General features: G+C 46.7%; 1 protein-coding gene across 2 annotated transcripts; it reads right to left on the minus strand.

The window, feature by feature from the left end:
- Positions 1 to 207: 207 nt before the first annotated feature.
- On the minus strand, positions 208 to 47,185 carry PARP1 (poly(ADP-ribose) polymerase 1). 2 transcript variants are annotated; one of them, XM_055233799.2, is made up of 23 exons: positions 46,800 to 47,185; positions 41,170 to 41,335; positions 31,109 to 31,224; positions 29,340 to 29,554; positions 27,601 to 27,700; positions 25,285 to 25,401; positions 24,457 to 24,633; positions 21,973 to 22,120; positions 20,002 to 20,142; positions 18,857 to 19,099; positions 18,508 to 18,576; positions 18,080 to 18,212; positions 16,037 to 16,232; positions 13,146 to 13,274; positions 9,349 to 9,432; positions 7,129 to 7,251; positions 6,410 to 6,538; positions 4,899 to 4,997; positions 3,971 to 4,123; positions 3,130 to 3,257; positions 2,288 to 2,349; positions 1,168 to 1,282; positions 208 to 750 (listed from the first exon to the last, which is right to left on the minus strand). In XM_055233799.2, exons 1-23 carry the CDS (start codon positions 46,917 to 46,919, stop codon positions 669 to 671), a joined length of 3,045 nt encoding a protein of 1,014 aa, XP_055089774.1. In that variant the 5' UTR covers positions 46,920 to 47,185; the 3' UTR covers positions 208 to 668. The 2 variants fall into 2 exon arrangements, with proteins under 2 accessions (XP_055089774.1, XP_063469429.1); XM_063613359.1 differs by having other exon boundaries at positions 47,006 to 47,117.
- Positions 47,186 to 71,504: the final 24,319 nt, after the last annotated feature.

Here is a 71,504-nt window from a genome sequence, read left to right on the forward strand (position 1 = left end):
CAAGAATTTCAAATGCAACTTTTAATACTACATATTTCAAGAGCTCCCATGTTCAGTATTCCTAGAGAAGGAAAGCTCTTTTTGTTTCTAAGTATGAGAAATTGTTAGCGTTCCTTCCTTTGGTCTTCCCACACCCCTCACCACAAAGAGGCAAACAAAAATACTAAAAAGGGGACAATAAGTGCAAGATAAAAAAGAAAATCTAAATAGTATGAAATTAGTTTTTATTTTTAACTAAAAATAAATGCTTAACATCTTTCCAAAATCAAAACTAAAGACGAACACTTAGAAAAAAGGGTGGAAGCGTATTTTTCCTTCCCTGGGGAAACCAGTAAGGCAAACATTCTAACGAAGCTTGGTTTTTTCCACAGGACTAGTCTATGCAAACAGAATCTCTCTCCAGCCTTTTCTCTATGTCAGTTTTATCTACCTGGCAAGAAAAAACAAAAACAACCCCAAAACAACCGCTCCCCACAAACACAACACAAAACAAGGGAGACTTGAGAAGTTAGAGAAAACCTTTAACGCGTTTCTGTAAAATCCTTTCTGAGGAGGTTTAGTACAGGTACTACCCATCAGCAACTTGGCCAGCCAGGTGAGTTGGTGCAGAAGCGCTTCGGGTGAATTCATACCAGAGCCACCGGGTGTGACTCGGCCACCTCTCCCAGTTACCACAGGGAGGTCTTAAAATTGAATTTCAGTTTCAGGAGATACTTCAGATTTACCTGAGCAATATCGTAGACAATGTACCTGAGGGAAAGCTTGTTAAGGAGCCAACAGCCATACAACAGAGGGTACATGTGCCTCATCTCCCCCAGGCTGGCAGGACGCTCAGTGCCAGCCTGAACTCTATGGCCTCTTCATGGGGCTGGGTTGCCTCATCTCCCCGGAGCTGGCAGGATGCTCAATGCCAGCCTGAAAGTTACTCTAAGTCTTCTTCAGGCAGACTGAGGAGAGGAGATCATCCTCTGGAAACTGGGGGAAGGTCATACCCTGTAAGCCAGGCTATGCACAGGGAGGGACCACGGAAGAGAAACAGTCACCATGGGACACACTACAGGACAGCCTCTAATCCTCGTCTGCCCCGGGTAATCTGACAGCACGTAAGTGACTCTGTAGCTCGAGAACATCCCTTTGTGCTCACACAGCATACTCAAGAAAGGATACTCGTTATATAGTAGACAGGTGTCATTCACACCAGATGAAATCCCAGTCCCAAGAGGAACCTCTACACCATCCAGACTAATGCTAGCTGAAGGGTCAGGGGTAGTTTTGCCCAAACCTGAAAAACAGAAGTCACAAGTGACATGAACTGTGAGAGCAGATGTGGCAAAGCTTCCAGGGAGATGAGCTATTTGACGTTGAGTCCATGTGGTCTTTTTTTTTTTTTCCATTTCTGAGATGGAGTCTCTGTTGCCCAGGCTGGAGTGCAATGGCGTGATTTCAGCTCAGTGCAACCTCCGCCTCCCGGATTCAAGCAATTCTCGTGCCTCAGCCTCCTGAGTAGCTGGGATTACAGGTGCGTGCCACCACATCCAGCTAATTTTCTGCATTTTAGTAGAGACAGGGTTTCACTATGTTGGCCAGGATGGTCTCGAACTCCTGACCTCAGGTGATCCACCACACCCAGCCTCATGTGCTCATTTTAAAGACATGCTCTATCTTTCTTCAGATATAAAACTAAGGCAATAAATCAATGTTCCCAGGGCATCAACCTTCACTGAGTTTAATGATAACAGTGGCAGTACCCTCCCTACAAGATCACATTTCAGCTCAATAGAATTTCAAAGCGGCCACTTCAACCAGGCAGTGGAAGGTGCTAAATCATATGCTGCAAATTCTAGCAATCCAAGATGCTCCAGGCACTACTATGTCACGAGAGGTCCCTCACTGCTGTAGCTACAAGTTAGGTTAAAGCCGAAACCCATGTACCTGGTTACTGGTGCCTGCACCAAGATTCTCCTGTGGCATCTGTGACACCAGCTGCAGCCACAGAGAGTGAACTGTTTTTGAAAATGAACCTCCTGCTATAGAGCTTGCCTATTTTTTTTTTTTACAAAAATAAATAAAATGAACCTCCAATCATGGTCAGCTGCAGCATATTAATCACCACTACCACCCCCCAAAACAACAACAACAACAACACCACACATACCCGAAAAGATAAAATGAATCTCCAGCTGTTTGACAGCCAGCCACAAGGCAGCCTTCTCAGGACAGCAAGCCCCCCGCTCCTGTGCTGTCCAGGGTGCCTTAGGCTGTAGCAACAGCTTTGGAAACACTTTACCTTTGACACTGTGCTTGCCCTTGGGTAACTTGCTGATATGTGAAGCGTGCTTCAGTTCATACCTATTCAAAAGAGGACAGTCTCAGAAGAGGCCTGCACACTGGGCTCTCAAAACCAACAGTTTGATTAGGAGAATAAGATCAGATATAGAGATGAGATAAAAGCCCACAAAACCCAGACCATCTTAACTGCTCAGGCTCCCTCCTGAGTTTCTGGAACTGCTCCAGAACCTGAAGCGGCAGTTGCGGCTGAACATTTTGTGCCCAGCGATCACTGCCATGGGGCCATTTTCAAGGAAAGGCCCTGTTTGGAGTGATGCTCAGCAGCTCTGTGTTTCCGTCCACATTCCACAGTCCCCACACCCCTGGCCTTTTACATGACCCTGTGCTTTTGGTTACAGTTCACAGGACCAGGGTGGATGTCCAAATCAAGCTGGACTAATGAGATCTTTTTCTGTGGAGAATCTGGAAGTGGGATTAAGATTCCAGTTCCATTTGGGTTGGTCTAAGAAAACTGAAACACTGGTGAGTGGAGGCGGCGGCCTGGGGGATCATCCTTTGTGCAACTCAATCTCTCTGCTTCCCAGTCCATGGAGGGAAGACACTGCCAGCCCTGGAGGCCTGGTTGCGTTCCTGCCCTTGCATTTCCTGAAGTATCCTTGTATCTCCCTTGTTCCCTTAACTTGAATTGGATTCTGCTACTTATAAGAAAAGAATCCTAATTGGTGGGTCCAGTAACTGCAGTGGGGAATTTCCACTCTCCCAGCCAAAGGGAGTTCTGCCTATAGCCCATTCCATCTGTCCCCATGAAATGCCATCAGTCCCAGAGCCAGGTTTACTCACATGTTTCCAAGGGCAACTTCTCCCAACAGGATTAAGCCTATTGGGTCTCCCTGAGATGTATGGCAGTAGTTGGCACTCTTGGAGACCATGTCAGCGAAATAGATCCCTTTACCAAACATGTAGCCCGTCTGGAAGGTTGGAAAAGGGACAGCTGAGAATCTTCTGATGGGAAATTAGGAGCAGCTGTTCACTGAGTGCCAACTTGAGCAAGCCACCCAGCTAAGTGCTGCAATCCATCACTTCTAATTCTCACAATGCCCATGGTGAGGAAATACCAAAGTTTTAGCTCACAAGCCAGGCTGCTCAGATCCTAGCTCTGCCAGGTGCCAAGGAGCTGCAAGAAGCTACGTAACCTCTCTGGACTCTACTTGCCTCTTTTCTCAAATGGGGAACATAATCTCATGGAGCTGCTGTGAGGACGGAATGAACTCATCAATGTTACTTAAACTAGCGCCTGTCAACACCCAAGGAATGCAGGCTGGTATTTTTATTCCCTTTTGTAAATGAAACACGAGGTTCACAAAAGGTAGGCCATTTGTCCGTTAAACACTACTGCACAGCACCAGAGAAAATCATTTAAACTTCTCTCCTCCTCATTCTACAACTGTGAAACGAGAGGCTTAGAAGGCCCTGTCCAGGTGGACCCATCTAGAATCCAGCAGGTGGCATCACGATCCCTCGTGTCTAGCTAAAGCCTTACTCATTCATCGCTACGTTTTCCTGCTGAAGACACTGACACTCAGAGGTGGCCCTAAGCCAACTAGGCCTCTTACTCAAAGTTCTTTATGGAGACACCTGCGTAGACGGGTATTGCCCACCCCTCGCCAGGCCAGGCACATACCACGGGCGCTTCAGGCGGGGCTATCCGAAGACCCTGGGACAGGATCCCAGCGAAGTTGGTGGTCCTGGACCCATGCCACAGCAATCTTCGGTTATGAAGCTGCTTAAAGGGCTTGTAACGCTGGCATTCGCCTTCACGCTCTATCTTAAAGATCTGGTTGGAGTAGTAAACAAAGGGAAGGACAAAAGAAGCCATTTGTTACTCTGGTTGACTGAAAGACAGGACTGGATACAGGAGAAATGACTGGCTGTCCCTAAGGCTAGAAGACTTAAGGTCTACTGCAATGTAAAAAATGCTTTCCCCAAGACTGGGATGGAAGGTCCAGGTCCTGCCCAGCAGAGCCCAGCCATTGCTAGTTAGTATTACTGTGCAGCAGATGTGCACTTGAGGAACTTTATCTTGGACCTCTGATAATCTATGTTCTGAGACCAGGTTTGGGGACAGGAAATGTCCTTTAAAACAGAATAAAAAGCCATCCCCAAACTACTGTATAAGACTGCTAATTTTATAATCCCAGCACTTTGGGAGGCCAAGGCGGGCGGATCATCTGAGGTCAGGAGTTCAAGACCAGCCTGGCCAACATAGTGAATCTCTGTCTCTACTAAGAATACAAAAATTAGCCGGGTGTGGTGGCTCACGCCTGTAATCCCAGCTACTCTGGAGGCTGAGACAGGAGAATCACTTGAACCCGGGAGGCAGAGGCTGCAGTGGGCCGGGATTGCACCACTGCACTCCAGCCTGGGTGACAGAGTGAGACTCCGTGTCAAAAAAAAAAAAGACTACTAATTTTTCTGCTGAACAAATGAGTCACTTCTTTGGGTTATTTAAAGTAAATAAACTGCTCTTTTCTACCCAGGCCCAGGTTGGAGGAGTGGGCAGGGAAAAGCTGGCAGGACACAGAAGAAAGTGGGGGAAGAGGGATTCTTACCTCGATGACTTCCAAGTCATACGCATTGTGTGTGGTTGCATGAGTGTTCTTAACATACTTCCTGATGATCTCGGCTTCTTCAGAATCTCTGTCAACCACCTGGGTAAACAGAATCTTGGGATTAGCACAAAGGAGACCCCAGGAGAGCTACAGAGGAATGCTCAGACTCAGTCGATGCACAGCTAAAACCACACTCCTCAAAGGAAGCCAGGCATGACTGAGAGCCTGTGTCCCAGGCCTGTGGGCTGGGCAGATCCTGGGCCAGTGGCTCCACTTCCCTGAGCCTCCACCTCTTCATCTACTTGGGCTGCTAGAGAATCTCAGGGTTCCTTTTTGTCTTAAAATTCTATATTTTGGGATATCAGCGAAGCTAGAATATGGGGTTCACTCTCAGTGAACAGGGCATCTCCAGAACAAGCAATTGGCTCCTAGAAGAGAGTCCAGCTCAGCATGAGTTAAAACACAATGGACCAGAGGAAGTCACAGCTATGATGTGCAATTAAAATTATCCCTGGCTCAGAGCACAAGCCTAACAAGCATCTGTCAAATAGCTGATGTAATCTATGCTAAGTAAGCCTGAGTATTATGGAGGAGACTAGTTATGTTTTATGTTCATATTTATATTCAAAGTTCAGAAAACCTAGGAATGCTGGTCTACCTCACTGTCTTTTAATTAAAAGGCTTCAGAATTGTAAAAAGAGAATAAGAATCCCTTCACAAAGAACCACACCTACAGTTTTCCCATGAGGAAGGTGGTCTAGGGGCAAAACAAATGACATGTGGTGTCTTACCCTGCTTGGACCCATACATCTATACTTTGTCCTAGGAAAGAAGCCAAGGCTCTTTCTTTAGCGATGTAAACACCTGGTACCAGACTCAACATACTCTAGCCCACCCGAACCCCTGCAACACTGCAGGGAATGGGCTGAGGACAATGGGGCACATAAGTGTGGAGACAGGCTCAAGGACCAGGCCATCTAGAAGCTGAGGCAAAAATCCCTCCTCTAGTTGGTCTAAGCAGGGTGTTCAGAGACTGTGTGTGCCAACACAGGCCACTTCAGCTCCAGAGAAAAATGAACCCAAGCATTGTGTTTTTATTACAGCTGCCATCAAGCATTTCCACTTCTGAAATGGACACCGGTAATAAGCCTTCTAAAAGTTCACGCTATAAGGGTTTAGAAAAACAGAGCTCCTCTCTAGATTAAAGAGAGGGGGAAAAAAAAAAAAGAACTTTTGGTAAGACCCTCAAAAATCAATTTGTACGCCAAGCTGAGGTGCTGGCTTGGAAGGCTGCTTTGCAAACAAGGTGCATTATCTACATGTGAAATGCCCAGAGGTTCTCAAAGGACCACCAGCAGCAATGTCCAGGAACTTGCTAGAAAAGTGAATTATTGGGCACCAGCCATCTGTTTTAACAAGCTTTCCAGGAGATCCTAACATACATGCAAGTTTGGGACCGCTGCTCTCAGGATGAGAGGTTAAGATGCTTGAGGAAGGCCTGACTCTGTTACCTTAATGTCAGTTTTGAGCTTCTCATAGTTGACATCGATGGGGTCCTTGCTGCTATCATCAGACCCTCCCCTGAGCAGACTGTAGGCCACCTCGATGTCCAGCAGGTTGTCAAGCATTTCCACCTTGGCCTGGAGGAGCAAAAGAAAGCCCCGGACTTAGATACCATGGTGAGTGAGACAGACTCACCCAGGTGGCAGAGAAAACCTACATGCAGAGAACATCCAACACAGTGAAGGGCAAACCTTCCTGCTGGTCAGGGCCAGCCTGTTACCTGCTGCACATAATGAGAGCTCATAAGGACTTTCTGGAATGCTAACAAGGCCTTGAGGCCTGGGGGAGTTGAGAGGTGGAAGAACTGTCTTTCCTCTTGTACATGCTGACATTTGGGACCTATAATGAAGGTACTTTAGACAGATGGGTCCTGAGCCAGGAGCTCTCTTAAAAGGCAGGGAGGGAAAATAGGGAGGAAGATGCTGTTATGAGGGAGAGGCTCTCCCTCTCCAACAGCTCTTGCCCCAATGGATTTGGTAGGACAGGGGCAGGAAAAACAGCTCTGCCTCCATCAATGTGGGTAGAAACCCAACTTCAAAACAAGAGCAAGAGGGTGGCCCTCCCAGCATTGGCGCTGCCCTCAGGGATCATGACGGGGAGGGACAGTTGCAAGGGAGTCACACCCCAGCCCAGCAGACCTGCAGTCCCTTCTGAACCCTTGCGCTACCTGCACACTGTCTGCATTGTTCAGGAGCGGAGGCTTCTTCATCCCAAAGTCGTGGGGGATCAGTGTGTAAAAGCGGTTTGAGAGATCCAGGATCTGAGAGTCGCTGCTGCCCTGAGACAGCGCCTGGAGAGGAGGGGACAGAAGGAACGCAAGACTGAGGGAGCAGCTCTGAGCCCCCGGCCAGGCTTTCTCTTCTAGCAGGTCCAGAAGTAGCGTGGTATGTGCACATGCCAGGACGCATGGGAAACGACCAGAAGACCACCTTCCTGTTAAAGAGCAGGGCAGGACCCCCATCCTCAAAAAGCACTGCTCAACACGTGATGGGCTTCTCCCATGAAGTTTCATTTGTACAAAGAACTGTGCAGTTACAGACATTTGAAACCCCGCCACAACTATGCAAAATGTTAACTGTACAATCTAGGTGGTGGGCTCATGACTATTGCTGTAAAATTCCTTCAACTTTTTGTATGTTTGAAACATTTTCATAATAAAATGTTGGGAGGAGGTTGCCCATCGCTATAAAATTCAGTCAGGCTCCCTACCTCCACTGACCTTCATTGGAATTAGTTTTTACTGTACCTGGAGGTTGAAGTGGCCAGGCACAGAAAGGCTAAGCAACCTTACACTTACTGCCGGTGTCACTTGGTGCTCTATATGCAAAGGGTGCACAAAAAATGCACAGAGATGGACGAGTGGGGCCACTGGGATTCCAGGAATTTGGCAGACAGCCTAGGTGACCACAAGAAGGTCAAGGGGATATGAAGTGGCACCCAGCAGGTCTGAAGCCCCACGCCTGCTTCTGGCTGTGACATAGACTTCACCAAGTCATACAACTTCCATCTGTGCTGCCTAGGTGGCTGTGGCAATGGGTAGGGATGCTATTCCAGCTCTTCTACCTGAAGACTATTGCATGGGAAGAAGCTGGGGCTGAGGGAAGTCTTGCAAGTTCTCAGTCAGTGAGGAACAAGGAGAGAGGTTCACTGCTCAGAGCCAGCTGTAACTGGAGTTGACAAATCCGGTTCAGGGCCTTTTCTCCAGCACCAGCCAGAAAGCCCGCTGCCTGGGCCCACTTCTGCTTCCCGTGTGCTGTCCTTCTTTCTATAGGCCAGGCCTGCACCCACCCACGAATATAAGCGGAACCCTCCAGCCCCTCCAGGATGTAGCCGGAAGGCTCCAGGACTGGGAGACCTTGAAAGATGCTCAAAGAATTTTGAAATAACATGAATGAAAGAGGTTTCCATTTGCTGACTTCCTAGTAACTGCAAAATAAACTCTGCCTAACTCTTAAGGACACATAAAACAAAAACTACAACACAGATGACCCTTGAACAATCGATTTGAAGTATGCGGGTCCACTTATACACAGATGTTTTCAATAAATACAGTTAGCTCTCTACACCTGTGGGCTCTGCATTTGAGAATTCAACCAAACTCAGATAAAAAATATAGTATTCTCAGGCCATGTGTGGTGGCTCATGCCTGTAATCCCAGCACTTTGGGAGGCTGAGGCGGGCGGATCACTTGAACCCAGGGGGAGTTCGAGACCAGTCTGGCCAACATAGTGAAACCCCACCTCTACTAAAAATACAAAAAAATTAGCCGGGTGTGGTGGCCCATGCTTGTAACCCCAGCTACTTGGGAGTCTGAGGCACGAGAACTGCTTGAACCTGGGGGTGGAGGTTGCAGTGAGCTGAGATTGTGCCACTGCACTCCAGCCTGGGAGACAGAGCAAGACTCTGTCTCAAAAAAGAAAAAAGAAAAATCCCACCCCCCCAAAAAAAAAATCTCAGGATGCAAGACCCACAGATGTGCAGGGCCAACTTTTCTCCTCCATGAGTTCTGCAGGGCAGACTCTAGGACTTGAGCATGAGTGAATTTTAGTGACCCCAAGGGAGTCCTGGAACCAATCCCCGAGGATATAGAGGGATAACTTTACTTTTAAGAGAGAGGGTAACCAACGTCTTCAAGTTTATAGTCAGTTTACTACGTATCTGACAACTGAAAATGTTGCTATTCATTAGTTTTGTGATAAACTTAAAAAAAAAAGTAGCAGGCACTTGTCATTTATTGAACTGAAAAAAACCTAAACCCTTGTGAAGTGCAGTTCAGTACTTCCAGTTTCTTAACCTTGAGTAAATGTTACCCCTGCTACCCCCAGGTCTCACCCCCTAAGTCGGCCAGAGGAGGGTTCCAGGAGGCCCCTGGTGGCCCTGTGCTTACCTGCTGGACCTCACTGAGGATGGAGTATGCGGCCTGGATCTGCCTTTTGCTCAGCTTCCCCAGGGGCATCTTCTGAAGGTCGATCTGAGGAGACAGGGGATTTCACTCTGAAAGCTGGGCACTGCGCAGTGTGATCGCAGGAGAGCTGGACCGGGCAGCGCACCCTCAGGCCCCCAATAGGAGCAGTCAGGAGACTGCTGGGATTTCCTGAGGATACCAGTGACCCAAATCCAGAGTTTGTCGCCCCACCATGAGGGATGGCAGTGTGTCTGAAGATTCTTGCTCACTTCCTTTATGGCTGGGCTTAGCCAACCATGTCTCCTCTGCCCCTATGCCCAGTTTCAAACAGCCCAGCACGTCTGGACGAAGATACAGCATAATTCCCATCCAATTCTGATGTGCAGATGAGGGCTCATAAATCATACTGACCCCCCCTACCCAGTGGCCTTCCCTGGGGTCCCAGAGCCAAGGCAGTTAGTTAAGTGCACCCCTGGGTTCCCAGCTGGAAAAGAACCAAGAGTTTTCAAGTGTTGAACACTATTTTTAAAAAGGACACACTCCTGAACTTAAGGACTTACATTCAAATCAATGCTGTCCCTTTCAGATCAGTCACCTCCAACAAATATTGCTACTGCTCATATCTTGGGAACTGCCTGCCATCAAGAGAAGCTGCAGTGGAAAAAGCATGAGATCTGCAGCCTTCATTTTCCATTTGTTAAGTGGGGCCACCTTCCTTAAAAGGCACTCACTCCCTTTTGCGAGCAGCCCTGCCTATTTGGCTCAGCCCCCGCGTGGAGACACCTGTGTACCAATGGGCCCCACACTCTGTATCCTGAGACGTCTCCGGGGCTTTGCCAATAGACCCTTCTGAGCTCCCTGGGGGCCGCGACTGCGCCTGTCCATTTCTGCATGTCCAGCACTTCCTGCAGTGCTTGGAACAAAGAACTGAACAGGAATCTTAGAAATGGAACTGCTATGGTGATAAAATTAAATAAAAGGATGTGAAAAGTGCTCACAGCTCATCAGACACCGACCAGGAGCCAACAGCTTCTAATAACATCCACAAGCCCTGACATGGGCTTCCCTGTACCCTCAACAGTGCAAACTCCATTCTAAGGGAAGATCTGATTTCTGGCAAGAATTAAGTAGCCGGAGCCACATCTGGGGAAGAAAGTGGATAATCTACTTCAAGCCAAGAACGAGGTACAATAAAAGAACAGAGTGACTTTGGTATGGACCCTCAATCAGCTCTGAAAGTAATTCTCAAGAAGGAATTCCAAAAGAAATTCTGACGGCACAGCATGGCCAGAGTGAGGGCAGAGCTCTGAAGGGCGTGACATTTTCCAAGCTGTGTAATTCTGGTGTTTATGTAAAAAAAAGAAAATACCTAGTTTCCCTAATTGTACACCTCTCAAAACATACGCACAGACTAAGAATAAGAGGTGGGCTCCATCCACACAGGCCGCCCTCACTACTGGAAAAGAAACTCAGGCACAGCGCTGGATGGTGGGCTGGGAGCAGTGGCTCCACAGCTGCCCAGTTTAGAGAGAAACAGAAAAGTGGGAGAAACACCTTGGCACCGGGGACCCACGAGCCCCAGCTGCAGCCAAAAGGAGGCTCCTAGGGCTGCAGTCTGGAACCCTGCCCCCCACCATGTGTCCTGACTGCCCGGAACCCATTCCCTTCTGGACTCAGGATGTGCCCTCCTCACAGGGAGAGTCAGGTTCCCCTGGTGCTGGGGATGAAGCCCTGAGGGCCACTGTGTCTACTTCTCTACATGGTTACCCCAATCCCACATGGATCCCTCTGAGGTCAGGAGTGGGCACCCCGCTTTCCACACACTTCCAGCTAGCTGCCTTTTAGCTTGTTTCAGCAAGCAGCGCCCCTGTCCCTTTTCTTCCTGCTAAACTAGTTACCTGTCCAGTGAAAAACATTAAAATGTCATTTCAGGCTGGGTGCCATGGCTCACGCCTGTAATCCCAGCACTTTGGGAGGCTGAGGCAGGTGGATCACCTGAGGTTAGGAGTTCAAGACCAGCCTGGCCAAATGGTGAAACTCCATCTCTACTAAAAATAAAAAGAAATTAGCCAGGTACAGTGGTGCACGCCTGTAGTCCCCAGCTACTCGGGAGGCTGAGAGGCAGGAGAATCGCTTGAACCCAGGAGGCCGAGGTTACAATGAGCCGAGATCGTGCATTGCACTCCAGCCCAGGCGAAGAGAGTGAAACTCCATCTCAAACCAAACCAGACCAAACCAAACCAAACACAAAACAACAACAGAAACAACATTTCACAGGCAAGGACTTGGGTTTAAGAATAGCTGACAGCTTCTATGAATCACAGATAGACCAAGGTGTGGGAGACTGGAAATCATGTGCAGGACCTCAAAATGTGAATGCAACAAGCCCCTCTTCTCCCTTACCGTAGCACCTCTCAACCTTTCCCTCCACCTGTCCCTCATTCTCAGTGAGCCCACCCATAAGTTGTTCACACGAGTAGACCTCATAAACAAAAGTCAGATTACATAGCGATTTGAACAAGCACAGCGAACAAGCCCTGGCCATTTTTTAAACCCGGGGATGTAACTCAACACTCCACTCTACAACAGCACAGGTGTGAGCATTCCTGCTAGGCTGAGCTCTTGGCAGGGAGATACTGGGTTGGCCCTGATGTCCATGGGGCTTAGGCTGCCAGTGGTTTATACTGCCCAGTTTTGACCCTCTGTCCTCCCAGCTCTAAGGCAGGCCAGGAGGTTCTAAGAGGAAGGACTTGGGAAGACAGCAGAATGTGAGCGTGAAGACAGCAACCCCATGGAGAAGGGTGGAATGCTCAAGGCTGATCTGAGACTCTCAACCTCCACTGGTTCCTAGGAGCCTAGAACAAAGGGAATGACCAAATACATCACAGCTGCTTGTTTTTCAGAGCAGCCTGAAGCTTCTGGGTTCAGCAGCTAGGGAAGAGAGGAGAGGGTGTTTGCTGGCCAGGTGGGACCATCTCTGCTCTGAAGGCCCCCAGGGTCAGTACTTAAGAGCTCTGATGCTAGGAGCAGCAAGAACAAGGGGGCCACCCTTTTGCACTCATCTCCCGGGGGGAGAGCAGAGATGAGAAGGAGAACAGACAGTAAACACGGAGCCTCTGCCTGCAGTCTCTGCCATTCTGCCCTGGACAGAAGCATGACTAATCCAACAACCATCACCCCCACCCCGCTGCCAACCTTTTAAAAACTGATATGAATTTTGTCTTACAAATCAAGTGTCACAGCAATTTTCGTTTACTCTAAATGGGCTGTCTTGCACTTCCCATGGTGACTCCAGTTGGTTGGTTTGGTTGGGCCACAAAGGAAGCATGGCTAATACACCCTGCCACAGTATGAAGGAGGGGAAAAATACAAAGGGTGGGCCGGGCACGGTGGCTCACACCTATATTCCTAGCATTTGGGGAGACAGAGGTGGGTGGATCACTTGAGCTCAGCAGTTGGAGACCAGCTTGGGCAACAACATGGTAAGACTCTGTCTCAAAAAAAAAAAAAAAAAGAGTATAAAGGGGACTAGACCAGCGAACAGCTCTCTCCAACACACCACATGCTTCACTGCAAATCAAACAACCCTCTGCAAAAGTGCAACCACTCCAGGCCCCAACACTCACACAATTTAAGACTGAAGGACAGGTACGAGAAGCTGACAGCCAATGTATTCCGTTTTTGAAACAGAAACAAGAACAGGCAGAGAGCTCTTCACTAGCTCAGCAAATAATCATCCACAGCAAATGCTCACAGATAAAATGATAAAGTGCAATAACCTCATACTCCACCATGGCTTTCTTCATACTTTCCACATCAAAGATCATCTTGATGAGGTCCTGAACTGGCTTGGGGAGCTTGGACTTGGTGCCAGGATTTACTGTCAGCTTCTTCACTGCCTCTTCATCCTTCAGGAAAAAAGCACATTGCTAAGAGACCCAAATCAACAACTCAAGCAAGGTATCTGCGTCTGTGGGGCTGGGCTGCAGACAAAGGACACAGGCTGGAGTGCCACCAGCAAAAAAAGCTGAGTGTTAATCAAAAAGGTGTGGAAAACAGTGGCCAGGATGAGTGTGCCTGATGCTGCACATGGGTCAGACTCTTCCTGTGCCTGCCCTGAAGTTCTCTTGGCTGCTCCAGATTCTTATTCTAGTTGCCACTGCAGCATCTGCAATGGGCTGAACCACCTTGGGGTTGCTGGTCCCTGCCTGGGAACCTGCCTAGTGCCCACTCATGCTCAACCTGGAAGTGCTGGGCAGCTGTAGAGGCAAACCTTGGAGCAATGGGACATGAAACTGACGGACAAATTCTTTCTCTTTTATCTTACACTTCCTCACACAAGGGCCAGTTGCAAGACTAAGTTTATATAGCTTTCTCTAAATTCCCAAAGGACCAAGCAACCAGTCCCATGCGCTGCCAGCCAGCCTGACAGCGTTAAAGCACATCGTAGCATTAGCTGTCCGTCCTCTTCCTACACTGCCTAACAGACTATTGAGACTCCACCCCCCACTGTCTGAAGAACCCAGGTTATATCAAGATCACACTGTACTGAAACTGCTTTAACTGTTTAGACTTGAACTGTATGAGGGCATAGACTGTTCTCTGTTCAGCAGTGTCCCTAGCAACTGAAACGGAATTTGTTATTTGGAGTGAAAGGAATTGGCATTGGGCTTTGAACCTGGAATCAGACTGGCTTACCCAAGAGCTAACTTGTGTTGTTAGTGTTCATGGCTGCTGCTGTCACCTTCATAGTGGACCTACTCCCAGTGTTGAAACACCATCTTAAATGTACTCTGTTACCTTCTGGGTGTAACCTCATTGGAGGGCAAACTATGTGTTCAAAACCCTTATTTAAGTGCATCTGCCTTATGACCCAGTAACTACTTGTAATGACAACAATCACAGAGGCACACAAATATTTAAATGTATATCAGCTTCACTACAGTAAATGCCCAGAATCAATCTAAATGACTAACAGGAGGCAGGAAGCTGTTCTGATTAATGATGAATTCTAGCCCACGCACCGGATGGGATTCAATGCAGCCTTAAATAATGCTCTGGATTGGTGCAGCCAGTGGCCAATACAGTAGCCACTGGCCAAACTGAGGTGTGCTGTAGGTGCAAAATATACACCAGATTTCAAAGACTTAGTAGAGAAAAAACTAAAAGGGAAATTTTCTCATTAATAATTTTGTTGGTATTGATCAGGTGTTGAAATTAGAGTATTTTGGATATATGGGGTTAAATAATACCAAGATTAATTTCATTGGCTTCTTGCTTTTTAAAATGTGGCTATAAAAAACTTTAAATGTATTGAAATGGCTTGAATTATAATTCTATTGGACAGTACTGCTCTAGAAGACATAAGGAAATGCTCCTGGTACATGAGGGCAAAAAGCAGATGGTTGCAACATGGTACATACGGTGGTGGAAAACGTACATATGCAGTGAAAGCTGACTGAAAAAGATATCTACCATTACTTTAACTGTGGTTAATTCCAGGCAATCTTAGTTTTTTGTGCCTTAGTATTAATATTTCTCAAAAAATCTTAAAACAAATATTTAACTCAGTAAGGGGCGCTACCGAGTCAGGCCAAATCTGTCCTGAAAGTCTACTGTCTGAACCTCATCATTGTATAAACAAGATGTAAATCCTATTTTTAATATGGAGAGTTTATGAGGCCCTCTGTAAACTAAAGAATTCCCCCTTTGAGACATGCTAGGCCTCGAAGATTTAGAATTAAAATCTCTACCCACCTACAGATCTCTCTTTTTGTAAAATAAATGTGTTTTCTTTTATCTGATTAAAAAAGTGATAAATTCTCATTTTTAAAAAGTCAAGCATTTTGCAAAGAAAAAAGACAAAACAGAAAAGTTAAAAATGTCAACCAACAGACAAATGAATGCTGTGTGCTAACAGATGTAAGGAGATGCCCAAAACTGCAGAGAGAGATAGCACTAGGAAATAATTTGGGACTAATAAAGTGTGACCTAGCAGAGCAGGTCAAGTTACTATAATTCTGTCATGACAGACCAGTCACATGATCAAGGGTGACCATGGGTTCAGATAAAAAGCCTTATCTGGAATCTGTGAATTACGCCCTATTGTTTCAGGAGTAACTGAAAAGACTGTCCCTCCTCAATATCTCAAAGATGCTACCACAATTCTCATTTAAGCTCCATCTCATACTTCAAGGTGTTGACTGTATTAAATGCTTTTTCTGCCATCTACTGAGATGATCATGTGGTTTTTGTCCTTCATTCTATTCATATATTACATTGATTTTTAAATGAAGAACCAACCTTACATTCCTGGGATAAATCCCACTTGGGAGTGGTGTATAGATCGGCCTATGCTGCTGGATTCGGTTTGTTAGGATTTTGTATCTCTATTCATAGGGTTTCTGCATGTCTATTCACAGGAAACTGCTCTGTAGTTCTCCTGTGCTGCTTTGGCCCTGGTATCAGGGTGGTACTGGCCTTCATGCAGTGAGTTGGGAAGTATTTTCTTCTATTTTTGGGGGAGAACTGGTGAAGGACTAGTATTCTCCTTTCAACATTTGGTAGTATGTTTACTATGATGCCATCTGATCCATGATGTGGATTTTCTAGAATAAGGTGTCCCTTCCTTTTCCTAGAAGCAGACAGTGTATGGGCATCATGTGGTTACCTGGCCATAGTCAATCTCCAGGGGGTAGAACTTTTTGGGATACTTTGTGAAACTTTTGGAGTGCCAAGCGTTCCCGGTTTTTTCTTCATATAATTTCATGAAGTGCTCAATGGCATCCTCCTTGGACGGCATCTGTTCCAGTTTGTTGCTACCGATCACCGTACCCACACGGCCCCAGGATCTGAATATCCAATACCTGCGGTGGGAAGGAGGGTGTCAGATACACGTGTGGGTCAGCTGTCCCATTTCAGGAGGAGATCCCCTTTCCTGCCATTACATTCAGGTGGGGAAGAATTTTACACACCCCAAAAGGATGGTGATTAACACAGAACAAAAGGAACCGCTATAACAATAAAGGGTCTTTATTTTACTTCTCATTAAACTTTCAAATCATATTGACTATAAAAAATGCCAAAGAATAGTTTAAACTTGGTTCTGGCAGCCAAGCCTGAGGACTGAATCCTGGAGTCTCCAGACCTTTGCATAAAAAAGATTCTACTCCTCTCCCCAAAGAAATACAAAGTACTATCTGGAAGTCATGTGTTCAAGGAGTCAACCCTTACAAGTGTACCCTAAAAATAATGAACTTTCAACTCAGATCCAAGGCCAAGACATGACGAAATGAGGGGGGCAGTGGCAATGGCTCCTCAGGTCCGGTGACCCAGAGATGCAGGCTGTCATGTTCAAATTTCATCTCAACTGAGGGTGCACATCGCACATACCCAGCTGCTGTGCTGCTCAGCTTTGGATGAGCTAATTTTTGATTAACTCAAAGCAGAGGTAATGCAAAACTTAATTATCACTTCATAATAAATACAGATATATCATAAACCCACATACAAGATTTGTGTACATTTTAAAGACAGAACTACAGACTTCAAAGAAAATTTGGGACTCCCTGGCCATTCTCTGGGCTACTGAATAGGGGTATAAAAATTCATTCTCTGCTTAGTTTTTCCTATGAAAATTTTTGAGAAGCACTACCGTGATCTACGTTGAAGATTTTTTCTGACCCTAACAGCCTACACCACCCTTTCACTTAACACCAGCAAATCTAAGCCACCAGAAAAATGTCCACATCCATAATCAACATTAGAATTTAATAAGAGTTCCTTCCACATGCCTTAACACTGACACATAAATCCTATTTTTTGGTGGCTGTACAGAGGGGCAATAAACTCACTAGGTAAGGACCACTCTGCCTAGAAACATAAGGACAAAAGCCAGCCCACCCTCTCACCACCTCCCAGCTGCTGTACCCCATGATCCAGACTCCAACCTTGCCTGTCTCACCATGTTAAAAAAAAAAAAAAAAGACAAATCCAAACCTCTTTAGTTACTAGGGAGTTTGAACATTAAAGAGTAAGTTCAACACTTGCCAACCTTTATTTGCTTCAAAGTTTTAAAACATACGTAAAACCAGAAAATCTTGATTCAAGTAGCTGAAAGAAAATCCAGCTGGGGCTGGGTGCAGTGGCTCATGCCTGTAATCCCAGGACTTTGGGAGGCTGAGGAGGGAGGATCACTCGAGTCCAGGAGTTTGAGACCAGTCTGGGCAACACAGCGAGGCCCCTGTCTCCATAAAAAATAAGGCATGGTGGTGTGCACCTACAGTCCCAGTTACTCAGGAGGCTGAGGTGGGAGGACTGCTTGAGCCTGGGAGGTCAAGGCTCTGCTGAGCTGTGATTACGCCACTGCACTCCAGCCTGGGTAACAGAGCGAGACTATTTCAAAAAACAAAACAAATAGTTGGAAAACAACAACAACGAAAAACAAAATACCAAACAAAAAGAAAAGCCAGCAGAAGAATACGTGAAACCATATCTTGGGACAACTGTACAAGGACAGCAACGCTACTGGTTAGTAAGTGGCTTTTTTCTCCCCTTTAAGCAAAGGCCTTATAATTTGTTTTTGATCTCTGTGATTAGATTTCATTCCCCAGGCACTGGGCCTAACGGGTTTCACAAGGCTGATGGCACAGCACTAACCAATGCAGGACGGGCCCATGTCTCTGCACAACCAGGCTTCACTCGCAGAACTCACCTATTTTCCTTGTCGTCCTCCAGAAGCTGCAGCTTGTAATAGGAGTTGGTTCCTTTAACGATGTCCACCAGACCAAGGGTGGCACTGAAGACCTTCCCACCTTTCTCCAGGACATGCGCAGAGTGTTCCAGTCCTGTCCCGGAGGCAAAGCACCTACAGTTTTCTCTCCCCTTGAGGGGCTAGCGCTCTCAGGGAGAAGGGATCTGCAGGCCTGAGGTTCACGCCTCTTGGATACACTAACACCACCCTCGGGAGGTTCCCCACAAATGTGTGTTCTCAGGACTGGGGGAGCTGGTGAAGGAGGCCTGAGGACAAAGGCACGACCACACTGCCCCAGGTATGCTGCGGGCATTCAGATGTGTGCTCCTAGTCAGCTAGGGGTAGGGGGCGCGGCACAGCCCACTTGGCTGGCAGTCCTGTTTGCTTACCAGAATCAGGATCCACAGCTGCTCCTCCTTTAAGAGTTAATTTCATTCTCTTTTCAGATTTGTTGATACCTCGGAAGGGAATAGAAAAATGTAAACACGAAGTTAAACGTAACTAAAAAGTAAGGGGAAGGCAGAAGGCAAACGAGTTGTTCTCATTCGCATCATCTGTCAACTCGGCATCTATATATACACTCCTCCCGCCACCCTAAAGCGCCTGCCATTCTGTGTCCTGCTCTGCAGCACTCAACAGGCCATGTCCGGGACACCAAGGGAGAGGTTCCGTGCAGGCCAACCTGGCCACCAATGTCCCTGGCTTTTGGCCCTGGAGGTGGCAGCTTGGGGCCCTCACCTTCCTCCTTGACCTGGCCCTTGCTTTTTTTGGAGAGTGCAGCCCCTGACTTCCCTCTTGGGGCCACAACTTCAACAGGCTCTGCCTTCACCTCTGCCCCCCAAGGGGACAAGATGTGCGCTAAGAACAACTCCTGAAGGCTCTTGGTGGAGGCGGAGACGTCCTGGAGGAAGTCCTCAGACACAACTCGGATGTTGGCTTCCTTCACTTCCTCCATCTTCTTATTCATCTTTTCCACCTCCTCTGTTCAAATTGAAAGGAAAAAAACCCCAAAATACAAGTTTAAAACAAAACTGAAACCTTAGATTACTAGTTATATTTACTGTGTACTTCCAAACCCTCAGCATTCACAGCTCTCCTTTGCTTCCAAGTCTAATGCTCCCAAGAGTGTTTTTATCAGCAACATTCCCCCTTTTCTAAGGTATGATGAGCCAGGGCAGCCTTCTCCAAACCATTCTACAGCACAATGTTAACAGACACTCCAAAGAAAAAACACCCTGATGTCAAATAAGTATGGGAAATCCTGTATTCTATGTCTCTGGTTCCTGAAGACCTACAGTGGTAATCAGCATAATAAACCCATACAGAAACCTGTTTACCTTTGTTTCACCCTACCTTTTCCAAACATACTTGAACTGTGAACTTCTGTTTTGGCAGATATCTACGCACATCTTACAGAGCAGTGCGAAGTGATGAGAATACAGGTTGAGCGGCTTCCCTTATCCGAGATGCTTGAGACCAGAAACTTTTCAGACCTTAAAATACTTGCTTCATATTTACTGACTGAGCATCTAATCCAAAACTCTGAAATCTGAAATGCTCCAATGAACATTTCCTTTGAGCATCATGTTGTCACTCAAAAAGTGTTGAATTTTGAGGCAATTTGTTTGGACTTCGGGACTAGGGAGACTCAACCTATAGTAGCTTACCGTCTTTAGTTGAGAACATGCAACACACGTGAATCTATAGTACAAAGCAGCAACACTGACAGCAAATACTGGTTTCCCTTCATAAAGAACCAGAGCGATGATGATGTTAAGATCCAGTTTTTCAGCACTGTGTTCGACTCTTCCTCACTGACTCGTCATCACAATCATAAGATACAGAAGCATTATCCCTGTTGCACAAATTCAGATTCAACTCACTTTTGGTGCTGATGCACAGGGAAGCCTTGTTGGCTGTCCCCGTCAACTTCCCCCCAAGTTTCTCAATCATAGCCTTCACTTCATCCTTGTTCCGCGACAGCTTCCCGAGAGTCAGGATCTTCATGTTGGATAATGGCTTAACTGGGATGAAAGGAGAGAATCATTCAGCAAGGCCAGCTCTGGTGCTGCTCCCCAGTAAGGGGAGGTGGAGGAGCAGGCGAGCCAAGCAGCGAGCTCCTGGGGAAAAGCCTATGAAAATACACTCGTGAGAAAACAGGACGGGACAGCAAGCTGCCACCTGAGCACCTACAGATGTCCCTCAACACAGAAAGGACTGGTCAGGGAGCAAGCCACAAAATGCCACTCCATGGCCAGGCCAGCCTTGCTGGTGTGAGCCAGGCAGCTGCGGGTTACCCCAGGTCCGCGCCATGGTCAGGCTAGGAAGGCTGCATCTGCGGACGAGGGACCAGGAGGCTGGAGTGGGATGGGAAGAGGGGTAAGGTCACATGAACCCCCAATTCCTTGTTATTCTCCCAAACAAACAGCAATTCTTATTAATTAACCCCATTTTAAAATGAGACATGTCCATGATAGTCCCTCAAAGCAGTGGCCAGCACAATCACACAGAGCCGAGCTAACCGATTCTAGGTGAAATGCAGCAGCCTGGTGTGCACTGACCCAGGCCAGAAAGGCCTGGACAGGGGTGTGCCTTCTGTTCACAGCAAACAACACAGTGCTGGTGACACCCTTCCAGAACTGGAGATGCTGCAAGGAAAAGTCCTTCCTGCCTTCCCTGTGAGGGCAAACAACTAGGAAACACTGACAGTTTAACTGAAACTGCTGAGGTCTCCAGAGAACAAAATTATTGATTTATGCTGAACTGCAAGTCAGGGGAAAGCAGAGGAGGGAACCCTCCATGGAGGGGTCAGAATGCCAGCCCCTACCTGGCCCTCCATGTGGGCACCTGGACCCAGGCTGCCAGCAGCACAGTGGACTCAGGATGACTACTCACACACACTGCAGTGACCACTGGTCCCATCTCAGGATATGAAAAGGAGGTCAATAACAGGTTTATGTTCAAAGAAGGATCCCTCATCCTCCACCCACCAAACTGTGACCTTCACCACTAGACTATGCCACATGTCTCTGAGTAAATAAGCAGTGGGTCACTTCTCCTGCCAAAAAAATACATTGCTCTCACTGTCTTGGTTGGCTTGGGGCATTTCTCACTAGTGCTGTTTAGTAACTCCCTCTGCACACAACAGAGACTTGAGCATCACACCAGGGCCTGGATGACTGGTGGGCGCAGGGCAGCCTGGAGAGTGAGGCCTGGGATGCTGCTCTGCAGTGCAATCAGGCAGAAGACCCTGCACGCAACTCCAGGTAAGGCTGTCGACCTAGCCTTTCTTAGGAGCCCCTCTCCTAGCCTTCCAGAATAAGAGTTGCTTGTTCTTTCACAATGTTTATTTTTAGAGATAGGGTATCACTCCGTCGCCCAGGCTGGTGTGCAGCAGCGTGATCATAGCTCAGTGCAGCCTTGACCTCCCAGGCTCAAGGGATCCTCCGCCTCAGCCTCCTGAGTATCTAGGGCTAAAGGCACATGCCGCTACACTCGGATTAATTTTAAACATTTTTGTAGAGATGGGGTCTCGCTACATTGCCCAGGTTGGTCTCAAACTCCTGGCCTCAGCAATTCTTTTGCCTCAGCTTCCCAAAGTGCTGGGATTACAGGTGTGAGTCACTGCTCCCAGCCGATGCTATGTTCTTAACACTCTCCCACCTTGCTGTGATCGGGGGTGTAACAAGCCAAGAGAAGAGGCCTATCCCCTGCAGGGCAAGGCTTCCCCACGGTGGGGTCAGCAGAGAGAGACCCTTGACAGATACTTTCGTCACCAGCTCCACACCACCAGCAAGTAGTGGGCAAACAATTCCTGCAAAGCAGCTCTAAGACCGGGGCCCCAAAAGCTGTACCTGCTGAAGCAGAGGAGTCCACAGCAGTAGGCGCCGAGGCTGTGGAGGGCGGGGGCGTGGCCGCCACGGGGGCGCTGGTTTCTGGGGGGAATATACGGTCCTGCTTTTTAACCTTCAATTTCTTGAGGTAAGAGATTTCTCGGAATTCCTAAAAAATATTTAGTTTTAGTTAAGCCAGCTCTCCCTTGAAGTAACCACTCCATAGACCAAAGAAGATTTGGCTTGTCCAAATTAAAGAATCTCTTTTTTTCTTCTTACAATAAACAGTAACAAAAAATAGAAAAATGTGAGGCTTTAAGGATGAAAGACAGTATTACTGCTGCTACAGTACTTATTTCTGGTACTTTTATATTTATGATAGGGCTGATATTGTGGCTGCTTTAAGAGAAAAATCTTTCCCTAAAAAAAAACAAAAACAGAAACCCGTGGCCAATTCGGTCAGGGAACCACCACCGAACTGCTGTGTGACTACAGCCTCCCTGGCCTCATTCTTGAGTTGCTCCCTTCGAGAGTTAATAGGCCTCTGTGGGATCACACGCCTACTCCAGAACTCCAAGATCCTGAATACTATATACACACTGGGAGGTTATTACCCAAAAGGAAATCACAGTATTTGCTTTCCTTTTTAGAAGAAGGAAAAATGAATCCAGAGAGCCCTATGGTATTCACTATAAATTCTTCCATCAGCACAATTCACTCTTCACTCTGAGTGATTTACAAGGGGCCTTGCTCTAAATGGTCACTCAATAAGTATCAAATACATGAAGCTCAGGGAAAGACACTGTGCTCCCAGGTCTTCATCCAGTCAAGAAACTGCCCTTTCCAGCTATGCCTGTGTTCAGGGTGTCAGTTGGATACAAGAGGTCACAGATTGCTTCCAACACACACTGACCACCTAATATGTGCTACCAACCATAGTTTGGTTAAAAAGACAGTTTCTGCTCTTCAGAAAGTATCTCATTCGTGACTGAGCATCAGCTATAGGAAGGTGAACTTTAACACAGGAGCTAAGCTATGCCAGAAGTGTGCTAAGGTGATGTGAGACATCAACGCTAGCATGCACTTGGAGGCAGTGATCTGCTAAGCCTGCTGGGAGCTGAAAACACAGGGGACTGCCTAAGCACAGCCATCTGAGTAGCACACAGTGGCATGTGGGGCGCCCTGGCCAGGCACCCTATTGCTAGGTACTCCTAAAAAAAATGAGCAAGACTGGCGGTGGGGTAGGGAGAGGAGTATGTGAGAAGGAGGAAAAGGGTGGCAGAAAGAGGCTGCAGAAGGCCAGCAGAACCGCAGCACAGAGAGCTCTGAGGACAAGCTAAGGAGCTGGGCCTTGATTCTGTGGGACAAGTGCCTGGGGGCAACAGTGTCACTACATGGGCAGCAAGCACTGCCAGACCGAAAACTTGTCTCGCACATGCACATAACCTTTAAAAATGTATATAGATGCTCTACAATTGATATATAAAATACAAGGAATGGCACACTGCTTATTGCCATTTTACTATTTCCCCATCAAAGATAGTAAAAGAAATACAAATACCATGTAAGAGTCTGTAAGATTTGCATACCGAGAAAAATCGGGGAATCAGTATAAGATTTTAAGGGTGGGGGAAGTGACAAGGTCAGATTTTAGAGGAAGCACTCAAAGGCACAGAGAGAAAATTAGGAGGGATCATGCAGTCATGGCAGTGAACAAGTGAGCCAGGGGCCGGTGGAAATGGAGTTCAGTTGTAGGTGTAGAGCGAGTAATGTCAGTTGTTACTCGGGTAATGATTCCTGAGTGTGTCCTGTGTGCTGCTGTTTCAAGTGCTCCACCCGAGAGCAGGCAACAGCGAGGGAAGCAGCTTGGTGAGTGGCAGAGCTCTGCACCTACCCAGGCTGCTGGACCTGGATCCTGCTGAGTCTGAGGGGGCACAGGCGAGGGCCTCGGAGCAGCCAGCCCCACAAAGATACTGCCAGAACCCCACTAGCATGGCTCCAAAGAAGGCTCCCCATGGAGGTATTTTGCATTGAGAATTCCATAAACAGTTCCATTAAAAAAAAGCGAGAACGTGCAATACTAGGAGATATGTGAACCCTGGATCCAATTCTCCTGCTAGCACTAAGGCAAGGAAATGTCCTTGAAAAAAACTTGTTTCAGAAAGCAGGAATTACTATCCATTTCTTCACCATATGTCCCTCAAGCCTAGAACTGTGCCTGGCACATAGGAGGCATTCAATAAATAAAAATTATTCATGGTCTTTGCAAGCAACATTTTACACCAAATGGACAAACCTCTACTCCATACTTAGAGGAGCTTTGGTTCTACATTTGTGTAGTTTGCAAACATATAATTTTATATTCTGGTTAACAGGATGACACAGCTGTAAAGAAGTCTGAGGAACATGGCCCTGCAATCTCAGGGACCTGAAGTATAAACAAGCGCAGAAAGTGGGGCCAGGTTTTTCTCCCAACAGATCTCAGGATCTTTCCCTACCCCTTACCTTTGGGGTTACCCACTCCTTCCGGTTGGGTGTCTGTGTCTTGACCATACATTTGGTCCAGGCAGTGACGTCCCCAGTGCAGTAGTAAGCATCACTCTTGAAGACCAGCTGACCCGAGCATTCCTCGCAGGGAAGGAGGGCACCGAACACCATGCCATCGGCTACTCGGTCCAAGATCTGCAGCCAGTGGAGAAACACGTCAGAGGGCAAATGCGGGACTACAGAAAAGGACACTTACTAATGTGGGATGGAGGAACTTGCACAGATTTCACTCACTATAAAGAAGAGAGGCTTCTTGCTGTGGGCTTGCTGTGGGGCTCTTAACACCCCGCCCCCCCGCCGGTTTACAATGGAGCTTGGATTCTTGTAATGTAGGAGACCTTATTTCCAAGTGTTCCTGCAGCCCCCCTGTCCCTCAGTGATTTAGAAATGAAGGGAGAGCATCCACTGGCATTGCACAAAGTACAGTGCCAAGCCAACTCCCAAGAATGACAGCAGAGAAGGGCCAGCTGGGGACATTGATGGGACGCTGTCATGCCACCCCTCAGAAGGGGGCTCTCCTCTCTCCACAGGCCTGGCACTCTACAGCAAGCACTAACATATGGAAGATGTCTAGTGGGGCGTGTGAATGCCGGCTCCATCCACCCCGGAAAAATGGTGATCACGATGGTGGTGATGACCGTGCAACACAACCACGACTTATACTCCTTGCAATTAATACCAGCAGGTGTTCACACGGAGGGCCTCCCACACTCCATTGGGACAGTCACTCCACAACGACGGGGTCAGCCTCACATGCGTGTCCCACTTAACACAAAGACAGCTCACCGCTGACTCCCCAGAAGGCACTTGCTGCTTGTTGAAGATGAGTAGCTCCTTCAAGTCATTAGTCGAACACACATTCTTTAGCTCGTCCTTGATGTTCCAGATCAGGTCGTTCTGAGCCTATGGACAAGACCCAGTGGCTGAGAGGCTAGCTCTTTTCAAAGGAAGAATCCAACTGGAGGAGAAGCCCTGGTCATGCTGAGCCTCCAGCATACCCTTGTGCACCAGCGAGCTGCCCCTCCAAATCTGGGTGATTAGCACAGGATTTGACTCCCGGTCATGCTCCTGTGGACACCAAATTAAACCTGCTGTGTGGTCTCTCAGAGAATACTGTGGAAGGTGATGAGGAAGCCCTAAGGGTGTGGGGGAGACTGCAAGGCTCCTGGAACCAACCCTCAGAAATCAATCCCCAGAGACACCAGGTAAGAGCTTGGAAGTGCTAGGCTGAGCCCACGGCCCACGTTTATCAGCAACTAGAGGAGGCGGTGTATGGCCGTTCTCCACCAATCTTAGAGTAGGAATGATTCGCAAACACCAATTTCCTTGATGGTGTATTATATTCAGTATCATGCAGGAATGTATTTCAGCTCTTCTGAAAATGGAAGTTTTAATCTTTACTAAGTGCCTACTCTTGGCTGGATGCTTTTACGTGTCATCTCACTTATTCTTTTTCTTTTTTTTGAGATGGAGTCTCACTCTGTCACCCAGGCTGGAGTGCAATGGTGTAATCTCGGCTCACTGCAACCTCCACCTTCTGGGTTCAAGCAATTCTCCTGCCTCAGTCTCCTGAGTAGCTGGGATTACAGGTGTGCACCACCACGCCCAGCTAATTTTTGTATTTTTAATAGAAACGGTGTTTCACCATATTGGCCAGGCTAGTCTCAAACTCCTGGCCTGAAGTGATCTGCCTGCCTCGGCCTCCCAAAGTGCTGGGATTACAGGCATGAGCCACTGCTCCCGGCCTCATCTGATTTATTCTCACAACAATCAAGCTTGCTGAGGAAGCTATCAGCCTCTCCATTTTAAAGGCTGACGTGAGTCTCCTCCTTCCCCAGGAAAATGGGCAAGTTATTCACCATCTCTGCTCAGATTCCACCTCTGCAAAATGGAGACAAAAATGCCAGTGCTATCATATCCCACAGGGTTGCTATTAGTACCAAAGGAGGATTTTAACTCCACTGGCAAAGCTGCAGGCACACGCGTCTGCACCTGTTTCCCAGCTTCATTTTTAAGGGCTCCCTCGACATCTCCTCTCCATCGCACACAGCATACACTGGGACACCAGGAATGGAGACATGGGAGGAAGAGGAAAAGGTCTAGTGATACAGGATTAAATGGAAGAAGTATAACAATGTCACCCAGGTGACCAAGGGGGGAGAGCCAACAGACACAGATGTGCCACAGTGGGAACGCTGAAGGGCATTTTAATTTTCTGACTCTCTATACATCTCTGATATCACTAGGGAAGAGAGAAGGACACTAAACTCACCAAATGGCCAACGTGAAGTGGCACCATGGTTCTCCTGCAGCCAGTTTTGGTGCATGACAGACACTTTTTTACCATAAGACAATTGAACAAAATGTGTGACGCTTATTTAGCAACTAGAACCATATCAGAAATTGCTTTTAATTTTAGTACCACTAGTAAATACTCATAGAAGAGACACAAGCAGATGGCTCATGGAAATCATGTTCTCAAGGAGAGACCAACTGTTTGCCCCCAATTTCCCAGACACCCAGCATTTTCTGATTAATAATTTTTGCTTTGCTTCAGCACATACATAATCAACACAGGGATGAATCTTTTGGTCAAGGACCACTGATTTAATGGATAGTTTTCTTCTGTCATCTTCAGTCTATTCTTTTTTTAAAAATGAAGATCTTCATTTAAAAAATGTGGAGACACTTGATCTCTTCAAGCCATTTGTCTATGCTAAGAATCTTTGGCATCCTTTAATTAAGTATTCAGTTTCCAAAGTTTGCAAGTGACCACAAAGGTGCAGGGTGTACAGTAGTGCATAATTTGGTCACAGCATGAATCTCTGTCAACCCAGTATGAGGCTGGTGAGTGGAAACAGAGCACTCAGCCCTTGCTCAAGCCTGGCTGCAGGTCGGACACCTACAGCCTAATGTGGATTCTCTTCCAAATAAAAATGGTTTCTTTGGGAGGAGGGAAAACAATCTGGCTATTTAATGACAGCCATCAATTTGCTAAAGGTCTTAATAAGTGGGACCCAACTCCTTGAATTGTCTTTCCAGAATGAGAAAGAGAATCCAGACAGCAGAATGTCGAAAAGAGACACAGAGCTGAGAACTCACCTTTAGGGCTTTTTCAAGCTTACTGTCTTTGTCTTTTTCTTTTTTAGATTTCTTCTTGGCCACTTCATCCACTCCATCCACCTCATCGCCTTTTCTCTTTCTGAAGGAGACACAGGATATGAGAGAGAGCCAGAGCCATTAAAAGTCTGACACCCAATGACTTGCGGTGATGCAGTACCTTAATGTCATTCTATCAACTCCCTGTAGGGCCTACTCACACTTGTCACTCCCTAACCCCTGCCCCACTCAGTGCCCTTAGGCGATCACTGTCTACTCAGGGAGTATTTGCAACCAAGACGGCAGAAGACACCATCCAATTCAGAACATACTCTCCCAGCCAGGGAGAGGGGCTAGGGTTGTTCCAGGGACTTAGAACAACCCATTACCAGAATCCAGGGCTCAGGCCCCGTCTGAGGTTAAAAAAAAACCATGTATTTCCTGGCCTGGAAGGTTCTAGCAGGGACTAGGCTAGAGGTAAGCCCATGGCTAGGGGGGCAGGGATTGCAGAAAGACAAAGCACAAGTCCAGGGGGCTAGGCCTTTCGAACTAAAACACAGAGCAAGGGAAAGAGGCTGCTCACAGAGGTGGGGCTGTACTGCCACATAAAGCTCTGACAAGTGACAGTCAAAGCAGTGCTAACCAGCCTGCCCCAGCTGGCTCAGCAAACACAGCTCTGAGGCTATCACCTGCCCCCAAAATACAGGGGCAGGACAGCCACAGTGGTCTGTCAGTCTCAGCTATCACATAGACCTGAGCACAAACCCTTGCACTTTCCTCATCCATAAAATAGGGAAAAGAATACCATCTGCCTCACAGAACTCTGGTGATGGGCAAATGAAACAGTCCAAATAAAGGGCTTGATCTGGCATACGAAATGTGCTCAACACATTCTGGCAGTTATCATGACGTAAGCGGGAGCTGATGAACTCCCAACACCTATATCACGTGCTGCAATGCCCTGTGGGCTTTTTGACCCATGGCCTGATTTTTCAGTTTTCTTGCACATTCTAGAGCCCCATGTGCTGCTGCAATGAACAGGTGTTATGAACAGAGATAATGTGTGATGGCTGCTTGATGGTTGCCCAGTCACCGTCCAAGGAGCAGGGTGCATACCAGGCTCTGCCACACCACCCCTGGTGTGCTTGTTAACAAGCAATTCTCCAGACTGAGGCTGAGGGACCAGCAGAGGGTAAACTGGAGAGAGCAAGAGGTGTCCATGGATTCAAGACGGTCACTGATGGTCCTTCCCATTCTAAATTTTAACACCATGCAAAACCCTTATCATTCTGAACTCGAAGCCAGGAAAATTATCCACTGCCCATCCCCTAACTAAAAATGGTCACGATTCTCCCAGCATTGTTCCAAATAGTGATCAACCCAGGCAAAACAAATACTCACCCAGGGAAGGAGGGTGGTCTTTTAAGTATCTAAAGGGCTGTGGTGGAAAAAGTGTAGTTAGCCTTTCCATGGAGATCAGATGTTGGAAGGGGAATAGACCACCAGGAAGCAGGTCTCACAGGGCAGAGGGCTCTCGGCAGAGGCCATGGGAACCCCTGGCTGTCCTTCCCTACCCTGTCCTTTGCCCCCACATCTCTGCTGTCACCGTTCCTCAGTTTGCATCTCCCTGGCTTACTGACAGCGAAGGGAAACAGAGGAGTCGTATGGAAACTGTAGAGCCTTTGGGCCTCCCTCAAGCCCCTCACTGAACCCCCACGGCAACCCCGCAGTGCTTCACCCACCCTTCACTCTTGACTCCTGGGAGCTGCTTCTTCAGGGCTTCTTTATCCTCTGTAGCAAGGAGGCTGAAGCCCTTGAGCTGACTCGCACTGTACTCAGGCCGGAAACCCAGCTCCTCCCTATTCTTGACAAAGCAGTTTGGGTGGTACCAGCGGTCAATCATGCCTAGCTGTGGCTTCTCCGGGTCCAGCATCTTCTTGGACAGGCGCACCTGGCCCTGCAGGAAAAACCGTATGTGGTACCAAGGGAGCGACGAGGAAGGATAATGAACACGATACGGGCAGCCTGTGCTCCACCCAGCGAGGAGCTGAGGGTCCAAGCCAAGGCTTGCCTGCCAACTTGAAGACTCATGGGCTTTTGAGAGGTTTAGCTCTCTCAGGTAATCAAGGATTATGTGTTACCCACCCTCAAGACTTAAGGTTCCTTAAATTCCAAATGGCCGGCAACCTACCTACCTGTCTGGACATGTGAAGAATTGCTAACATTCCCCTTAAGATGTTTCTGCTGACCTGGGGCAGGCATAAAAACACATGGTACGGTGTGCTGGGCAGAGCTAGAGCCTTGCGTGGGCTTTCAATGCAGCACTTTTTTTTTTTTTTGGGACAGGGTCTTGCTTTGTTGCTTAGGCTAGAGTGCAGTGACTTGACCTGAGCTCACTGCAACTTCCACCTCCCAGACTTACGTGACCCTCCCGCCTCAGCCCTGCCTGGCTAATTTTTTTTGCAGAGATGAGGTCTCACTATGTTGCTCGGGCTGGTCCAGAACTCCTGGACTCAAGCAATACCCCTGCCTCAGCCTACCGCCCCACTGCGCCCAGCCCCCAATGCAGCACTTTTGTAGTAGCAGGGACTTTCTGTCCACTCCCACCCTCCTAGGGCCTCCTTAGTCTCTTTACAGATGACACCGCCTAAGGAGCAATAAACCCACAGGCAAGAATCCAGTCCTGCCGGCCTGCCCAGGTCCCCAGTCCCCAGGCCTGATATTTCCAGGAGAGTTCCAGGCCTGGGAGGCTCAACCCAGAGAATGCAGCAGGAGGGGCTCCTCGCATTACATAAAACCAGCAACCCAGCAGCACATACCATCTGGCATTCCCCTTGAGGTAAAGAGGATCTTAATGTCTGCCTTAAATTTTTGGTGGTTGAAGGTAGCTGGAGAAGATATAGCAATTCCATGTTTTTCTTTTCTAAATACCCATTGGCTCACCTCAGTTTTCTGTACAATACCTCCAGGAGGCAGAAACTTTCAATTAATGCCTTAAATGAATCAATTAATATGTGCATGTCACATTAGAGAAGGGTGAGAAGGCTGCGGGGCACAAGCCTTCCCTTCTACCTGTGTCTCCATCCAGTTTGTCTGACTGGCTTTCAGCCTTCAAGGACTAGAACTGGTGGGAAAGCCTGGTTAATGAAGTTCCTTTGATTAAACAGAAGGCTGGAGGCTCATACCAGGGTAAACACACTCCTTATACCTAATTCTACCATAAAACACAGATAAACAGTCTTTCCCCAGCCACTGCTGGGTCCAAAAGAGACTCCTTTTGTTAACGCTTTCCAAGAGCAGATGCATACGTGAGAACTGGACCGTGATAAGGAGGACCAAACCTGTCTGGAAGTCACTGACATATCTGGTCAATACTAATGTCTTTTTATTTTTAATCACTTGCGTTGAGCTAGTACCCTAAAGCCCCCATTTCTTCTTTTCTCTGGAGATAGCCAATACATCAATGCAAGCAATCCATAAAGTTCAGGGATCTGAGCCCCCAATATCTTACCTTTTCTATCTTCTCCATACACCCCTTGCACGTGCTTCTGTTCGACTTGGCGTACTCTGCTGCAAAGTCACCCAGCGTCTTCTCTGCCTTGCTACCAATTCCATCCTGGCCTTTGCCTGAAGAATCAAAAACAGACAGCAATGCTCATCTCAACAGCCCCAAAATGCAGCTCAGAGGAGCCCCCTGTCCTCTTCTACCTCCCCAGGATCCTTCCACTAGGACACTTCATGCCTTGGGAGACTACGATTGGTCCTTCTCATCTGTCTGTCTGTAACAACCGTGGTCAGCTAATAGAGCTTCTTTTCTGGAGATAAATGACCCTTCTCAGACCGAGCTCCTTGAAAGAACAGCACATCAAGGGGTGGTCAGCTGTCTTGACATTCCATCTCCTCCCCTACCTCTGGAAGCCCCTCCCACACTTTAGAAAGCAATTATTAGGTGCTTACCTTAAAAGCCTGGAAGCATTATGACATCTCACTAAGCCTTCTAATTTCCATTATACTTCTATTTACCAAAGTGTTGAATTAAAGGAAATATTTTGATATAAGTCAGACACAAGTATATGTAAGAATTAGATATGTAGTAAAGGTATCATTTCAGATTAGTGGAAAAGGTTGAATTATTCAATAAAGAGTTCTGGGGATCACTGGCTAGCCATTTGAGACAAAAACTAGATTCTTTTCTTATTATAAAAATAAATTCCCAGGCTGAATGTTTCTTGCCTAAGATCAGGAATAAGACGAAGCTATCTTCCCATCACTTCTATTCCACATTGTATTGGAGGTTCTAGTAAGTGCATTAAGGAAAGAAAAAGAAACAAAAGGTTTAAGTTTGGAAAAGAGTAAGTAAAGCCATCTCTGCTTGTAGATGATTCTATTTGATATTCCTAAGAGACATCTTGAGAAATCTATTTTAAAACCTACTAAATTAAGTGAATTTAGCAAGTACGCAGGGCACACTGTCAATATACAAACATACAAAAATGTCTAATACTAGCAATAAACATACTGGAAAAGGCAAGTGCACTGTTATTTAAACAGCGTTAAAACACATAAAACACTTTGATAAATTTAACAAAAGACGTGCAAGATCTCTACACTAAAAGCTATAAGGCTTTGCTGAAATCAAAGAAGACCTAAGTAAATGAAGAGATGCATCATGTTCATGGACTGTTAAGATGTCAATTATCTGCAATTCGATCCACGGATCCAGTGAGATGCCAATCAAATTCCTAGCAGCTGTATTTGTAATAGCCCCAAACTGGCAACAACCCCAAAGTCACCAATAGAAAAATGGATAAACGAATGGATATATCCAAACAAAGGACTACTCCCCAGAAATAAAAAGAACTAATGACACACAAGATGACCTGGATGAATCTCACAGGCATTGCGCTGAGTGAAGAAAGCGTGTAAGAGGGTATACAATTCCTTTTCTTCCTGAAATTCTAAATCAGGCAAAATTAATCTATGGGGATAGAAATCAGAATGGTGGTTACCTGAATCGGGGAAAAATGACTAGAAAAAGTACAAGGGAACTTCCCAGGGTGACAGAAATGTCTATAACTCAATAGGGTATATGCTAGATGTGTATAACCATTTGTCAAAACTCACTGAACTGTATATGTAAGATCTGTGCATGTAACTATGTAAATCATTTTTAAAATTCCAGATACAATACCAAAGACATACCACAAATGAGAAGACAGACATGACTACACAAACGTTAGTGAAATATGAAACTTCAATGAGGCAAAAAAATACAACAGACAAAAACTTGGAAAAATATTTGTAAAACGTTATGACAAAGAATCAGTATCTTTTACATTTCCTTAAGAACAAGACAAGGCGAGGCGTGGTGCCTCACACCTGTAATTCCAGCACTTTGCGAGGATGAGGCAGGAGGATCACTTGAGCCCAGGAATTCAAGACCAGCCTGGGCAACATAGAGACCTCCTCCATTTAAGGAAGAAACAAACAAAACAACCAAACCCCAGCATGGTGGCACACGCCTGTACTCCTAGCTACTTAGGAAGCTAAGGCAAGAAGATTGCTTAAGCCTAGGAGTTCAAGGCTACAGTAAGCTAGGATCGTGCAACTCCACTCTAGCCTTGGGTGACAGTGTGAGACCCTGTCTCCAAAAAAAAGGAAACACTTAGGAATGGTATGTTAGTAGAGAAATGGGTATATTATATACTGCTGATATAGTATGCGCAGTTGAAGCAATCTTTTCTGGAAGGCAATTTGGCACATACATAGAAAGCCTTAAAATTATTCATCCCTTTGAACAGTAACTGCATATCTTAGAATTAAAGAAATAACTGTATAGGTGCATGGGATGTACAAGAAGTTTGCAGCAGCTCTATGTGTAATATAACTAAAAGGTTAAAATTCTAGTCTCAAAGCAAGACAGGGCTGGGTGTGGTAGCTCACGCTTGTAGTCCCAGCTGCTCAGCAGACTGGAGGATTGCTTAAGCCCAGGAGGCCAAGGCTGGAGTGTGGGCTGTGATCGTTTCACTGCACTCCACAGCCTGGGTGACAGAGCAAGATCTTGTCTTGAAAAAAAAAAGAAAAAAAGCAAGACAGACTGGATTTGAATTCTGGCTCAGGAATTTACTACCAGTATAACCTTGGGTCAGTTACCTAACTTCTCTGTGCCTGAACTTCCTCACCTGTAAAAACTGACAAAGGACACGATTAAATTAATATGTCAAGTACTTGGAATACTGCATGAAATTTAGCAAGACCTCACTAAATGACTACTGTGCACTTGAATCTGTAACTTTCAACATGAAAAGAGTAAATATCAAGTTGTGAAAGTACTAACAGGTCAACATCACTAGTCGTTAGGGAAATGAAAATCAAAAACCACAGTGAGATACTACTTCACACACATTAGGATGGTTATTATTTAAAAAAAAAAAAAAGTGTTCATAAGAATGAGGACAAATTGGAACCCCCTTGTCTTGCTGGGGGAAATGGAAGAGCTGTTGTAGAAAACAGGATGGAGGCTCCTCAAAAAATTAAACGTGGAATTAGCATGATTCAGTGATTTCGATTCTGGGTATATACAGCAGAGAAGTGAAAGCAAGGTCTCTAACATATATCTGTATACCGATGTTCATTATAGCATTATTAATAATATTATCATTATTATGAATACTATGAATACCATTCGTAATAGCCAAAATGCAGAAACCTGGCCGGGTGCAGTGGCTCATGCCTGTAATCCCAGCCTGGCCCATGTGGTGAAACTTTGTCTCTACTAAAAATACAAAAAAATTAGGTGGATGTGGTGGTGCATGCCTGTAATCCCAGCTACTTAGGAGGCAGAGGCAGGAGAATTACCTGAACCCAGGAAGTGGAGGTTGCAGTGAGCCGAGATCAGGCCACTGCACTCCAGCCTGGGCAACAGAGTGAGACTCTGTCTCAAAAAAACAAAAAGTGCAGAAACCACCTAAATGTCCACAGACATATGAATGGGTAAATGAAATACGGTATATTCATGCAATTAATGTTTATTATGTCTTTAAAAAGAAGGAAATTCAGACACATGCTGCAACATGGATGAACCTAGAAGAACTATGCTGAGTGAAGTAAGCCAGACACAAAAGGACAAATACTGTCTAACTCCACTTACATGAGGTGCTAGAGTTGTCAACTTCACAGAGACAGAAGCAACAGTGGTCATTAGGGGCAGGGAGAACAGGCAGTTATTGCTTAATGGATTGGGAGTTTCAGTTTGGGAAGATGAAAAAGTTCTGGAGCTGGATGATGGTAATGTTTGCCTAACAATGTGAATCTACTTCATGCTACTGAACTCTACACTTAAAAATGGTTAAGATAGGCCAGGCACAGTGGCTCATGCCTATAATCCCAGCACTTTGGGAGGCCGAGGCGGGTAGATCACCTGAGGTCAGGAGTTCAAGACCAGCCTGGCCAACATAGTGAAACCCCGTCTCTACTAAAAATACAAAAATTAGCCAGACGTGGTGGCGTACACCTGTAATCCTAGCTACTTGGGAGGCCGAGGCAGGAGAATCGCCTGAACCCGGGAGACAGAGGATGCAGTGAGCCATGATTGCGCCACTGTACTCCAGCCTGGGCAACAGAGCAAGACCCTGTCTCAAAGAAAAAAAAAAAAAGAGTTAAGGTAAATTTTATGTTATGCCTATTTTGCCACCAAAAAAAAAAAATCAAGCAAGAAAAGTGATACTTAGAGTAGGATCTCAATTCTGCAGGAAAGAAAGAAAATCATGCACACTCACAAGCAAATTAGTATTTTCTAAGGAGATATCCCACATGTTAATAAGTCATTTCTGAATTAGAGGATTTGGGATGAATTAAACTTTTCATATATCTAAAAATAGTAAGTTAGGTTCTCTGGATGAAAAATCCCTGGACAATTAGTAGGTAGTATCCTAACTGTATGGTTATGATGGTTTCACAAAAAGATACATTTTCAGTAAATTATGCCTTTTCATATTATAAAATTATACTTAGGTCAGCCTGGCCAATATGGTGAAACTCCATCTCTACTAAAAATACCCAGCCAGGTGTGGTGGCACACACCTGTAATCCCAGCAACCCAGGAGGCAGAGGTTGCAGTGAGCCGAGATGGCACCACTGCACTCCAGCCTGGGTGACAGAGATTATCTATCTATCTATGTACTTAGGTATGTTTATATAACTAGATATAACATATCTATGCCCCTAAACCTACAACCTCCCCTATCCTGAATACAAAAGAGAAAACAGCCACAGAACAAGAAAAACATCAGCCAGTGTATTTGCTCATGCCCGTAATGTGCTTTGGGAGGCAGAGGTGAGATTGTTTGAAGCCAGGAGTTTGAGACCAGCCTGGGGTCTTGCCAAGCAAGATCCCTTGGGCAACATAGTGAGACTCAGTCTCTATCTTAAAAAAAAAAAAAAGTTAAAAAATTAGTTGGGCAACTGTAGTCCTAGCTTCTCCACAGGCTGAGGTGGGAGGATTGCTTGAGCCCAGGAGTTAGAGACCGCAGTGAGCTAAGATCATGCCAGTACATTCCAGCCTAGGCAACAGAATGAGAGCTGTCCTCTGCTAAAACTGACATACTCACCCTCTGAACCCTTTCTTGGCAAATTTACTTACTTATTAAAATTCCCAATTCTGAGCCGTTACTAATCTGTTTGCAGCAAGCAGCTGGTCAGACATACCAACAGCTGCAAGGACCAGCTGCTGCAAGGACAGACAGTGATACGGTTTGGATCTGTGTCCCCACCCAAATCTCCTATCAAATTATAATCCCGAATGTTGGAGGTGGGGCCTGGTGGGAGGTGACTGAATCACGGGGAGATTTCTCCCTTGGTGCTGTGTCACCATACTTGTGAGTTCTCCTGAGATCTGGTTGTTTAAAAATGTGTAGCACCTCCCCTCTCACTCTCTTCCTCCTGCACCGGCCATGTGAACCGCCGGCTTCTCCTCTGCCTTCTGCCATGACAGTAACAAGGTTGGAGAACTGACACTACCCAACCTAAAGACTTACTATGAAGCCACAGCAGTCAACACAGTGTGGTACTGGCAAAAGGATAAGTAGATCAGTGGGACAGAACAGGGAGCCCAGAAACAGAGCCACACAAGCACAGTCCACTGATCTTTGACAAAAAAGTAAAGGCAAAAATGGAAAAAGATAGTCTTTTCAACAAACGGAGCTGTAACAACTGGATATCCTGGATATCCACATGCAAAAAAAAAAAAAAAAAAAAAAGAAAAAAAAAGGAATCTAGACACAGACCTTACACCCTTCACAAAAAGTAACTTAAAATGGATCACAGACCTAAATGTAAGACACAAAACTGTTAAACTTCTAGAAGAAAATCTAGATGACCTTGGGTCTGGTGATGACTTTTTACAAACAACACCAAAAGCCCAATCCACTAAAGAAGTAACTGATTAACTAGAATTCACAAAATTAAAAACTTCTGCTCTGCAGAAGACCAGCCACACACTGAGAAAAAATATTTTCAAAAGACATATGATAAAGGGCTGTTATCCAAAATATACCAAGAACTCTTAGGACTCAAGAGTAAGAAAACAAACAATCTGATTTTAAAAAGAGCAAAACCAGGAGTTTGAGACCAGTCTGGGCAACAAAGTGAGGCCCTGTCTCTACAAAAAATTTTAAAAAATTAGCCAGGCATGGTGGTGCGCACCTGTAGTCCCAGCTACTCAAGAGACTGAGGTGGGAGACAGAGGTCAAGGCTGCAGCGAACTGTGATCACACCACTGCACTCTAGCCTGGGCGACAGAGCAAGACAGTCTTAAATAAAAAAAAAAGTGGGGGTGGGGGCAGGCAAAAGACATTTCATCAAAGATATACAGATGGTAAATAAACATACGAGAAGATGTTTAAGATAATTACAGTATTAGGAAAATGCAAATTAAAACAATAATAAAATACTATACATCTATTAGAATGGCCAAAATCCAAAACAATGACAACACCAAATGCTGGCAAAGATGTATGATGATACGAACTCTTATCCATTGCTGGTGGGAATGGAAAATGATTCAGCTTTTTGGAAGACAGCTTGGCAGTTTCTTACAAAACTAAATATACTCTCACCACATGATCCAGCAATTGTACTCCTTGATTACCCAAAGGAGTTGAAAACTTATGTCCCCATAAAAACCTGCACATGGTGGATGTTTCTAGCAGCTTTGTTCATAATCGCCAAAACTTGGAAGCAATCAAGATGTCCTTCAGCAGGTCAATGAATAAACAAACTGTGGTAATCCAGACAATCGAATATTATTCAGTAATAAAAATAAATGAGCTATCAATACAACAAGACATGGAGGAATCTTTTTTTTTTTTTTTTTTGAGACGGAGTCTTGCTCTGTTGTCAGGCTGGAGTGTAGTGGCGTGATCTCCGCTCACTGCAACCTCCGTCTCTCGGTTCAACCAATTCTCCTGTCTCAGCCTCCCGAGTAGCTGGGACTACAGGCGCACACTACCATGCCCGGCTAATTTTTGTATTTTTAATAGAGACAGGGTTTCACCATATTGGCCAGGCTGGTCTCGAACTCCTGACCTCGTAATCCGCCGGCCTTGGCCTCCCAAAGTGCTGGGATTACAGATGTGAGCCATCGTGCTCGGCCCGACATGGAGGAATCTTAAGAGCACATTACTAGTGAGAGAAGCCAATCTGAAAAGGTTACCTTCTGTATGATTTCAACTATATTATATTCTGGAAAAGGAAAAACTATGGAGAAAGTAAAACGATCAGTGGTTACTAGAGGTTAGAGGGGAGGGAGGAATGACTAGGCAAAGCACTAGGATTTCCCACGCAGTGAAAGGACTCTGGAGGCTACCATAAAGGTACGTGCATGTCAATGTACATTTGTTAAAACTGACAGAATGTATAACACAAAGAGTGAGCCCTCATGTAAACTACAGACCTCAAGGGATAACGATGTGTCAATGTAGCTCATCAGTTATAACCTTGGACCACTCTGGTGGCGATGTTGATTGTGGACAAGTCTGTGTATGTGTGGGGTGGGGTGGGCTAGCGGGTATATGGAAACTCTGTACTTTACTCAATTTTGCTGTGAACCTAAAACTGCTCTAAGAAAAAAAGTCTATATACAGGAGAATGTCATGAACCTGGGAGGCGGAGCTTACAGTGAGCCGAGATCGCACCACTGCACCCCAGCCTGGGTGACAGAGCGAGACTCCGTCTCCAGAAAAAAAAAAAAAAGAAAAAGAAAAAAAAGCTTATATATAAAAAAAGGTTAAACAAACAATGGAACAGAAATTTTTAAAAGGACCCCAAAATACACAGATTTTGTGCATGATACAAGACATCTCTCAATGGGTGAGATGAATAAGCCAATAAACAAAGTAGGGGCCTGGCACGGTGGCTCACACCTGTAATCCCAGCGCTTTGGGAGGCCAAGGCGGGCAGATCATGAGGTCATAAGTTCGAGACCAGCCTGGCCAACATGGTGAAACCCCATCTCTACTAAAAATACAAAAAATTAGCTGGGCATGGTGGCAGGCACCACGCTACTCGGGAGGCTGAGGCAGGAGAATCGCCTGAACCTGGGAGGTGGAGATGGCAGTAAGCCAAGACCATGCCACAGCACTCCAGCCTGGGCAACAGAGTGAGACTCCATCTCGAAAACAAAACAAAAACAACAACAAAAAAACAAAGTAGGGAAACTAGATTATCATCTGGAAAAAAAACTGGAATCATGTCTCACACCATACATCAGCACACACCGGGATAACTTTCAAATAAACATTTAGATGTTAAAAGAAATAAGGAACCATAAAATTACACGTACTGGATACAGTTCATCTGTATCCCCAGGCTGGGCTACCTGACAGTGGCTGCTGGTGCCACAGCCTTGTTCCCTAGCACTGTCACTACCTCAGGGTAAGGGCCACACCCTGGCATACCCACCCTGTAGTGACCACCACAGTAACAAACACAGCACTGTCACCAACAGGTCAACTCTTTCAAAACCAGGGACTCTGAGTCCTCCTACCACTTCCAGATCTATAGGCAGCTCTGGCTGCAGGGTGTGACTGTGCAGACGCCAGTAACACAATCTGGAAGTGCAGAGAACCACAGCATCACAGGTGAGCTAAAACCAGTAAGAAACAAGAGACAGAAAGAACCAATGGATAATGCTGCTCCCTTCCTCCTGCTCCGAGGGGCTTTTCTGAAGCTTGGTGGCAAAGGACTTGCGTGAGGGCATCCTGCATGACCAAGCCATTGGCTGTTTCTCATGAAGCCATGGTCAGCTTGACAACATATGGCACTGTGCTTGCCCTCCTGCCTCCCCTTCCTCCCTCTCTCTTGCTGCCCTAGGATTACATCTCCTAATAAAGCTTTTAATAGCTTTGCTTTATGCTCTGCTCTCTATGTCACCTGACATGACCTATACTAAGACGTGGGAGAAGACATAAAAGGAGAAAACTGTGGAGACAGTAAAAAGAATGGTGGTTGTCAGGAATTAGGAGGGATAAACGGGATTTTTAGAGCAGCAAAACTGATGCAGGGCAGGCCAGCTCTAAATTGGGGATTGGCCTGGAAGGGTCCTTGGCTTTGCTCTGGAAAGAATTTAAGAGTGAGCTGGTGGTAGAAGAAAGCAGCTTTATTGAGGCAGCAGTGTTATGGCTCTGTGACTGCTCCTGCAGAGCAGGGCTACCCCACAGGCAGTGTGCTGAGAGCAGCAGCTCAAAGGCAGTTCTGAGGTCATATTTACACCCACTTTTAATTATATGCAAATTAAGGGGCAGATTATGCAGACATGTTAAGAAATGGGGTGGTAACTTTTAGGTCATCAGATTGTTGTCACAGAAAGGGGTGGTAACTACCGGGTGTTGCCATGGCAATGGTAAACTGATATGGCACACTGGTGGGTGTTTTATGGAAAGCTGCTTCGTCCCTGTCCCTGCTTTATTAGTACTCGGTTTGGTTTGGTGTCTGAGCCCCGCCTCCTACCTCATTCCCCTCTCAGAGATGAGCTATTCCTCCTTTATCTTAAGGGGGCTGCAGAAGGGTGCAGGTCTGAAACCACTCTGTATGATACTATAACGGCAGATGCATGTTATCGTACATTTGTTCAACCCCATAGAATGTACAGCATCAGGAGTTTCTGGACTCTGGGCAATAATGATGTGTCAGTGTAGGTTCCTCAATTATAACAAATGTACTACTCTGGTGGGAGGTGTTGACAAGGAAGAGCCTGTGTGGTGAGAGGGGGAGGGGGTACTGGAAACTCTTTGTTCTTTGCTTACTTTTGCCATGAACAAAAATAAAGTCTATTAAAAACAAAACAAATTTAAAGGCTACATTCCAAGCATCTGGAAAAACAAAATACCAAATATCATGCAACAGATGATGCTGAGTCCAGGAGGTGTTGCTGAAATAACATGGGCACCATACACTTGATCTGCACGTGTGGGAGAGAGCAAGCTGGGGGAGGTTTGCTTTGCTCTCTGAGAAGAGGCCTCCCTGGGAGCTTCAGGGTGGGGGCTGAATGCTCATGCTGCCCCAGTTTGTACACACCTGTCACTCCTCCAGCTTCCGCTGTCTTCTTGACTTTCTGCTGGTCATCCCACCGAAGCTCAGAGAACCCATCCACTTCAATGTCAGGGTGCCGGATGGAGTGGCCCACCTTCCAGAAGCAGGAGAAGTGGTACCAGTGTGGGACTTTTCCATCAAACATGGGCGACTAGAAGGAAGAGAAACAGAGGGAAGTAACTGAGCAGTTAACTTTTGGCTTAGACCCACTAGACCTTGACCTCGACCTCGACCCCAGTCCCAGCCCCAGCCGTGGGATAGCACATGAAACCTTTGTTCTCCTATCTGTGAAAGGAGGACAGCCTCTGCTCTCACATGAAGAGCTGCAGCATCCTTCTCACAATCTTCCCCAAGGCTCAGAAGACTGTAGCCCACTGTTCTTGAGCTCATTCTCTTAGGACACCAAACACAGCTACGAGAAAGGTGGCCTTTTACCACTGAGCTCTGCCCCACGTCCCTTTTGACCACACACTGCTACATTTAGTGGTGAGCTGCCTCATGGCCTAGTGAAACGCACAGAAGACAACTGTGCAGAGTCACAATCCTGCAGCATCTGCTGGGAACGGCCAGACAACTGCTCCAGGCATGCCTGGACTCAAAGGGCCTGTGTGCCCTAGAAAAGGGCTCTTTAAGTGCCTCTGCAGTTAAGAATAACGAGGAACAAGACCCAGATAATGAGCAAAGCAGAGAAAGTGTGTCAGAAAAAAGTGTCAAGCTCGCAGCAGCCACACAGATGGGAGTGGAATGAATGGAGGTCTGTGAGGCAACTGTGACAGCCGATGGTTCGGGGCAGCATGCCTGAAGCTGGAGTCAGGCTCACTGGCCTTCCGGGGTGCAGTTTCCCAGGTGCAGGACCTGGGAAGTCTGGCCACAGGGAACACAGTTCCCCTCTCCAGGTGGTTTGCTTCCCACTAGGCCTTTCATTGTGACAGGGTCAGGTTCTGCTCCCAGGCCTCGAGCACTGTCTGGCTTTTTTTTTGAGACCGAGTCTTGCTCTGTTGCCCAGGCTGGAGTGCAGTGGTGTGATCTCGGCTCACTGCAACCTCTGTCTCCCAGGTTCAAGCGATTCTCCTGCCTCGGTCTCCTGAGTAGCTGGGACTACAGGCACGTGCCACCCACGCCTGGCTAATTTTTGTATTGTTAGTAGCAATGGGGCTTCACCATGTTGGCCAGGCTGGTCTCGAACTTCTGACCTCGTTCACCTTGGCTTCCCGAAGTGCTGGGATTACAGGCGTTTGACACTGCACCCAGTCCTGGCTTTACAGAGTGGACGGTGACAGCGATTGGGAAGAAGGGGAAGACACAGCATGTAGTGTGGGTCCCTGCACCTTTCATAAGCCATCCTGTGTAATCCCACAATCTGCCTCTGGGTGAGAACCAGCACTTTCATTCACAGATGGAGAAAACGGGGCTGGAAATCCTTGCCTGGGGGGTTGGGAGTCACAGAGGCAGCAAATGAATGATTTGACACCATGATTCCTCCCACCACACTCCACTGCCCGGCAGGAAGAGCTACTTAAAAATACACCAACTGTGATCTGACTAAAGTAAGGGAAGTCCCAAACATCTGCTTTTATAGAACATAAAGCTAAATGTCACACAGATGCAATCAGAGTATTAAAACAACAATAAAAGTAAATGTGCTGAATTTTTAGGATGGAGTTGTGGGGAGAGGGAAAATACTCTGGAAATGCAATGATAAGGTGCCCCACTATCTCTCTCCACTGTGAGTGGCCTCTTTCGGGATGTGATTATTAAAATACACAGCTAAGACTATGGCAGCACAAGGACTCCTCAACATCAGCTTTCCCCTGGGTCTGGAATGCTCCCCAGCCCTGTTCAGAGCACTCCCTCAGGTCCCCCAATACCCCTTCCACAGCTCCCCTCGCTCACTAAGAACCATGCATTTGGTGATTATTTCATAAGGGGCCTATCTTGCTATTCTCTAGCAACATCTGTCACAGAGGGCACGCAGTGTTTGCTTAGGGCTCCAAGTCAGATGGAAGAAAAAAGGATGGGGAAATTCCTGCTGTAGAAGAGACAACAAATGGCATTTCTGAGAGCATACTCATGTTCCAGCTCTCAAACGTTCCACCAGATCTCAACTAGGCTGCTGATACAGATCCCTAAGCATATGGCTATCATGGAACATTTGCAGTGGCCTTGACCTGGCTCTGCCTGCTTGTCTACCCCTTGTCTACCCTTCCTGCACAATGCTCCAGTTACCCTTGTATAAAAAGGCACAGGTAATGGCTATGGCACTTCTTCCTGGCTCTGCCAGGGGCCCCAGACCTGCTGCCCTTTGGTCTGGGTGCTGTCTCCCCCAACCACTGGCACAGTACTGGACACCCTAGAGGTGCTGCCCAATGGTGCAATCACACCACAAGCTTAGAGAACAAGAGCCTCAGCAGAAGCACCCTTGACGAAAGCAATGCTTTGCCCTAAAACTCAGGACTGAGAATGATGTGGCAGAAAGGCATCAGACCAAGGTCACGAGACTACCGACTCCATTTGTTAGCTGCACAGCTCGGGCAAGGCGCAGAATCTTTGGCTGTGCATCCAAGCAAAAACTGAGCACCTAACATACCAGGGTCCTCACCCAACCAGCAGCTGGTGAACTGCGTTCCCTTCTGTGCAGAACAGGCCATGCTACTTGTCCACCTACGCCACAGAGAGAATGAACTGACCTCACCGCATGCCTCCGGGTGCTCAAACCCTCCCAGGACAGAGGAACTCAAAGGTCTACCGCCATCCTCCTCTTACCAAAATGCTGGAGGGCCCAGCTCATCCTTCCCAAGATGCCCCAGGCATGAGGGCTAAAGTATCAGGTATCAGATACTCAGAGAACAATACTCCCATGTAAATGTAAAAGAAGGTATTTAAATTCAAGCAAGTGAAAAGGCTTCTTTCTTTTTGGCCTTCACCAGCTCAGCCTACCAGACCAACTTTAAATTCTGAATTAAAACTCTGAATCCACCCTCAATCACAATTACATAAAAATCACAGTTACTTTTAATAATAAAGAGTTTCTTTCACTATCAAGTATATCAAGGAAAGCCCAGAATGTTGTTATTACTATTTTTTTTTCAGACAGGGTCTGGGCCTGGGTCGGTCGCCCAGGCTGGAGTGCAGTGGCACTATCTCGGCTCACCCGCAACCTCCACCTCCCAGGCTCAAGCAATCTTCCAGCTTTAGCCTCCAGAGTAGCTGGGACTTACAGGCACGCGCCACCACGCCCCGCTAATCATTGCATTTTTTTTGTAGAGACAGGTTTCACCATGTTGGCCAGGCTGGTCTCGAACTGCCGAGCTTAAGTGATCTGCCCGCCCCAGCCTCCCAAAGTGCTGATTACAAGCGTAGGCCACCAAGCCCGGCCCCAGAATGTTAAACTTGATCAGGTTCAGTTTTCTCCATCCGGCCTCCCCCACAGCTAAGCCTCCTCTAACTTCCTCCACAGCGGTGTTGTTCTAGCCTCAACACACTGTCTGGACTTGGGTTTTCTGTTTGTCTTTCCAGTAGAACACAGTACTCTGCCCACCTGTTAAGGCACATGGATGTCCCTTTCTCAGAATAACATTTAAAAATGGGTAATAAAAAGGCTCGCAAATAGCCAGGCATGGTGGCTCACGCCTGTAATCCTAGCACTTTGTGGGGCCGAGGTGCGTGGATTGCTTGAGCTCAGGAGTTTGAGACCAGCCTGGGCAACATAGTGAGACTCCATCTCAAAAAACAAAACAAACAAAAAGGCTCGAAAAGAAAACATATTGACATAATTATCAAAACATTTGAAAGGTAATTTGGGTACAGTAACCCGTGAGCTTTAAAGTATTAAATAACAAGATCTAGTACCGTCTCTAATAACTGTGATTTTTGTAGCAATGAGAGTAAATTATATTTTGAGAAACTCCCAACTGTAAAGTGATATGAAAATATCTGTAATTATCACTAGTGAAAAAAATAATAGGGACTGCTAATATGCCTTTGCTTTGCTGCTTACATTTATGATTAGTGGAAATAATTAATTTTATCTATAGGTTAGTGGAGATGGAGATATCAATTTTTTCTTATCTAAACTCATGGACCTCTTGCGTTCTACCTACCATCCCACAGACCCTGGGTTAAGAGCTCCTGCACCAAGAGTGAGAACTTCATAACAGGCTGCCTTATATATTCAAGGTAAATTCTAGGTTCCTTAGTGGGAAACAAGGCTCTTCAAATTGTAGGCCCTGTCTACTTCCCTATCCTCATCTTTCTGCTCCACTTCTGTGAATTAACGACTCCTAATCAAGCTTCCACCCTTAGCTGGGTCATCTCGGACTCCAAGACCCACACTGCCTAGAGCACAGCTCCATCAGGTGGCATCCATACCCCTCTGTACGGCAATGTTTGTTTACCAATTCCCGTTTAACCAAACTGGAAATTCCCAAAGGTGGATTCTGTGTCCTTAAAACCTAACAGAGTGCTTAGAACTTAACAAATGCCTACCAAATAAGCACTGTGTGCCACGTACTGACTTAGGTATGCCCCGAGGACACCAAGATGACAGACATTGTGAAATAAGATAACGGAAGTACACCTGGCACTTGGGTAAATCCAAGTGGTAAATCCACTCGGTAAATGTCGCCCTCCCTTGTACTCTCTAAGTACTGAAAATCCACTGAGGGCTATCTGGTCATTCCTAAAACACATTACAGCTCATGGTAGGGAGGAAAATCAAGCTACCTTGACCATGAGCACTAAGCTTGGGTAATAAGTTGGAAGCGAGGAGGAACAGTGCAGGTGAGAACCAGAATTATTAATACAAAGGCAGACATCGACAAACTGGAAGCTGGAGGCAGGAGCCCCTGGGAAATGACAGGGGCCTTCAAGCCCACCACCTCAGAGAAGGCTCAGGAAACCTCAGAAGGGGATCCTCAATCTATCAAAAAGCCCACATGAGGAAACCCCCCTGGAGCCGCTCTTACTCAAACCAGACAGCTGCAAATGCACCAAGAGAACGCGTCTGTGAATCTGGAAAATTTGGGGAAAATGTTATTTTAAAGCACAAATTAGGCTCAAAGTGAATGTACTGTACAGAAATGACACCTCTCTGCATAGTTTTGCCTAATTAAAATAAAAAATGAGGGTGAGCGTTGAAATGACGTGTTGAAATGACGGCCAAAAATAGGTTTAAAAAAAAAAAAAACCCCACAAGCCAGTCGCCACCATCCATGTAGAACAAAAACCTTCCGGAATAAGCTAGGTCAAAATCAGATCAGCTTAAAGAGACCACGTACAATTCTCCCCCAACCCCTGAGGCGAACGGCAGTAATAAAACACCACCACCCAGATAGGAGGAGAGAAGCGGCTCCTTGTTTTCACAAAGCGAAAAGCAACACCAGCTGCAGACTGTATTTCCCGGGCTTTTCCTGCAACATCAGCAAAACCTTCCGGAAGGGTCGGCCGGGCCGCTCGGGGGAGGAGGGGCGGCCGCGGCCCCATAGGCCCCAAGTGCCGCTCCGAGGGCCCGGGCCCGGGCCCGCTCGCTCCCTGGGCCCGCCCTCCCCCAGCCTTCCCGGACACAGTTAACCCGGGGCGCCGCGTCCCCGCCCCGCCGCCCGCACAGCGGCCCACACCTGCACCATGATGGCCATCCGGAGCGAGTCCTTGGGGATGCTCTCGCTGCATTTCTTGCAAGAGGCGCGCCCGCTCTTGGCGTACTCGACTCGGTAGAGCTTATCCGAAGACTCCGCCATCCTCCCCTAGCTGCCGCCAAAGCTCCGGGAGCCCGACGCCACGACCTAGAAACACGCCGCCGCCTCGCCGCCCCGCGTGCGCTCACCCAGCCGCAGGCGCCTGAGCGCCCAGAGCCGCCACCGAACACGCCGCACCGGCCACCGCCGTTCCCCGATAGATTGCTGATGCCTGGCCGCGGGAACGCCCACGGAGCCCACGTCCACGGGGCGGGGCCGGCGGCGCGCGCGCCCCCTGCCGGCCGGGGGGCGGAGTTTCCCGGGCGCCTGCGGGTGGAGCTCTGCGGGCCGCTGCCCTGGGGGCCGAGGCGGGGCTTGGGCTGAGCTAGCAGCTCTTTGGAGGACCCGGCGCCACCCCTTTGATTGTTCTGGCCCAGGAAGTCTTACTCGTTTTCATGATTAATTTTACCCCCAACCCCTCCCCCTTTTATTTTTGAGATTAAGTCTCACTTCGCTGGAGTGCAGTGGCGCGATCATGGCTCACTGCAGTCTGGAACTCCTGAGCCCAGCGATCCTCCCACCTAAGCCTCCCGAGTAGCTGGGACTACAGGCGCTCACCACCACAGCTGGCTAATTAAAAAAAAAATTTTTTTTTTAGGGCAGGGTCTCGCCAAGTTGGCTAGACTGGTCTCAAACTCCTGGCTGCAAGTGATCTTCACGCCTCAGTCTCCCGAAGTGCTGGGATCAGGGGCATGAGCTACTACGCCGGCCCCAAACTCTTAAGTGTATCCTCTCTCCCCTGAGGGCAGCTGGGTCCGGGAAGCGCAGGGCCCCCCTCGGGAATATGGTTGATTGGCCCGAGGTGGACCCTGCAGTGTTAGGTCAACTCCCCTGGCTTGGACCGGCGTTCTAACCTGCCGTCCATAGACCATCGGGACAAAATACCAACTGAAACCTAGCATTTCCTTTATTATGAATTTGACTACAAATCCCAGGAGTATTAGCAGTACCTGTGACTTTGTGGGAAATAGTCATCACAGATATTTTCATGTTACTTTACAGTTGTTGGTGATAACTCAAAATATTAAGCTCATCACTACTCGAAATTGTGGTAATGACTAGACGTGTTGCTATCAGATATTTTGTGTGTGTGTGTGTGTGTGTGTGTATGTGTGTAAAGAGATGGGGAATCTCTCCATGTTGCCCAGGCTGGTCTTGAACCCCTGGCCTCAAGCAATCCTCCCACCTCAGCCTCCCAAAGTGCTAGGATTACAGGCATGAGCCACTGCACCTGGCCTAGATCTTGTTGTTTAATATAGAACTATACTTTAAAATATAGTTTATTAAAATTGGTTTCTAATCCTATGCTTTTTTTTTTTTCATTTCAAAGATTGTAACATGAGTATGCTGTATTTGAAAATACTCAATTCTGGTATAGAGGACAAGAAAAATAAGCAGATGAATAAAACTCATAAAAAGTGTTAACCATAGAGAAGCTTAAGAGATAAAGATGTTGAGTAAGCAGGAAGGTTGTGAGACATAGGCCAAATCCTAAAGTTAGTAACCAGTTAGATACGTTGAAGGTAGGCTAGGCACAGTGGCTCATGCCTATAATCCTAGCACTTTGGGAGGCTGAGGTGGGCAGATCCCTTGAGCCCAGGAGTTCAAGACCAGCCTGGACAACATGGCAAAACCTTGTCTCTATAAAAATTAGCTGGGGGTGGTGGCAGGTGCCTGTAGTCCCAGCTACTCGGGAGGCTGAGGTGGGAAGATCACCTGAGCCGTGAAGGTTGAGGCTGTGGTGAGCCATGATAGTGCCACTGCACTCCAGCCTGGGTGACAGTGTGACCCTGTCTCAAAAAAAAAAAATATATTTTGAAGGTAAACAGAATAAGTGGAAAATATGATGGAACAAATAAAAGTTTTACTTAGAAAATGACCAAGTCAAAAGGCATGATCATGCCATCTCTGGGTTGACAACTATATCATCCTTAAATGGCCACTCACTGGTGATAAGATTATGGTCCCGTCCTGGCATCCATATGCTCTGCCCCCAAAATGCAGCTAAAGTTCAGATCTGTTCAGCAGGCTGATTGGTGAGCTGCAGCTGTGGCTGAGTGTGCTTGCACTTGTGTCTCTCTGACAGTGCAGTGTTGAGTTGCTCCAGGTACCCTCTGTTGAGCCGCCTTGAGCATCCTCAACTCTGTCAGTGGGACAGGCTGATGCGGCAGAGAGAGGGAAAACATATCAATATTAGCCAGGCGCAGTGGCTCACACCTGTAATCCCAGCGCTTTGGGAGGCTGAGTTGGGTGGATCACCTAAGGTCAGGAGTTCAAGACCAGCCTGGTCAACATGGTGAAACCCCATCTCTACTAAGAATACAAAAATTAGCTGGGCATTGTGGTGCGTGCCTGTAATCCCAGCTACTCGGGAGGCTGAGGCACGAGAATCGCTTGAACCCAGGAGGCAGAGGTTGCAGTGAGCCGAGATCACGCCATTGCACTCCAGCCTGGGCAACATAGTGAGACTGTCTCAAAAAAAGAAAAGAAAAGGGGAGGGGAGGGGGGGACGGGAGAGGAGAGGAGAGGATTGCCTAATTTTAGGTTCTGGTGGTGTGGTCCATCTGCCTTGCCTCTATCCTATCCTGTGTATGTTATCCACCCCATCGAGTTCTTGCTGTAATGGTTTTAAACTGATTCAATAAACCCTGCAATTTAAGCATCATAATTTGGTCTGTGAGGCTTTCTGTTTTGTAACTTCTGGGATAGTTTGCCTGATAATGTACCTAGAAGCTACTATTGCATTAAGGTAGGTTCCTCCACAACATTTATTCTGGAAAGGGCTTCATGGACCACCAAAGGGGTCCTAGGCACACACACAAAAGGTTAAGAATTCCTGCCCTAGAACCTGAGGAAAGCCAGCTATCACCTACTGCCTTCTCAGTATTTCGGTTTGGATGGCTTATATGCATCTCCATTTATGTCCAAAACTGCCCTAGTGCTTCCCATCTCAGGAAATGGCCCACCATTCTTTGCATTACTTAGGCCAAATGCTTTGTAGTGAACTTGACTCTTCTCTTTTGTCCCACGTTCAATCCATCCCCGAATTCTAACTTCCTGACTTTGATCCTTTCTCATGGCCCAGCTGCCATCCTTTTTGGTGGCTCTGTATCCCTCACCAGAATGTAAGCTCCACGAGGGCAGGAGCTTGTGTCTGTTTTGTTGCAATATCCTCAGTGCCTGAAACAGTGCCAAGCACTCACCAATATTTGTTGAATGAATGACTGAATCCCACAGTTGGCCCTCCCTTCCCACAGCCCAACAGTTTAATTAATAATGTTATTTCACATTTGTATATAACTAACTTATACTGTGCACCAACAAGAACCTTAAATTTGAAATTCCCATGCTGGTTTATAATCCCTATAGTATACCAGGCAAAGTCGGTGGCTATAGAAAATACCACCAGGACAGGGTTGTCTGAAGAATTACTTGATAATTCTTGTTAATAACACAAAAATGAAAAAAGAACACCGTCATGCAGTTTACAAATAAATCTTACGTGGCTTTACATTTCAATTTTTTTCTTTAAAAGGAATGAGCTGTGTCCAGGTAGGTTAAATGCTTTATAGACAAGAGAAAAAAAAAAAGCTGCCATAGAACCACTTTATTTGTCATTATCATCGACTTTATTTTTTATTTTCCTTATCTTCTTTGTCTTTCTCCGCTTTGTTGTTTTTTTTTTTTCTTGCTTTCTTCGGCCTCGACAGCATCATTTTTGCCACATCAGCTTTCCTTTGGTTGGATATGCAGCATTCTGCTCTTGGTACTTTTCCTTCAGTCGAGAAGCCTTCTTTTTGGGCTGCTTGCCATCTGCAGCGTGGTCACTCATGTCCCTCCCAGGTTCTTGGCATCACTGCCAGTGGACAGACCGGGATCTCCTTTGATTTGAGGGCAGTACTCAGAACACAAAGTGAAAGCCCAAAGGAGGCCTTTTGGGTGCATTAGAATCTCTGAATTTCTGTTTTACTTCTCTTTTAGGAGGGATGTAAGTTTTCATTTCTTTTTCATAAAGGGCCTTGAATACTCTCGGCCATGCCTCCAATTTCCGTCTCTTTAGCAAGTAAGGTTTTCCACCTTTCTGAACATGTTAATGAACATTCTGAGAAGATGAATGAAACATCTGGTTGCTTCTCCTGTATCCGGCAAGTGTGCGCAGAATGCCTGTGATGACATTTTGCCCCTGGGATCATTGGGCTCTCCTTTGCCCATGTTTAGTTATTTTTGCTCAGTGAGGCACAGAATCACTCAGTGTCCACTTGGCCCTCACTTACCTTGGCAGTGTCTCTAGGTAAGGAGTTCTAGATCAGCCTGGACAACATAGCATGACCCTGTCTCTGCAAAAAAAAAAAAAAAAAAAAAAAAGTAAATAAACTCACAACAAACATTTGATGTAAGGTAAGGGTCCAACTACATTCTTCTGCATGTGGAGATCCACCATCTGTGGAAGAGACTGTCCTTTTCCCACTGAATGATCTTGGCACCCTTGTTGAAATCATTTAGCCATATATGTTGAGGGTTTATTTCTGGGCTCTCTATTCTGTTCCATTGGTCTATATGTTTGTCTTTATTCCAATACCACATCATAGTAAGTTTTGAAATCAGAAAGTGTGAGACCTCCAACTTTATTTTTTCTTTTACAAAGTTGATTTGTCTTGGTTTTGTTTTATATTTTGTCAAGATTGATCAGGAATAGAAAGAAGAGGTGGTGGCTCGCGCTTGTAATCCCAGAACTTTGGGAGGCCGAGGCGGGCATATCACAAGGTCAGGAGTTCCAGACCAGCCTGACTAACAAGGTGAAACCCTGTCTCTACTAAAAATACAAAACAATTAGCTGGGCCTGGTGGTGCATGCCTATAATCCCAGCTACTCAGGAGGCTGAGGCTGGAGAATCCCTTGATCCTGGGAGGCGGAGGTTGCAGTGAGCCGAGATTGCGCCACTGCACTCCAGCCTGGTCGACAGACCGAGACTCTGTCTCAAAAAGAAAAAAAAGAAAGAAAGAAGAGAGACACACAATTCTGACTGCTGGTGTATCTGTGTGTGGTGGTGGCGGGGTGGGGGATGTCTAAAGCCCCACACCAGGGATTTCCTATTAAGCAGATGAGGCAGAAGTTGCACAGAGGAGCTGGGATCCCATTTCACACCTAGAGACAAGGGAGATGGAAGTGCAGGCTAACCTATGTCTGGGAAGAAGGCAGGCACAGACTTCCGTGGACAACTAGCAGTGTCTGCCACAGTTGTATCTTACATTATTCTTCTTCCTCAGGACTAAATGTCCCTGCAATCCAAAAAATCAGATCTTCAGATGTGGGAACACTTTTTTTTTCTATCATTGATTTGACTATTTGCTTTGCTTCATTTTTAGAAATACCCTCCTAATTTCATAATGTTTTGTTTATCTCTTTAACTTTTTGCAAGTTAGTGAGAAGCTGTCTCAGCTTAATTTCTCAGGTCACTGACGAGAGCTTCTGCTGTGTCCATCTTTCATTAGATTAACAAATTTTAGCCATTACATGTTTTACTTTCCAGTATCTTGAGCTGATGTTTAATGAGTGCAACATAGTCTAGAAGTTATTGCTCTCTTAATGATGTGTCTTTAATTTTTAGGTTTTGTCAGTTCTGCTGAGTTTGGTATAGTAAGACCCTTCCATAACGTGGTGTTCCAAAACACAAATGGTAAGATGTGGGGTTGTGTAATTGTGAGGTTAGTGAGAGGATTGCTCTGAGCCTCCAACTATAGCTGGTTTTCAGGATGTGGCTGTGGGTCCAAATTCATCCTGGTCATGGCTGTTGTTTGATACTCCCGGGTAGCAATTTTCCACCCTGGCTTACATATTGATGGGTTCAGTTTGGGGTCTTGTGGCTTCCTGGGACTTATGGAGAGCAGCAGTGTTTTCAGGAATCTCCCGTTTGTGGCCTGATCCAGGGACAGTAGATCTGGAGAATCTTTGGGACAAGAAGGACTGTACCACTTCCTCCCACTTCTGAAGAGGATCATGTGTAATTTCCCTACGTGGATGTGCTCTCCTCCATGCTGTCCTCCCTTATCCCCTTATCGCATGATACAATTTATCTTGCTCCTATTTGAAAATGAGGTGTGGGGGAGGAAGGACGCCATCACCAGTCACCGTAACACTGAATCCGAGCTCACTGCGTTTATTGTAGGTGTCTTTCGCAGTGTTGACCGTCTTCAACCATTCAGTGGTTCTTGCTTATCTGCTCATTTGTGTATTTGAGACGATCTTGATACCTATCTCCTGCTTTCTTTCTACAGCTACGTCTGGTGACTTTGTGTGTGGGGAGGTGAGGGTGGGTGTGTGCCCCTGCGATGGGGGTGCCAGTGGGTTGTCTCTGGCTATGGGAGTTCCATCTTCCCCAGGGGTCAGTAGCAGCCTGGAGCCACAGAGCCTCCCTCATCCCCACACTGGCTGTGCCCACACCACCTTGACAGATGCCAGGACCCCCTCCTCCCTGCCTGGGTTTGCAGTTTCCTTACTCACCCCTGGCTCTGCAGTAGTGCCCTCCTGGGCTGCTATCTGGGAGTCTCCCACATACACCTAATCCTGTGTGCTGTCCATCCTGCAGGGCTTCCTGATATATAGGTCCACTGCAGATTGTAAGGCCTGTGATTCCATCCTTGGGCTCACAGGGCCTAACATGAGTTCCCAGGCACTAACTAGGTATTTCCTCACCCAGCAGGAAAGGCTCCCCGCCAGCCAGTTCCCCAATCAACTGGATCAGCTGCACCCTACCCACCTAAGACCCCAACTTAATGGATTTCACCTTCCTGCCAGCTGGGCAAAAGATTCAAACAAGCCAATTGCATACCCATGTGGGATCCAAGGGTCACCTCACCGTCTTGTCACTACAAAGCCTGCTTCCCACAGTCCCTGCTGGCTCACTCTGCTCCCCACAGCAACCCCTATGTGGCCCTGCAGGGTGGGCGGTATCCTTCTCCCCCAGACTCTGAGCAATAAGCTGCTGCCAGCCTCTTCTGTCCAGTGTCAGGTACCATGTCTTTGACCATCACATGCTATTGAGGGCGGGAGATCCCTCCTCCACCAACAGGGTGAATAGGAAGTGATCCAAAAGCACTGATGGCACACTTTGCTGTACACTTTTCCTGTACTATTATGGATACATTAGTTTACTTTAAGATATTTCTTCTCTGACTTCATGGGATTTGGGACAAGAGGGATGTTAAATGACACACGCTCAGTCTACCCATAAGTTACTCGGCTTTAAAAAAAAATTAGACTGTTTTGGTGGTTTCCTTTTTTTTTTCTTCTTTTTCTCTTAAAAAACGTGAAAAATAGGCCGGGCACAGTGACTCATGCCTGTAATCCCAGCACTTTGGGAGGCCGAGGTGGGCAGATCACCTGAGATCAGGAGTTTGAGACCAACCTGGCCAACATGGTGAAACCCCGTCTCTACTAAAAATACAAAAATTAGCCAGATGTAGTGGCTCACCCCCATAGTCCCAACTACTCTAGAGGCTGAGGCAGGAGAATTGCTTGAACCTGGGAGGTGGAGGTTGCAGTGAGCTGAGATCACATCACTATACTCCAGCCTGGGTGACAGAGCGAGACTCTGTCTCACCAAAAAAAAAAAAAAAAAAGTGAAAAATAATGCTGTCATTTTCACTCTTCTACATTTGTCTTTGTATACCTTTGCTATGATTTCTTTGAGATGGATTCCTAGAAGCTGGGTTGCTGATGAGGTGTGTACATTTAAAATCTTTAGAGATTCTGGCAAATTGCCCTTTGGAAAGGCTGTACCGATTATACATCCATCAGCAGCACACCTGGGATTATAGGTGTGAGACTAACAATATCCACAGCTGTGAACATATGGGGAAATGCACAATCCTTTGAATTTTGAGGAGTAAATGATTTTCTGCTTCTATTTTATTTTATTTTATTTTGTTTTGTTTTATTTTATTTAGACAGAGTCTCACTCTGTCTCCCAGGCTGGAGTGCAGCGGTGTGATCTCGGCTCACTGCAACCTCCACCTCCCACATTCAAGCAATTCTCCTGCCTCAGTCTCCCGAGTAGCTGGAATTACAGGTGCGCGCCACTACGCCTGGCCTATTTTATTTTTTTGAGACAGGTTCTCACTTTGTCACTCAGCCTGGAGTGCAGTGGTGCCATCGTGGCTCACTGCAGCCTTGACCTCGAGGACTCAAGCGATCCTCCCGCCTCAGCCCCCCAAGTAGCTGGGACTAATTTTTGTATTTTTTGTAGAGATGAGGTTTCGCCATGTTGCTCAGCTGGTCTCGAACTCCTTGGCTCAAGTGATCCGCCCACCTTGGCCTCTCAAAGTGCTGATATTACAGGCATGAGCCACTGTGTCTGGCCGATTTTCTAATTTTATTTGTAATGATGTTTTTGAAGAATAACATACATACAGTGACGTGTGTACCTGGAGTGTACAGTTTGATGAATTTTTTACTGAGGGATTCACCTCTATGACCACAAGCCAGGTCAGAGTGTAGAACACTCCCAGCTCTTCCCCAGTCACAGTTCTGACTTCTGTTGTTATAGTTTTGCTTTTGAGCTTTTTATAAGTGGAATTATATACTGTGTGATCTTTTGTACTTGACTGCTTTTACTCAACATTATGAATGTGAGGGTCACCCATATGGTTTCGTGTGGGTGCAGTTTTTTCATTCTCATTGCTATGTACTATTTCATTGGGTGACCAGACATCAGTTTACTTTCCATTCTTTTGTTGATGGAGGTTTGGGCTGTTTTTATTTTTTTGGGGGGGCCATTTCAAGTGTTTTTGCTATCCACTTGAAGGTACATACCTTTTGGCTCTCCTTCATGTCAGTTTTGGTTAGATGTTTACTTGGGAGTGGGATTACCAAGCCATAGGGTTTGCATATGCTTAGCTTTGGTAGATTCTGCCAAAGAGTTTTCCAAGATGGTTGTATCAAGTCACACCTTCAAGAGCAATATATGAGAGTTCTAGCTGCTCCACAATTGATACTTAATATTGTTGTATTATCAATTATTTATTTATTTATTTATTTAGAGACAAGGTCTCAGTCTGTCACCTAGGCTGAATGCAATGGTGCAGTCATAGCTCACTGCAGCCTCAAATTCCTGGGCTCAAGTGATTCTCCTGCCCCAGGCTCCTGAGTAGCTGGGACTACAGGCACACGCTATCACGCCCAGCTAGTTTTTTTCTTTTACTCTAGAGATGAGGTCTTACTCTGTTGCCTGGGTTGGTCTCAATCTCCTGGCCTCAGGCAATCCTCCCGTCTTGGCCTCCCAAAGCAGTGGGATTACAGGTGTGAGCCACCATGCCTGGGTTGTATTATCAGTTTTTAATGTATGTTTTCTTTTTTGCGATGTTTTTTAGACAAACATCCTCAGGGTGTGGTTTTTGGATGGGGGGAATTTGCAGCGTCTCCTTCCCTCAATTGTTTCTTGTTTTTGGGAGGGATAGTGTCTTGCTCTGCCCCTGAGGCTAGAGTGCAGTGGCGTGATCTCAGCTCACTGCAACCTCAGCCTCCCGGGCTCAAGCGATCCTCCCACCTTAGCCTCCAGAATAGCTGGGACTACAGGCTCATGCCACCATGCTTGGCTAATTTTTTCGCCATGTTGGCCAGGTAGACCTTCTGGACTCAAGCAATCCACCCTCCTTGGCCTCCCGAAGTTCTGGAATTACAGACGTAAGCCACTATGTTATTTTTATTTATGTAGATTTTGGTTGACAATAAGGTTGAATATCTTTTTATGTTTCATTGGCTGTTGCAATTTCTTATGCTGTGAATTTCCTGTATCACCTTGTGCCCATTAAAAATAATTCCCAATGTTGTTTACTTTAAGCTTCAGTCTTTTTAAAAAAGTGATATAAACATGTCTTACTTTATTTCCCTTGTTTGCTCTTAACTTCCAAATGCTCTTTAACATGCATTATGTTGCCTGGTTTATTAAAAGAGTGAGACTAGAGAAAAAAGATGTTCTCGCATGGTGAAGGAAGAAATAAATGCTTAAGGGAGCCTGTGGTGGGTGGATTGAAGCCAGAGGCCTGTGAGGTGTGAGAGGCAGAGGGGGCTTGGTTTCCATGGCTGCCTCTACCACATACCGCCTCCTCTTCTTTTCTTTTTTTCCTTTCTTAAAAAAACCACAATGTAAACAGCCTTGTTGTCTATTTTTCTGATTATATAAATAATGCACAAAGTCTGTGAAAACAAGACAAAACCACATTCTTTTGAAGTATAAAGAAGAACATATAACACCTGTAATCCGACCCCCTTAACGCTTTGGTGACTACCCCAGAAGGCAGGCATCCTCCGGGCAGGAGCCCTGGGTCTCATTCTTGTTCTTTACTGTAACCCTCAAGCCAGGAGCAGAGCTTGGCATAAATGTGACCGCATGGATGACCCCAGGACTCTCCCCTTGCTTTGATGACTGCTTCCCAAGCCTCTGCAAGGGAGAGATGTTTGCACTAAAGGAGCATCTTGGGCACAAAGCCCTCCTGGGGCTCAGGGTGGAGGAAAGGGTATAGCCATAAGATTATTATTTTTTTTTTGAGACGGAGTTTTACTCTCGTCACCCAAGCTGGAGTGCAATGGCGTGATCTCGGCTCACTGCAACCTCTGCCTCCTGGTTCAAGCGATTCTCTTGCCTCAGCCTCCAGAGCAGCTGGGACTATAGGCGCCCACCACCACGCCCAGCGAATTTTTGTATTTTTAGTGGAGAGATGAGGTTTCACCATGTTGGCCAGGCTGGTCTCAAACTCCTGACCTCAGATGATCAGCCCACCTTGGCCTCCCAAAGTGCTGGGATTACGGGTGTGAGCCACCGTGCCTGGCTCTTTTTAAGTGATTGACAACACTTGAACATAGATCTATTCCAAAGGGACAGCTGGGACAGGCTTCTTAGAAAAAGCCTCTCCAGAGAAGAAATAAACAATACATTAATTAAAGGCAGCCCTCTGTAACAGTCCTTACCATGACAATTACACTTCCTTATTCCATTGGAAATTCTTTGAGGACTGACACTTTCTGCTCAAGAGTCTTACTCATTTTATACCCCCACTGCCTGGTGAATGAATGTATAAATGAGAAAATGAATGAACAGCACAGCCCTCCTACTTGGCAATATAGGTTAAGTTTTAAAGTGTGAAGTCTTTTGTATTCTTAACACTTAGCCTAGTACCTGGCACAGGTACTAGGTTGGTACTTAGTAAACATTTGTTGAGTGAATGAATGAATGATCGAGTATGTATATAAATATGTCAAATGAATTTTTTGGACTTGCCTTTAAAAAAGTCAGGGCAAGTCCATCAGGGCATGATGAGGGGCAGAGCCCGTTGGGTGGCATTGATTTAATTCAGTTCAGCTGATGCTGGTTGACTTTGCCATGTGCAGAGCGCTCTGCCTGGCACCACCGCCGCAACTCTGCCCACGTAGACCAGTTCTACTGAGTACATTTCTCATCGAGCAAATAAGCCCAGTTATTTTAAAACATGAGGCCAGCATACAGAAACTCGCAATTGCCTGCAAAAATTATGTTCCCTTGCAAACCCACGCAATTGTCCTGGATGCCGATTTTCTGTCAAGAATGGGGCTTTGTTGTGATGGAATGAGACACCCTGGAAATAAATGCCAGGAGACCACAGCTTGATCTGTAGGGCTGGGGCTGATGTGGGAGCCTCGGTGGCCACAGCCAGCTGACTTCTCCAATGACAGCAAAGCCATGAGAAATGTAGATTTTTAAATTTCCTTGATTATAGTTTGAGAACCTTTGTCCTTGTTTTCTTAATGACTGAGTGGATCTTATTTTACTCCTTTCTTCTTTTAAACACACCATAAAGGGAGAAAGGAAAGAAAATAAAGCTACAGATAGTTTACCAATCCAAGAGGGAAATAGCTTCAAGAAATCACATTTACATTACGACCCAGCTGGGCATCTTTGCTTTTATGAAACAGAGCTGCTTTGGAAATTGTTACATAATTCTAACCAGAGTGCAGATTTCCTAACCACATTTACACAGAAACTTTTTTCAATTGTTATGATTTATTTTCCAATAACTCTTCTTTAAAAAAAATAGTATCAAAATTCTGTGATTCTTCTTTCTCTACAATTTCAGGGGGCAGAAAATTCAGCTAGAACTAAACACAAATAATTTAATGTTTTATGATTTGATTTTTTTGAATTACAGTAGAACCCTATTGTGGTAGGATTTGTTATCTGACATATTGAAAAATAATTGAGTTGAATTTAGTTCTCTAGTATACAATTACATGTGCCAAAATCCTCAGACTTTTTTTTTTTTTTTTTTTTTTGAGACTGGGTATTGCTCTGTTGCCATGCTGAAGTGCAGTGGTGTGGTCAATAGCTCACTGCAGCCTCTAACTCCTGGGCTCAAGTGATACTTCTACCTTGGCCTCCCAAGGCACTGGGATTACAGGCATGAGCCACTGCTCCTGGCCCAAAACCCCCAGACTTTTAAAACAGGGAGGGTTTGTGGAGACACGCCTGGTCTTCTAGATTTACAGCTGAGGCCAGAGGTAATTGCTTTTCCAAAGGTCACCCAAGGCCTATTTCTTCCTCACACTGGCCCAGCAGAGACAATTAATTTATGAGTTGAGGGCTAGTGTTCTGGAAAGAGGCATTCCATAATCGTGAGACGGGTAAGCAGGTAGGGATCTAAGGAGGTAGCCACGAGCAAGCCTGTGATGATTCTGGCTCATGAAGCAGGGTTGACCCAAGACAGTGTTGATTACCTTGATGATACCACAGACAGGCACAGAGCACAAGGCCCCTATTCAGAATCAGCAATGGGACTGTGTCCAGTGGACATGACCCAAGAGCCCCTTCTCTCAAAGCTGACCAGCCAGCTATAGTTAAGAACCCAAGACAGTGCATTGGCATTTGTGCAGAGCCGCCTAATCTAAACTCACAGATTTTCCCCTGCCATGCACTGAATCCTTTTTTTTTTTTTTTTTTTTTTAACAATAATCTGCTCACATATCTGGCTTTCCCATCTGTCTTAGTCTGTTTGGGCTGTAATAACACAATACCGTAGACCAGGTGGCTTACAAACAACAGAAATTTATTCCTCACAATCTGGAGTCTGGGAAGTCCAAGATCAAGATGCTGGCACATTCAGTGTCTGGTGAGGGCCACTTCCTCATAGATGGTGCCTTCTCACTGTAACCTCACATGATGAAAGGGAAAAAGCTTGTATTTTTCTTGTAGAGATGGGGTTTTGCCATGTTGCCCAGGCTGGTCTGGAGCTCCTGGGCTGAAGCAATCTGCCCATCTCAGCCTCCCAAAGTCCTCCGGTCTCTTTTATATATGGGCATTAATCCTATTCACGAGGGTATGTCCTCATGGCCTAATCGCCTCCCAAAAGCCCCACCTCCAAACTGCACTTGGGGGTTAGGATTTCAACTTATGAATTTGGGGGTAACATAAACATTCAGTCCATTGTACCATCTAACCTGTGAATTCCTTTAGGACAAAGGCAGTATCTTGCTCATCTTTCAAACCCTAGTACCTAACACAGTGATTGGCACAAAAATAACTCAATAAATGCTTGCAAAATAAATGAGCAGCGGCAACTACCCCATGTAGAGCCAACCCCAGGGGAGCATAAAATCATAGCCAGCCTTTGCTTAATAAATGTGAACTTGATCGTCCTCTCTGACCCGTAATTCCAGTTCTAGGTTTATCCTAGGAAAACTTTTCCAGGGGCACCAGGAAGACAGGAAGATTGCCAAAATATTTATAGTAGGATTGTTTATAATAGCCCCAAATGGAAACAACCCAAATATCTACAAACAGTAGAACAGATAAGTGTATTGTAGTATAGTCATTCAATAGAATACCATATGTCAATGTAAATGAATGAATTACAGCCCACATGTCAATACATGTGAATCTCAAAACACAAGCCTAAGAGAAATGAGTAATTCAGAAAATAATTCATTTAGTGTGGATCCACTTATACAAAATTCAAAGTCAGGAAAAATGAAGCAATACTTTGTTTAAAGTTGCATACATATATTGTAATATATTAAAGAAAAGCAAGGAAATGATTAACATATTCTTTTTTTTTTTTTTTTTTTTGAGACGGAGTCTCGCTCTTTCACCCAGGCTGGAGTGCAGTGGCGTGATCTTGGCTCACTGCAAGCTCCGCCTCCCGGGTTCCCGCCATTCTCCTGCCTCAGCCTCTCCGAGTAGCTGGGACCACAGGCACCTGCCACCTCGCCCGGCTAATTTTTTGTATTTTTAGTAGAGACGGGGTTTCACCGTGTTAGCCAGGATGGTCTCGATCTCCTGACCTCGTGATCCGCCCGCCTCGGCCTCCCAAAGTGCTGGGATTACAAGCGTGAGCCACAGCGCCCGGCCTACATTTTCAAATAGTGGTTATTTCTGGGGTGATGGAGGGAAATACAACTGGAGAAGAAAATTCAGGGAGCTCCAAAGTTATTGGTATTATTCCATTTCTTAAACTTGATGATGAGTACATGACTATATTATTACTAATCTTTAAAAGGGTTATATATAATATTCACATTCATATATTTCATAATAAAAGGGGTTTTTGTTTGTTTGTTTTTTTGAGACAGGGCCTCACTCTGTTGCCCAGGCTAGAGAGCAGTGGCAGGATGTCAGCTCACTGCAGCCTCAACTTCCTGGGCTCAACTGATTCTTCCACTGCAGCCTCCTGAGTAGCTGGGACCACAGGCACCCACCAACACACCAGGCTCATTTTTGTATTTTTTTTTGTAGAGACGGGGTTACACCATGTTGCCCAGCCTGGTCTCAAACCCCTGGGCTGAAGCAATCCACCCATCTCGGCCTCCCAAAGTGCTGGTATTACAGGCATGAGCCACTGTGCTTGGCCCAATGTCACAATAAAAAGTTTCAAACAACAAATCCAAAACAGACAAACCCAACGGAAGCTCTCCCCAGCACTTCTGCCCTGGGTCTGTCTTTGGAGGTGGGAAGCAACATGTTGCGGAGCGCAGGGCTCTCGGGCAGTCTGATTGTCCTTGTAGTGAGTGAGTCTGCTGGAGTATGAAGCAGGATCCATTGCACTGTGCCCATCTGCTTGAGGGGTCTGCCTATAGCGTAAGCAAGGGCCATGGAAGGGCAGGTGTCCTTGGTCCAGGGAACAGTGTCTCTCCATAGGATCACTTCCTTCTGGGCATCCTTAAAGGGGAACTAAATTAACAGCCCTACCCTGTAACCTCAAACTATGGTTTCCCAAGGGTCTGTGCCCAGTGGGTGCTGGTGCCCATTAACAGACAGGTTCTTTGGGGTCACTCATCAACAGGACCTTGTTAAAAGTAAGGACTGAGCCTCTGGGAGATTACAGAGCTAGCCATTCAAGAAGTCCAGCGTATAGTTTTCTCAGAAAATAAGGAAGGAAGAAAGCTTTTGACTAGGTCCCTGACAGATAATCTAGGTCCTCATTCCTAGAGTCACACAAGGCATGGTAGTTAAATTGTCCAGGTTGTGAAATCCCAGGAGGACCTGCCTCTTGCTAGCTCTGTGTCTGTAAGCAAAGTTCTTTACCTCTCCAGGCCCATCTGCTCACTTGTAAAATGGAGATAATAGTAGTATGTACCTAGGAGGCCAATGTGAAGATTAAGAAAGATAATGCATGTTAAGCCTCTAGTGAGGCCCACAGATGAAGCTCCATAAATATTTGATATTAAAAGAATGCCCTCTGGTCAAGACTTGCCAGCCTGAGAAGAGGCCATGCTCTGAGCACTCACATTCTTGGGATGTAATTGTGGTGGTGACAACATGGTCATTCCACAGGGAGGCCAGTTGACTGGTCCTCAAGGAGTGACCAGGTGGCCTGACCTTGATGGGCTCACCACGTTCTAGGGTCTGACACTGAGCTTTCTTAGTCTCGTAACTCAATTTTGTCCACATATCCAGAAGGAATCCATTGGGAACCAATTGGGAGATTGATATGAAAATCAGGACACCAATTTATTAATTTACCATGGGAAATAGCAGTGCTTGGAGGCCAAGTGTGGTGGCTCACACATGTCATCCCAACACTTTGGGAGGCCGAGGCAGGGGGATTGCTTGAGGCCAGGCATTCAAGACCAGCATGGGAAACACAGAGAGACCCTGTCTCGACAAAAACAATTCTTGGCATGATCTTGGCTGACTGCAGCCTCCTCCTGTCAGGCTCAAGTGATCCTCCCACCTCAGCCTCCCAAGTAGTTGAGGCTACAAGCATGCACAGCCATGTCAGGATAATTTTTGAATTTTTTGTAGAGATGGGGCTTTGCCATGTTGCCCAGGCTGGTCTTGAACTCCTGGGGTAAAGCAATCCCCTTGGCTTGCCCACCCAAAGTGCTGAGATTACAGATGTGGGCTACCACACCCAACCATTCTACAAAAAATTTTAAAAAGTTAGGTAGTCATGGTGGCATGGGCCTGTAGTCCCAGAGGTTGAGGTGGGAGGATGGCTTAAGCTCAGGAGCTCAGGGCTGCAATGAGTTGTGGTTATGCCACTGCACTCCAGCCTGGGTGACAGAGTGAGATTCTGTCTCTTAAAAAAAAGACAAAAGAGAGAGAGAGAGAAATAGCAGTGCTTGGTAGACTGCATATGAAATCTGCTAGGCAGGGCTGTTGTCCTTTTAGGAAAAGGGATGGGAAACAAGCTGAGAATCTGAAACTACAGGGATAGCAAGGAACCAGCATCTGGGGTGTGGACAAAAGGATCTTAAGGGCCAAAGTTCCCTCTTTTTGGCGCCACTCCACTTCTCCTTTCCCTCTGGCCTATTGGCAGAGTGGAGCTTCTGAAGCAGGCTGCAAGTTGCCTTTGCCTCTGACCTTGTTATGGGGTCAAGAACAATCTTTGCTTTTAAAATCTGGCTACTTATTAAATCTTTGAAGTTAGAAAGATTGACTAGGGCTTGGGGAGTTCATTCCATAGCCTGGAAATAAATTGCCCTATTGTCCACTAGATGGTGTTCAAAATACACACACACACCCAGCACATGCATCTCTGGAAACACACAAATCAACCTAATGAGGTGTGATGTTGATGAAAGAAACCCGTAAGATCTACTCCAGCCTGGGTTGGCAGCACACTTGGAGAAGAGATTTGGAAACTGGCAGGAGAGGAGGAAGATGTGCCTTTTAGACAATCCCTCTGGTTGCATTGTGAGGAGAGCTGCAAGGCTGCAGGCAGAGAAAATTGGGAGCTGTTGGAGCCATCCTGGTGAGAGGGGATGGCGGCCTGGCCCAGGACTGTGGCAGTGGGCGGAGAGAAGAAGATAGTCCTAGGAGGCAGAAAAGGCAGGGCTTTGAGGGCAGACTGGATGTAGCACTCTTTGAATTTGCTAGTTTCAATGTTTTGTTTTGTTTTGTTTTGTTTTGTTTTTTGTTTTGTTTTCTTTTCCTCTGCAAGTTGTAAGCTCTGAAAGAGCACAGATGTGGGCTTATCAGTGTATTTCCGGTGCTACACAGAGTAGATACTCAATAGACTTTTTGGATAATAATGAATAACAGAGCTAACATTTTTTGCAAGCTAATGTGAGCCCTTCTAAGCACTGTACATGTATTAATTTCATGTATTACCCCCCAAATACACACTTGGGCCCCTGCCCAGATCAAAATCTCTGGGACAGATAAACCTAGGCCAGTGTATTTTGAAAATCCTCCACAGGAAATCCTTTTCTTTTTAAATTTTTAATTATTATTATTTTTAGAGATGGGGGTCTCACTATGTTGCCTATTCTGGAGTGTGATTATTCACAGGTGCGGTTCCACTACCGATCAGAACAGGAGTTTTGAACTGCTCTGTTTTTGACCTGAGTCAGTTCACCCCTCCTTAAGCAACCTGGTGGCCCCTTGCTCCCAGGAGGTCACCATATTGATGCCAGACTTACTGTGGACACCCCACTGGCATAGCACACTACAGCCCAGAACTCCTGGGCTCAATCCACCCTCTGGGCTCAAGCAGTCCTCTTGCCACAGCCTCCCGAGTAGCTGGGACTACAGGTACACGCTTCTGTGTGTGGCTCCACAGGCAGCCTGGAAATCCTTCAGACTGCTGCCTGTGTTCTCTTGTCTCCTTTCTCCCTTTCTTCACGGAACACTGCAAGCCCCACACAAGTCTCTCTCCTCATTCCTATCCCTCCTGGGAATTGTGTGCATCATGGAGTCAGCCCTGGTCCCTCATACACAGAAGCCCTGCCCACTAGGTGGTCTCCAGGGAGGCTGTCCTTGGCACCCTGGCTCCTGACTCTCCTTGCAGGTGGGTGCCTGGCCTCTGACCTTACCCCTACACTTAGTCCTCAGGCCCACTGTTGCACATCCTGGCCTTCTTTGTACCTTCTTGCAGTTCACTTTCTTCAGCGTCCACAGTGGCCCCAGCTTCAGTCCTTTTGGGCCTCATTTCAGCTACCATGTGCTCTCCTACCAGTGCTCGGAGCACACAAAGTCCAGACAGCAGAGAGATGGGGGAACCTGGGCCCACAGGGGCCCACATATAGAGCCATTGGCAAAGCCCTAGCTCTTGCTGTTCCCTCCCCAACAAAAGTACGAACCGTAATTGCATTTAGTTCAATTCAACAGTCATTCATCGAGTACCTACAGTGCACCAGGCATAGTAGTAGGCCCATCACCTATTACCAAAGTGAATAAGATACCTGGTTTGCACCCAAGCACCTCACCTCTGCAGATGCAGCCACATAGGCATCTAACTGTTACAAGGCACCTGGTAGAGAAAAGGTGCAGCATGTACAGGGAGAAGGAAGATATTGATTAATCTGGGGAGCTCCATGGTCCTTTAAAACTCAGCTCAGGCTGGACACAGTGGCTCACGCCTGTAATCCCAGCACGTTGGGAGGCCGAGGCGGGTGGATCACCTGAGGTCAGGTGTTTGAGACCAGCCTGGCCAACATAGTGAAACCCCATCTCTACTAAAATTACAAAAATTAGCCAGGCGTGATTGAACACACCTGTAATCCCAGTTACTTGGGAGGCCGAGCAGGAGAATTGCTCGAGCCCGGGAGACGGAGGTTGCAGTGAGCCGGGATCGTGCCACTGCACTCCAGCCTGGCCGACAGACTGAGACTCTGTCTCAAAAAAAACCAAAAAACAAAAAACTCAGCTCAAGTGTCATCTCCTCCCAGAAAACCTTAAAGCCCCACAGGCAGAGCCCAGGGTTGATGAAGAACCCCATCACTGGGCTCCCAGGGCCTGATAGCACTTACTGCACTGTAAAGAGTGCGTGGTTCCGGGGGGTCACCTTCTGTCTGTGAGCAGCTTCAGGGAGACCCCAGATGTCTCTATCTTTCCCTTCCCAGAAACCAGGGCATGGCACAGAGTTGGTACTCTGTCTTTGCTTGTGGAGTGAAAAGGAGGTGCCATTTAAGGGGAGTCTTCGTGAACAGGGAGGATTTAGAAGGTGAAGAGAGTGGTAGGGGTGCAGGGAGTGGGGTGAGATTAAGAAGGACAGAAGCAAAGGCATGAGGCCTGGGCTGTTTTGGTGTCCCCTCCCTGCCTTACTCTCTGGGGCATCTGAGCAGGAGGGACCCCCACTCTGCCTCCAGAATGCTGAGCTTTTCAGGGACACCCTTCTCACTTAGAGCCAGGTGCACATGCCCATGGTTTACGCCACTGTGCCCTGGCTCTCTGCTGCTGGACGTTTGCATGGCCTTGAAGGGGAGGTGTGTGGTCAACCTAACATTCCTTTGCCTAAGTGTGTTTGCATCCTTTCTCTCCCTCCCCAGCAGCTGTAGCTGAGCCTGTTGGTCTCATCCCTGGGTGAACTTTAGAATCACCAGGGGAGCTTTCTGAAAATACGGATGCTTTATTTAATTGGTCTGGGGTGGGGCTCAGGCATCATTAATTTTTAAAGCTCCCCAGGTGACTCCAATGTGCAGCCAGTGTGGAGAAGCACTAGGCTAGCGCGGCCGGGGCAGGACTCTTCCTACCCACACCTCTCTGCCAGCCCCCTTTGATCTCTCCAGGCCTCCTTCCCAGTAGTTTCATCTCAAGCAGTGTCTCCCTGGGCTTCTTCGTGTACGCACATCCCAGAGCCCCCTCAGCGCTGAATTATACACATCCCAGCAGACGACTGCTGTGTGAATTACTGAGGGCAGAGCTGTAAAGACATCTCCTGGCAAATAAATTAAAGCGTTCAATCATTCAGCCAAGAGCCAAGGCAGAGAGACGCTGAGCCCCTAGAGAGAAGGGAGCTGGGGAGAGAGCGTGGGGGAAGAGGAGAGGGAGTGAGAGGCTGTCTCATTGAGAGAAGCCACAGGGGTCGGAGGAGGGAGGAGCGAAGGAAGTGTGCTGGGGGCGTGTGTCACAGCGAGCCAAAAGGGTCCTCCCTCCCTTGAGTCACCTCTTTGGAAGGCTGGGATGAATGACACATGTCTGGGACAGAGAGGGAGGCCCAGGCAGGCAGCCGCCGGTGTGCCCACTGCTTGGGGGATGGACAATGTGCTGTTAGCCAATTAACAGTGGGGTGTCTGGACTGAGTATGGTGGCTCTCAGCACTTTGGGAGGCTGAGGCAGAGGGATTGCTTGAGCCCTGGAGTTTGAAACCAGCCCGGGCAACATATGAGATCCCGTCTCCACGAAAAATACAAAAATTGGCCATGTGTGGTGGTGCCCACCTGTAGTCCCAGCTACATGGGAGGCTGAGGCAGGAGGATCACTTGAGTCCAGGAGTTCTAGACCAGCCTGGGCCATAGAGCGAGATCCCATCGCAAAAAAAAAGTGTATGTCTGGAATGCCACCCTCCTTGCCAGGCAGCCTGTCTATTCTCTGCAGCCATTCGGGGCCTGAGCCAGAAGTTTCTTTCCTGAGGAACAAGGATCCTGCCTCTCTAGCCCTAGGACACAGGCCAATAGGACTTCTAGGGGCAGGGGCTCCTGGGAGCTCACAACCCACTCTTGTTTAATGCACTGCTAAGTGACACCCCTAACAGCAGCACTGGCTTTGAGCAGAGGACTGGGACATGATCAGATGGGATTGGCTCCTCAGCTTGACACCCGTGCACCAGGCACTGGGGACTCAGTGCTGATGTCTTGACCTTGAGGAATCGCGGCCTCATGATAGAAGCCTGGGGATCCCCGCAGGGCACAGGGAGAGCAGAAGGTGGTGGGGGCACATTTGCACTCACTGCAACACATCATTAAAGCATGCCTGTCTTTCTCTGTCAGCAAGTATCTGGGGCCTTTGTCCAGGAACTGTCATCAGGGAGTCAGCTACTGGCCGTAGATCTGTTCCACAAGGCTGTCCTGTCTGCAGACTCTGCCGGGCAGTGTGGTGAGAGAGCTGGCGAGGCATGGTGACCTTGGGATGGGTGCCCCGAGGCAGTGCCTTGACCATAGATGGTGCCTTGGCTGGCAGTTCATCATCTATGCCCTTGGTGGTCGTGGCTGGGTGCTGAGCCAAGCCTTTTCCACTCACCAGACAATCAGATGCCCAAACACACCGTTGCAGGCCAGGAGCTTCATTGTAACACCCTAAGGGCAGCTTGGTTCTGGTTCTGGAAGGCCCTCAGCAGGCAGTGGTAACCCCAGCACGAACAGGAATTGCATCCTAGTGGGGGAGAGTTCTGTGAAGTGATAGACCAGCTGCTCGGTTAGGTGGCCAGTGCATGGCATTCTTAAAGTTTCACGGTTACAAAAATTAGACGATCATGGTGGTGGGTGCCTGTAATCCCAGCTACTTGGGAGGCTGGGGCAGGGAGAATTGCTTGAACCCAGGAGGTGGAGGTTGCAGTGAGCTGAGATTGCGCCACTGCACTCCAGCCTGGGCAACAGAGTGACACTCTGTCTCAAAAAAGAAAAAAAAAGTTTCATGGAGTATTTTAGAGCTAAACAATGGGTACATGTGGACATAGAGAATGGAATAATAAACACTGGAGACTCCAAAAGATGGGAGTATAAGAAGGGGGTAAGGGCTGAAAAATTACCTATTGGGTACAATGTTCACCATAGTGATGGGTTCACTAAAAGCCTAGACTTTACCACTATGCCATATATGCAAGTAAGAACTTTTACCCCCCAAATGTATATATTAACATTCTACAATTCACTTTAAACATGTGTAGCTTTTATTTGCCAATTCTACCTCAATAAAACTTTTTATTTTTTATTTTTTGAGACAGTATCTGGCTCTGGCTCTGTCACCCAGGCTGGAGTGCAGTGGCACAATCACAGCTCACAGCAGCCTCGATCTCCCAAGCTTCAGCAATCTTCCCATCTCAGCCTCCCAAGTCGCTGGGACTACAGGCCGTGTGCCACTAGGCCTGGCTGATTTTTTTTTTTTTTTTTTAAGTAGAAATGAGGTCTTGCTGGCTGGTCTTGAACTCCTGAGCTCAAGTGATCCTCCCACCTTGGCCTTGAAAAGTGCTGGGATTATAGGAATGTGCCACTGCGCCTGGCCAAAAAGATATTTTTTTTAAAAAAAAACAAGCAAACAAAGAATTTCATGGCATATATGCCTAAGTTTGGATTGGCTAATTGTTAAATTAAGTCAATACTTTGATTGGACCATATTTAAGAGTTTAAATACATGTATATGTATCTACAAAGAACTCAAACACATTTACAAGAAAAAAACAAAGAAACCCATCAAAAAATGGGTGAAGGATACAAACAGACACTTCTCAAAAGAAGACATTTATGCAGCCAACAGACACATGTAAAAATGCTCATCATCACTGGCCATCAGAGAAATGCAAATCAAAACCACAATGAGATACCATCTCACACCAGTTAGAATGGCGATCATTAAAAAGTCAGGAAACAACAGGTGCTGGAGAAGATGTGGAGAAATAGGAACACTTTTACACTGTTGGTGGGACTGTAAACTAGTTCAACCATTGTGGAAGTCAGTGTGGCGATTCCTCAAGGATCTAGAACTAGAAATACCATTTGACCCAGTGATCCCATTACTGGGTATATACCCAAAGGATTATAAATCATGCTGCTATAAACACACATGCACATGTATGTTTATTGTGGCACTATTCACAATAGCAAAGACTTGGAACCAACCCAAGTGTCTATCAATGGTAGACTGGATTAAGAAAATGTGGCACATATACACCATGGAATACTATGCAGCCATAAAAAACGATGAGTTCATGTCCTTTGTAGGGACATGGATGAATCTGGAAACCATCATTCTCAGCAAACTATCACAAGGACAAAAAACCAAACACCGCATGTTCTCACTCATAGGTGGGAATTGAACAATGAGAACACATGGACACAGGAGGGGGAGCATCACACACCGGGGCCTGTTGTGGGGTTGGGGGGGATAGCATTGGGAGATATACCTAATGTAAATGACAAGTTAGTGGGTGCAGCACACCAACATGGCGCATGTATGCATGTTGTGCACATGTACCCTAGAACTTAAAGTATAATTAAAAAAAAAACAAAATAAAAACAGACTATTAAGCAACATTAAAAAATACATATATATGAAAGTAAAACATTTAAATCCAACTATAAATGGGAAGTAAGTAGGCTGTCCATATCTCCTGGTTAAGAATGTCATGCTGCTCTGCACAAGCTGGAATTGCACAGGGATCATGGTAGGGGCCTAGAGGGTATGTTTGGTGTTGCTCCCAGTTTGGGCAACTGGACACACAGCCCTGCTTGAGGATCCAAGTCCCACAGGCTGCCGGCAGAGCCTGTTTATCCCTCACAAAGAGGTTGTCATCAATTTCCAATTAGCTGGAAGCTTGGCGGGCAGCTTTAGGCTCCAGACTCCATCATACTAGCAGCTTTAGGCTGCAGACTCCATCATACTAATGAAGGCGGGGCCCCTGCTGGAGACAGCGCTGAACAAGAATGGAAGTCAAATTAGGTTATTCCTATGGAGGGACATCCAGTCTTTGTTTTGGGGCCGCTGGCTTACCTCTGGAGGGAGGGGAATTTCTCTGGACTCGTAGGGTAAACTCGACCCAACATCTTCCTCTGGGCTGGGGTGCTGGGAGTGAGAGGTGAGTGAGCCTCAAGGCTCTGTGTCTTCCTTCCAGAGGGGGCAGGCAGAGCTGAGGACAGAGCTGTGGCATTGTCTGTTGCCTTGGACTTGTAGCAAGGAGAAACACTGGGGTCCCCGAGCCTGGGGGAAACCCCTAAAGGGGGCTGTGTCATCTGACCACGGGCAGATTAGGTGAGGGGAACTGGGAATGGCTTCTCCTTCAGAGTGATGGGGGTAGCCCAGACTCCATCATGGGGAGCTGACAAAACCTCAGGCCCTAGGTGCACCGACAGGACGGAGCCTGTTTGCAGTGGCAGGAAAGGAGACGCCAGAGACCTTCATTCTCTAGTTGGGAGGCTGAAGGTGGCAGCAGGCTTCAGAGCTGTTGCTGGGGAGTCTGTAGGAGCAGCTGCACTCCCTTCTTCAGAGGCAGTGCCCTGGGAATACTAGGTTTCCTTATTGGTTTGCCCTAGTCTGTCAGATGCAAACAGGCTTTCACAGAATCCAAGGAAACATCTGCTGAGAAGAATTACAGTGGGCAGTAAAGCATTTCTCTGGGGAGCTTGTGTGCTCGTTCTTTCCTCCCCCTTCTCCTCCGGCTTCTGGGAGGGGTCTGAGATAGGGAAAAG

The sequence above is a fragment of the Symphalangus syndactylus genome, chromosome 19, assembly GCF_028878055.3.
Source record: "Symphalangus syndactylus isolate Jambi chromosome 19, NHGRI_mSymSyn1-v2.1_pri, whole genome shotgun sequence".
In the NCBI taxonomy this organism is placed as follows: Eukaryota; Metazoa; Chordata; class Mammalia; order Primates; family Hylobatidae; genus Symphalangus; species Symphalangus syndactylus.

What these genes read in the sequence shown, in the direction of transcription:
- PARP1 (XM_055233799.2), bottom strand. Translation starts at nt 46,919, where the DNA reads ATGGCGGAGTCTTCGGATAAGCTCTACCGAGTCGAGTACGCCAAGAGC. An exon ending in TCCTCAGTGAGGTCCAGCAG is followed by an intron (nt 7,252 to 9,348) that starts GTAAGCACAGGG and finishes CCTCCTCTCCAG; the next exon opens with GCGCTGTCTCAGGGCAGCAG. An exon ending in AGCTCAAAACTGACATTAAG is followed by an intron (nt 4,998 to 6,409) that starts GTAACAGAGTCA and finishes CTGTTTACCCAG; the next exon opens with GTGGTTGACAGAGATTCTGA.